The sequence below is a fragment of the Rissa tridactyla genome, chromosome 2 (genome assembly GCF_028500815.1).
Source record: "Rissa tridactyla isolate bRisTri1 chromosome 2, bRisTri1.patW.cur.20221130, whole genome shotgun sequence".
Taxonomy (NCBI): Eukaryota; Metazoa; Chordata; class Aves; order Charadriiformes; family Laridae; genus Rissa; species Rissa tridactyla.
In genome coordinates, this window is record NC_071467.1 from 125,001,305 (window position 1) to 125,073,393 (window position 72,089).

The following is a 72,089-nucleotide window of genomic DNA, read 5'->3' on the forward strand; positions in this document are numbered from 1 at the left end:
AGTTTGCTCCTGCCTTCTTAGTGTCCCCCCCAGTGCTGGGGACACTTGCATGAAGGTCATGGGAGGCAGTAAGTGGGTGTAAGATGAAAAGCCGCCGCATTTCCCCGCTTACCTCTCTTTGACGTCCTGTAATGGAGCTCCTTCATGTTGGTTCCTCCCCAGCACTGCCGAAATGCCCTCTTGTGTCTTACCCAGCATCAATCCCTCACACCCAGGGTCAGGACACTCTGGCTCCTCACACTGTGCCCCTCTCCCATCATGGCGAGCAGCCCCCAAAATGGGCTACCACACACCAGCTCTTCACCTTGCACCCCAGGGAGAGAAGTGCCCTTCAGGGACTCCCTGCTCCCGGACCTCTCACAGCCCTCTGTCATCGCGCCTCTCTTCTACCTCACGAGTGCTGATCAAACCAAGTGTGCTCTGGCACTGGACAGGTTTCTGATCAATAAATTACTCTGGTTTACATGGTTCAAATTTAAGCTTTTATTTGGTTTTTAAATTAAAAAAATAAATTTCGTTATTAAATAGTGGAATGAGTCTAAACTAATGTTTACATATTAATTCACTTGCTTTAGGATACCACCAGAGAAATAATTAAAGTATACCACCCGGACAAAACTTTCTGTTAGAAAGCTCAACAGTGGCGTAATTCAGTTAACAGAAAAAAAAACCCCAAAAGTCTTAATGTTTACAATGAACGTTAGAAGTAAACCTCTGGTTTTAGTGTGATCCGAACCTAGTTTCCATCACAAAGGCAGTCATTGTATTCAGAATACTATACCACAGTGCTAATGTCATCGGCTTCATCTGGTTTCTTTTGCCTGCTTGGCAGGGATTTCAAGTACTCAAGGTGCCTCCTTGCATCCTCCTGGTTTTGCCGGACGTAATAAACCACGTACGAGATCACCATGGTGAACCAGCCAAACATGGTGACCAGCATGGCGTAATCGGTAGTCTTTTTAGGAAGGTTGCAGAGGTCAGCATCATTGGCAGCGTTGAGGAACGGTCTCCCCGCATGTTCATCCAGCACAGAAGTCTTGCAGATGACGTTGTTGGCTGTCTCGTGGTTGGAGGCCATGCTCCTCAACACCTGCTGCAGCGTGCAGTCACAGTGCCAGGGATTGTTTGCAATTCTGGCTCTGGCCTTTAAGTTGTTGAAAGCGTTTTTGTGCACACTTTGAATCCGGTTGTCGGACAAATCCAGAGTCTGCAAGGTTTCTGCCACCCCTTTGAAGGCATGTTCATCTATAAACTCAATCCCGTTTTTTGATAAATTGAGGACTCTCAGTTGGTGCAAGTCCTTAAAAATTTCATTGGGGATTGATGTTATCTGATTGGAGTCCAAATAAAGTAAGACTGTTTCTGGAGGAAGATCTCTGGGTATTTCCTTGAGGTTCGCATTGCTACAGCTGACGTTCAGACCTCCGGAGTGAGAACAGAGGCAGCCTTTCGGGCACATACTGGCAGAATGAAAGCACAGTATCATGAGGACAAAACTTTGTAAGAGCAGACACATGGAGAGGGAACGAGTTAACCACAGGTCTACCAAATGCATGCTGGGGTGTCAGCATAATCACACGCCCATTTCTTCTTCAGCCAACAGTGGTGGGAAAAGGATCCGCAAAGCTGAAACGTGGCTTCATTTTCTTCGGTGGGATTAGTTAAAAACTGACTAACATGTGGGCTTCCTCATGGTCAATACTCTTCTTAAAAGCGCACCTACAGAGAGGAAGGAAGACAAGTTGCTTATACCATAATTCCAATCCAAATTTTGTTTTCTTTAAAAAAAAAAAAAAAGGAAGAAATAAAATGAAGTCAACGTGATGTACAACACTAAATAAATGATGCATTATCCTATCAGCACACCAAAGAATTTATTCAGGTAACTTCTGTTAGCATTCATCTGAGTTTAGTATATAAATCCCCAGGATGTTTTTTAAAGGGAACTTACGACTAATTGCACAGGTTTGGGCTTTAATACTTAGTAGAGGAGGCACTGGTTTGTTTTTATCAGACTTTTCTAAAACAGCTATAAAACTAAATTAAATTTTCCCTTGCTAAAGTAGAAAATGCATTATTAGGACCTAAGAGCTGGATCTCCAGCAACAGTGACACGTAATTGAGGAATTTGTGGTGGTCAATGTGAACTTATCTCAAAATAATTTATGCTATTTTAAGTCCAAATCGAAGTACTTCGGCAAGGCAATATTTTTACTATATCAAGAAACAATAATGAAGTAAACCAAACGCTGCTACAAGACACCACAGTCTCCTTGTTTGTCTCCCCCTCCTTCTTATCTGCTGTTGACCCCCGGGATTTCCTGTACTTCCCAGCATTTTGTGAGACACTGCTGAGAGACCCACAGAAATAATATCTACTTTCAGTTTTCTTCAAAGTTTTCTTTTCATTTAACATGGAGAAAAAGAAGGAAATATAACAACAGCAAAAACCTCACCCACAAACCAAATAAAACTCACACAAACCTATGTACGAGCCAAACAAACAAACAAAAAGACTTTATTCAGGGCATGTAATTTGCTAAAAGAACACATGAAAAATATTGTTTCTGCTTCTCCCCTCTCAAGTTGGCTTAAAAATGGTAAATATCCAGCAGCTTTTCCATTTTCTCCTTTAATTGGAGCACAAATACAGAAGTCTGAAATGCTGACCTATAAGGTTTCAAAGACAACCTCATTTATTTTTCCCCCTATTGTGGCAAACTATGAATTTTCTAACCACAACAGGTCAATTTTTTGTCATGTATATGCCCTCTGTCTTTGTAGCAGCTTGGATATTTGCAGCCTTCAGGTTGTATTTACATATAAATGAATTTATTTTTTTTCCAAACCCACAGTGTAGTCCCCTGCAGGGAGGGCATGTGTGATTCTACAGGAAAAAGAAGAAATTGCATTGCCATCATTTTTGCCTGCAGAACTCACATACTAACTGCAGTTTCCGGCACATCACAGTAATATGGATCAGATGTGTCACGTAGCATTCAAACCCATAGCTCAAGTTTTATTTAACCCTTTTGCTGAGGCTTGGTACGTCAATAATCCCGCAGAAAAAGACCCAAAGCATCTTAATAACATGTACATTATGTGTGATCACTCCATCGCCATGGCTTGGGAATGGCAAAAGCTCAGCACACTCTCACTGCAACTACTGCGAAGAGTAGTAGCGTATCACAGAATCACAGAATTGCCTAGGTTGGTAGGGACCTTTCAGATCTTCTAGTCCAATCATAAACCTAACTCTGACAAAAACCATCACTAAACCATATCTCTAAGATCTATGTCTACCTGTCTTTTAAATACCTCCAGGGATGGTGACTCAACCGCTTCCCTACTCTTCCACTTATCTATTCATCAAGAGAGAGATGGCCCAGGAACCTAAACAGAAAGTTTACACTTGGAGTCCATTACATGCAAATCTTCTACTCTAAAATTAAAGAGAAAGGAAAATGTTAGCAACGAGAAATTGTGAAGTTAACCCTGGAAATGTGAATCTTTAAGAAGGGAAGTAAGCAGAGCATGGAAAGCTCTCTATGAGGAAATGGAGGTGAGGTAGCACCTCCACAATCAACAGAGTCCTGCAGAACCTCTGTGGAAGAAAGAGGGTTTAATGTGAAAGGAGACAATTACACGGGCTGCATCCTTGCCATCCCTCCCTGTGGTACTTGGTCTTCAGATCAGATAGAAATCTGCTACGGAAGGAGACAAGTTACAGAAGTTGTTTTTTCCCAGCCTGCCCAAAAGTGCTAAATACTTGCTAAAATGTGCAGCCCATTCGGAGGCCAAGCTTGAGCTGTCAGCTGCTCCCCCTGGCAGCTCCAAGCTGGCAATCTGCTCCTGGGTGCTGCTGTAAGAACACCCATTCCCTGGAAAAACAGCCACCCATTTTCTATTCCCTTCATGTTTACATGACTTACTACTGTGCTGCACCAAAAGAGTAGACGAGCGGTCCAGCTCATCAGCACAGAATAAGGATTTCATCACTGACTACTTGCATGTAGGGGCTTTCCACCAACAACACTGGAGCCCTACCGCAGGAACGGACTGGGGTGAATGCCTGAAGTAGGTCCTTAATTTTGTAGAAGCATAAAAATCACACTGTTCTCACCAGAGTGTGATGATTAAATATCATATTCATTTCATTACAGGCTAAAAAAAAAACAACCCTGCCAACCTGAAATTACACCATGGATCCTGCTGAGTTCTCCATAGCACATCTATGCCACTAGAGATCATGTGTCCAAGATGCCCCACGCACCAAAACCAATGTGGAATGTCTTCATCCCACTGAAGACAAACAAAGCTCTTTTTCTTTAATGTATTAATGCGTTTAGAGTGGAAGAAGTAGGATCATTACAGACTAAGCAGGAAAGTGTTTAATGAAGCAATGCCTCTTCAAAAGAGATAACTAAGTAAATAGATAAAGAGGGAGAAAAACTCCCCATGTTTTAAGTTGTTACAAAAAGCAAATACAAGTTTAAACCCATCATTAACAACCCAGCCAACAAAACTTAGCTGAGCAAGAATAAAGCTCATCAAATTCTCAGTAAATTAACTGGAAGCAACCCAATGGAACTAAGCATCAGTCACGGGAAGCAGAGCTTTGTTTACTTCCATAATCAGAATATCTTATCCAGGGGATATCTGAGGTTTGGGTTTAACCAACAAACTTACAGCAAGGACTTTCTTGAGTCACAGCATCTTAGCGACTGCCACAAGAGAAAAGAGAACTAGGATCTGCACATTTGTAATGCCAAAAGGAAGATTTTAGGCTTCTTGAGCATCTACCTAATTTTCTCTGCTTTGAACACAATAAACAAAAAAGAAAGTAACAAAGTTGGAATAAAGGCAAGAGATATATACCAGACAGAAACACTAAAGACTACAGAGAAAGGGATGGAAGACACAGAATTAAAATAAATATATGAATTAATTAGAAATTTGCAAATAAAGAAAAAAAAAGAAAAAGAAATTTAAAAGTAAATGAAGGCACAGGGAAATGACAGCAATACTACAAGCACAGGTAACAGCATGGTATAAAAATGCTTTTTGTGTACATTTCTAAAATACAAGTACAAACACAGAAAACAAATATTGCAGGGCAATAAAACTACAGAGGGAAGATCGCACCGAAGAATTCTTTACAGTCTTGCAATTTAAACTGGTTTTCAAGCTTTCCACTTCTCATGCTCCCCCAAGACCATTCACTCAGTACAAACATCTAACACCGTAGGAAAATGTACAAATCCTGAAATCCTCAAGGAAAGCACATTTGCTTTTAATAGACAGTGAGATTTCTGCAGAGCTTCAGATGTCAGCTACTTGCAGATATCTGCCTTTCCAGCAAGCAAGGTGCAGAGACTGTATCTTAGCACCTGAATGCTATACTACCAAATTAGGAATTTGATTAATAACTCCTCCCCACAAGAAATGAGTGATGTAAAGAAGCATTAGTGCCTCCAACTGCCCACCTGGTAAACGGGGCCTGCAGACTTAGCCAAGTCACAAAGAATGTCCATGACAAGAATACTTGTGATATTAATTTATGCTGCTGTGTCTTCAGAGCAAGACATAAGAGGACAGGAAGTCCTATAACCATCCCACAGAAGAGCATAATAATGACACAGACTGAGACTTCTTGTTGTTTAGGACAATGCTAAGACAACAAAAGATGCAGGAAAAAAGAATCAATCATATATATGTAGTTAAATGTGTCTGACTTAACAAAAGAGAAGGGGAAAGGTAAGGGGAGGTAAAAGTGGTTTCTACTATGGTGTACAGACTTTCAGAGTCCCCATGGCAGCTCTTCAGCCATTACCCAAGTGCTCACACATGTGTGAGCAGCTCCTCACTGGCCTTTTCTGTTGAGGAGAGATTAAGAATGTCACCCTTTTCCTGATGGTTATTCATCAGGCAAGATCTCACATGATAAAGACAAAATCGTAACCCAATGTATTTAATACAAATGTCTTTATGGGATGATTCCTGGCCTAAATCATAGAAATGGGGGCCACAAATAAAGTCTGTAGAATAGGATCACGCAGGTCCACGCCAACGTAAGACCCCCAGACTCGCATACAGCAACACAACTTGTCTTGCTGGTGGTCAAAAACTGATGGGAAGAATCAGCAGCGGCTCTCTGAAGTCAGTGCCACACTGGCCTTCACTGGATCACAGACTGCAAGGACTCTTCAGCAACAAGAGACAGGGGAGGATTTTTAAAATTTTTTTTGCTGTTGTTATCATTCACAAACAAGCAGAAATGGAAAATGGAGAAAGATATGATCCTAAAATACATTCTTGTTGCCTACGCCAACCAGCACAGGCACCGTGCAGAATGCACGTTTCTAGCAATAACAACTGGATAAACATTGCAGATATTTTGGAAGATGCTCTTTCTTTGGGATGAGATGTCATGGCATGCTGAGAAAAAAAGACTGAGGGTGCTATAGCATTAAGCTGCAGCTGAAGCAAGGTCTCCCTTTGAGCACAGGGTCCATCAGTAGGCATGCTTCTTCCCATCATGTTCCTGTCCCCTACCCGCTATGCAGCATTCCCTCGATTTTCCCTCTTCCCACTCCAGGGGCTGATCACAGATATCTGACAGACAACTGATCAGGTCAGTCAGCTGCATCTGCCCCCTCGGAGCCCAACCCCAAGAACTGGAGGGTGCAGCACTGTCAAGGGTCAGAGTATCAGTCCCAGCCATGCAAGATGATTTTATCCCCCTGGTTAGGTTCAGAGATTGCATGGGACTACACAGTCATGGAACAGAATGACTTACAAAAAAACCAAAAAGTAGATGAAGATGCCATGATTAGAGAGGAATTCCTTGTTACTACTGTAGCTTATGTGCTGAAACGAGCAAGCGAGAACAGGAAGAGGCAAAAGGAAGCCAACAGATCAGCCACAGGGGGTGGCCTGTTGGCTGTGTCCGATTGCACTCAATCTGTCTGGTCTGTCACTTTCGACTTCCAGAAAAAAAAAGGGAAAAAATTGTGCACAACCCAACTTCCCAAGAATGTGGATCATAGGGCCTTGGCACACAATTCACCTGACCAGACGTACCACGCTTCTGATGATGTACAGCTGAAAAACTTAAATGACCTTGCTACTAACTTTAGGCACAGTACCTGGAGAGGCCCTCATTTGTAAACAGATCCCAAATAGCACCGCAGCGCTCCACACTCCTTGGGATCAGAGAGTCCCCACAAACGTCACTGGTTTTTCAGTTAATACCAAAGGCGTCCCTGTGAGCAACCGCAGGCCTTCCCCGTCAGAGACGGACTGCACACGTCGAGGCGTCTCCTGTCCTCCCCACGTACAAACCATACGAATCTGTAACCTGCTTGCGTTCGTGTGTGCAGCTCTGCTGGCTTCAAATGAAACGCCCAGCTTCAGCTGTGCATGCAATAAGCCTTCAAGAGATCCCTAAAAAAAAATCAGCTCAACTTTTCAAGCCCAGTTTAAGTAAAGTCCTAACCTTCAGAGTAACAACCTTCTTGCATGCAAACAGCAGAAGTTTGCTACAGAATTAGAAAAGCCCAGGAAATAAAGACTCCTACAGGGCTCTTTTTTTAGACATCCTTTAGAGCAAACTTGCACTTTGAATAAATATTAAAATTTTATAACTAAGAACCCATTAAAAAGGAACACTGTAAAAAGATCATTGCTTTATTTGACTTCCAGACAATTACTGAGATGTTCTATAGTTTTGAAACTGACATTATTATTACTTTTTTTTTTTCTCTTTAAGACATTGACTATGTTGGTATATAGAAAAGATGGTCATTGATAAATCTAGCCTCCTATTCTCTATTAAAATAGGCCTTAGCTTTGCCATATTGAATACTTTTGTTTTAAATCAGGTTTATCAAATTACCCAACATTTCTTCTTGTAAGGCCAGTCTGTTACCGCACACACAGAGACCTGCCTTGCTCTACACATCCATAAAGAGCTATATTTTATGTCTTTGTACTCCTTTTTTAATTTTTTTTTGCCATTGTTACAAAATGTCATATACTAGTTTATCTCTAAAATTATTACCTTGTAATTAATATTGACAAGATAGCCATAAGCTGGAGACTAAAGGCTAAAATTCACAGGTGGTTAGCCCACTGGAAAAGTCCAGTTGGCTAAAGGACTGAGGATGGGACAATTTCACCTGAAACAAAGAAAGAGATTTGCCACCACTACTCCAAAACAACTGCAGCCGGCATTATTTACGAAGAGTCAGAACAGGGAAGATATCCCTGGGAAAACTATTTCCACACATCCTATCCTTAATCAGTCTTATACCACCGGTTAGTACAGACCTTCTAGTAAGCTACATGTTGGGTTGTCCTGCAAATCTGCATGCCATGTTTGAGAGCAGCTGAGCCTCTGGAGGCCAACAGTCTGTGCACACTGGAGGACATACCTCCATGAAATCCTGCCCTGCTCCTCTAACACCTGCAGGCTGAATCTGACCACAATTATCTAGGACAAGATGAAACAGCCTCAAGTTGCGCCAGGGGAGTTTTAGACTGGATATTAGGAAAAATTTTTACACTGAAAGGGTTATTAAGCATTGGAACAGGCTGCCCAGGGAAGTGGTTGAGGCATCATCCCGGGAGGTATTTAAAAGGCGGGTAGGCACACTGCTTAGAGCTATGGTTTAGTCATGGTTTTTGTCAGTGTTAGGCTGATGGTTGGACTAGATGATCTGAAAGGTCCTTTCCAACCTAGGCGATTCTATGATTCTATTTAAGAACACAAGACGACTGATGTAAAAATGCTGAGTCTCCTTCTTCTACATCTTGCTCTAAATCTGTTCCAGGATTTAGACAATGGCTCAAAAGTGACAGTGTCAAAATAACAATAACAAAAAATAATTTAAACAAATATTTTAAGAAGGTACTTCTGTTCACTTCCCTATGGACATATCATAAAACTAGACTGCAGCTACGTGACTGACTGAGTGGGCACTGAGCTGGAAAGTGAGGATACCTGCGAGCTGGAGCTGAGCAGGAACAGCAGGACCCAAAGGAGAACACAGCAGCCACGTCTGATCTCTGTGCTGTCTGCACACTACAGAACAACAAATTTCATGGGTACCAAGTGAATTCCTCCAGACAAACACAATCATTTAAAACAACAATGTGTACTGTCAGTGGGGAAGGCACTGCAGCTAAGGACAATCTCACCAGCTGCACAGACAGATTCCGAGTTGGGTAACTCAGCCCTCTCTGTGGCTCTGGGACACCATCAAGAAATTCAGTTTAGCAGATGAGCCAAGAATCTCCTCAAATGTGGAGTGGCTGCCTGGCTGCTTCACATCACAGCTACCTTGAAGGAAAGCAGTGAAAATGCTACGAAGCACCAAACCAGAGAGATGCCAAGAGCTGCTTTGCAAGGAGCCAGGTGACTTAAATTCCCACATGAAAGTCTCCAGCAGTGGAAGATTTTCAGGATTTCAGAACACAGCAAGATGAAATCCTAAAGCAGTAAGAAGAGAAATTAATAGAAGCCAACAGCAAATGAGGTGGGAAAAAAGGGGTGCAAAAGATCACTGATTCAATGAATAATTGAAATGTCATGATTAATCAGTGTGAGCCTGAACTCCAATTACATAATGGATTCATTATCTAATGAAACACCAAATGTACTCAAACTATAATATTCTCGCCTAAGACAGGACTCAGAATGCCAGTCGACATTTTGTTCCCAAAAACCTTCCAGTATAGACATCCTTCTAACAACTGATCACGGCAAACCACTTCCAGTTGCAGAAGCAAACTGTGTAGGTAAACATTTACAGATCTTAAGCTACGAATACTCTCTCTTAACAGTAACGGAGGAATACAATGGTTGAGGAGAACCAAATGAACATTTTAAGCTATAATTACTTTCTGATTGTGAGATCACTGAATGTATCACTCCTTATTACAGATTAACAGCTTGCTTAATTATACTGTGTGGGCAAATGAATCAGCACTTTAAGACTGATGGGTTGGGTTCATGTTAAGAAACATATTTGACTTTTCTCCCTTTTCATCTCAAGCCAGGAACTATTTTATAACTCTCAGCTGATAAATAATTGTGTGAAGCTTAGCAGATATAATAACATAGCAATGATAGAAAAATATTACCAATTATCTTCTATGTTTCCTATGATGCTTTGCTCTTGGAAGTCTTCTGTGGCAACACACTTCTTGGCATGAAATTTTATATGCTTGACGGAAATTTAAAGAAACAGCTGTCAGGGAAGACAGCTTAGACCTCTTTCTTTCAAGCCCTAACAAAAACTGAATCACTTGTTTTTCAGATGATGTTCAGTGCTGCCTGCTTTCCCCAGTTCTCTCCTGCATCCCCTTCATATGACTTAAGACTACAAAAGGCTCACATCTCTTCCTTGAGCAATATACCCTGCTGGGACATATAAACAACGTTTTGTATGTGTATCTATGCCATTTGAAAAAGGAACCAAAACATTACATACAGTTACAGTGCATATGTAGTGGCAACATGAGGTAAATTAAAAATAAAAGACATAACCTATAAGATAAATACCATAATCTCTTGAACATCATTTATCACTATATTTGAAAGAAATTGGCTTGACAATCTATAGAAGAATGAACAAAGGCCGAAGATATGGCAATTACTTCTCAGCAAACATATCTGCAAAATGGATTTTTTACCACTATATAAGAGCATAAAGAACCACATTACAGATGCTAAAGGGAAATGTTCCAACACAGACAAATGACTGTCTGTAAAGAATTCTCCAAGGCCATATCATTTGTTTCTAGATTAATTATTAGCGTGCATGAGAGTCAAAAAAGATTTTTAGAGTTTGGGATTATATTCTACAAAGTCTCAGTCACATTTTCTCAGACATCATCAACAACCATTCTGTTTGGCAAGAAAACCCTTTCCAGCAGCAGCTGAGTCAATTCTCCATATGATCTATACTAGAAAAAAAACATACTCTGAAAGCTTAAAATAACCTGAAGGGGAAATACTTTGTCTTCCTTGGGTAAAGACACCCAGACTATAGTCTGTTCTAAAGTCTACTTACGAACTGAATGCCTAGGAGCCCTTCACGATTAGGCAATGCAGTAGGTTTTCAATAAATCTGATAGAATCCAATGGAAAATGTTTTCAATATGAAAGGTCAACTGCACAATATTTGCTGACGTATATTTCTCCCGTATTATAAAATAACATGATCAAAGCAAAAAAGGCAAGTGCTTGGTTGGAGCCATACCCTGACTCTATCCAGTAGCTAATGATGGATGCTCCTTCAACTTAATTCTGCAGTACCATATCAGAGAAAATGTCTTCTTGATCTCAAGATAATTACACTGATCACCTCAATGATTACCAGCATAATCAGTGACAAGTCTTGCAATTTAATCTTGATAATTGCATCTGGTGACTGCAGATAGCGTCCTTGTCCAACTGAAAATCTCATTCTTATTTTGCAGAGTTACTAAGCCAAGTAACAAAACCTGCGCTAACAGAAACTAATAGGCCTTTAAGGCACCACCTTGCAAGCATAAGCAAGATTCAGACCGTCTAGAGACCTTTCTTCCACTTTTAAGGGTGCTTATTTGGTTCTACATACTGCTATCTTCAGGCTCATTTAAAGTTCATCCAAATGTTCCTGCAACTTAGTAGGCAGTGGAAAGACAGAAGTTGTAATTAGGCTGGGGAAGCTGTGCTGATAATAAAGTCAGCAGGGCAGAAATAAGCATGCAAACCTGAAGGGACCATTCAGCAAGGAACATGCTAGCGGCTTTGTAAAGTTGACAACAGTTGCACGAAGCAGCCAGCAAGACAGCTGCTGGCAGCAGATACCCGGGCACTAGGGAGTCCTAGAAGAAATAAGATGTGTTACAGACTCCAAAGTAAGACAGGGAAGGGAGGAGGAGAACGAAGCAGTGCATGACTGAAAGTTGCTTCTTCCAGCTGGCCGTCTGACACAGAGCAGGTTCCCGGGACCACGGCAGGTCACCACAGATGAGACCACCTCTTGGGTTAGACGCCTCAAAAGGAAATACAGATGTGAGCAGAGGCAGTGCTATAGTGGCAGTTTACCATCCACTTTCACATATTCCTGCTAATTGGGATCTAGATTACCCTGTTGTGTTACACCACAGGACACCAAGGCTGTGTCTCTCCATGTACAACTGCCCAGGGACAAAAACACAGAGCAATAATTTATGGCACAAGGAATTTGCAAGGAAAGAAGCCAGGGCAGTAGAAGCTGCTATTAAAATTAAACAATCTGATTAATATCCACAAGATGAGACCACAAACAAAAAGAACATACTTCCAGGGCAATTACTCTATATGAAAAAATCCGAAAGGGGGGGGGAGGGAAACCACAAACTGAATTAGCAATAGGGGACAGCACTTTAGCATAGAGTACCTCAGCCATTACTAATTCAGCTCCTTCTGCTTTCAAATACGCTAGTTGTGTAATAACAGGACCTTTAAAAGGCATGCAGAAGTAGAGTATCTGATTTAGAAAAACGAAAAAAAAGAAAAGTGTAACTTTTGTATATAAAGGAAACCAATAAAGTTTGAAATTCCCAATTAAAAGCTCTAAACTTAAAAGTGAATACTCAACACCACAAAACCACAATGTTCTATTAAAGAAATTAAAATTGTGACCTATCAATGCATTTCGGAAAATAACGAAAGAGACAGCAAGTATGGAATAATTATGAAATCAATAAGCAATTAAGCAACTTTAAGAAGACATTCAATTGACCTTCTGGAATCAAGTGGCACACTGAGTTAACTACACACCATTTGGGCTTGCCGAAGAAACTGGTTGATCAGTGACGCTGGTTTTGCTGGGTCGATGGTTATTAAACCTGAATGCTGACACTTGTGTAGCTGAGAGAGCAAAGAGCACATCTACAACAACACACCCATCTATGCTTCCCATTTCTGCACCAAAGGTGTCAAGCAAAAGTATCATACACCTCTACGGTACCAAACTACCCACCACTAAAACCACATCCCACTTTTAATATTTTAATCCATGAGCAGCTTCAAATGACTGTAATTTCTTTTTCATCAGCTTGCCAGAGAAACTTATCTTTTTTCTTTCAATGAATGCCATAGTACTGAGCTAATAGTAGATTTTATTTCTATATTTAGATATCATTATAGCTCTAAAAGCTGAATGTGTGACAGTCTGGAAGAGTAAGACACAGGGCTTTTGTACTTCCATGAAAGCAAGACTAGAACTTTCCCATCAGGACTCACTTTCAGCTCTGCTGGCTGCTACCGGGGCATTAGAGGCTGAAGAAAACACCGGCCCAAATACAACCTCCGCAGCTCCGCTTCAGCTGAGGATCTCCCAAGCAAGCGAAATCTAGCAGTGAAAAGCTTCAGTGCCATCTTGTGCTGGCAGCATTTCCCTAATTAAGAGTTTAAGGCCAGATGGAGCCATTAGATCATCTAATCTGACCCCCTGCCTATCACATGACGTGTCAGTTTTACCAGTAAACCTCATATTGAGCCCAATAATTTAGGTCAGACTGAAGCATGTGAGAACTGAGGAGACTGCTGCGTGCCCACGGCAGTACCTTTTGTACCCGCCGTTCTTGTACCACCCCGTACCAGGAAGTAAGAGTATGCCTTCAGTGGAGTCTGAATGTGCCCAGAAAACTCAATTCCGTCAACGTCCACCATAATAGTTACCCTATTCTAGCAGAGATACCTGCTCCACCAGCATCTAGATACCAAGCAAGAGTGTCTGTTTTCAAAAGAAAAGTTATATTCAGAGATAACGTTAGACTGCTCATCATAACCTGCTGCATGTTACCACTTGTCTCCAAACGAGAGCTAGAAAAACTGGCTGTTTTTGTAATGTGCTGGTGAGTTACATGAGGCCCTCAGCTGCCCTTAAAGGACTTTGCAAATTACATGTGTTCCACCTAAGGAACAATCAGCATGGTTTCATTTTGAAATGACTGCCCTGGAGCATCCCCAAGGCCTCCCAGGAAGTCAGGTAAAATCCTTTTTTTTTTTTTTTTTTAAATGGTGCAGTATTTTTCCAAAGTCATAAAAAGCTCGCAGTATAAGTTTCTCATCTGAGGACATATGATCATAGCAAGTTGTTATTACAACTTGTTGTAGGAGGCTGAAATCCTTTAAGGGTTATTTAGCCTAGTTGCAACTCCACACCTTGTTGAGAGGCGAGCCTTCAATGTTCAGGGGCCTGAAATAAAAGTTTTTTATCAACCATTGCTAAATAATAACAGCTCTAAAGAAAAAAAAATGGATCGGCATTTCTCAGTGGAAATAAACACCAGTCTTTATCAGACATGAAATCTAGCTGTGCTAAAAAACAAAAACAAGGCACAGCTGCTCAATACTGAGTGAGCAGAGATTTTCCAGTCAGTCAGTCAGTCATTCTTCCCAAGGAGAAAAGAAAAGAGTGAGCCAAAATAAAGTGTTGCAATGGCTGCCTCCAAGATGAGAATAAACTGTTGAGGTCACATTTATTCTAAGGGAAAAGAGGTCTTTATTAGCAGCACTAGAGCACGACAGGAAGAGACCGAAACGCAGTTCAATAAAACCCTTATTTTAAAGACAAGAATACATCAGCTCTTTGTGGGTCTCCACGGAGGTTATACAGCCAAGTTGACTTTGGCAGAGCTAGCTGATACAAAAAGCAGGAGTTGTGAAGAAAAAAAAATTTTCTTGATTAGCTGGGCAATGATCCAATGAGCAAGACACTGGAGGCTGCAAGTTCACAGCCGAAGAAGCTCAGGTAGAAATAATTTATAGCAAATTAAGTTAGGTCATGATAATGAAATTTAAAGACAAGTGGGACATGATTTATTTTACAAAGGCTTGTTGAAAAGTGAAAACCAAGCAGACCTAACAGGAGGGCTAATTTAACTCTGGTTACAGTTGGTACTGGCAGGGAGATAAACTTACCTTGACGTATTTAGAATGGGAAAGAGAATATAAGAATAGGATTTTGAAAAAAAGGAAATAATTGTATGCCATTTTTTCAAATTGCAGAGGGGAGCAGGGCAAATTCGGTTCTGCAAATCCCTACTACTTGTTTCCCCATTTTAAAGCATTCTGGGGCACACAGCCCTCAGTGGCAAACGCTGTGGAAATACATGATCGCAAGCACTGGGAAGGGATGGATATCAACACCCGCGCAGCAAAGCCCCCACCATCAAGGAGCAGGAGGGAGGATGGAAAACCCTAACAGGAGAAGATCTTGGAAAAGGTGCAGCCCCCTCGCAGGTGACTGGAAAGCGGCAGCCACGGCAGGAAGGATGCTTTGATCATTGCGGGCTTTGCGAGTTACCTCAACAGGTTATCCGGCGGCAGCCTGGGCTTTGGCTTCATTTGGCAACAGATGCGGTGCCATTATGTCCTCAAGTGTCCCTCCTGCCACCCACCTGCCTCTCCCTCCTCACGCTGTGAAAAATGGCAGGCGAGGGGAAAAAAGAGAGCACGGCTTTGTAATGGATGAATGCAGCAGTTTGCAGGAAGAGGGGAGAGAGAGAGAGTAATGAAAAAGCGTTAATATTAAAGTAATAAAGCTTGTGGCCATTTTTCAGTCTGAAATGCACAACACCATAAAACAATGCTTAAAGGCACTTGCTTCTGTTCCAAACCACCTGCACGCTAAGGCACCCTGCTATTAGCACAGAAGTTGTTTACTACCAGTCTCGTTTCAGTCTGATTCCAGGAGGGCCATAAAGCTGAATTTTCTCACTCAGTACAAGAGCCCATGTGGCCTCAGGTTTTCTTTGGAATGCCAAGCCCTGCCGTGTCACCCGCGATCCCTGCCCGGTCACTAACCCACTCATTTCTAACAAGATGTATAAAAGTCATGTCGGAGCAAAGGGAATCTGTCCCCGGTGCATGGCACATGTACGTACTCCTTCTCCTCCAGTTCCTGAAAGAGCAGCTGCTCTCGGTGAGGTGTGCTGCACGTAGCTACGACCGTGGCTTTGCCAGCCAGCATGTGTCACTTGTGTCCACACACTGCCCCAAAACGGTCTGGGTGGTAGTATGCAAAACAAGACTACTATTTCCTTTCCTGAAACAATTCCTTCCAAAACAAGAAATGGAGAAGTGATGAAATACAATGTCAGGGAAAATAAAAAAAGGGAATTATTTTGAAATTAAGACTTATTTTTACCTGTTGGCGTTTTTTTTTTTCCCCCCTTGCTTGACCCCCTTTCCCCCCAGCAAATAAAAGCATATGAATTCAAAGCCAGTCACCTGCGCTTTTTTTCTCTGTTGGAAACAAACATTAGCATTTAGGGTCTCTTTATAGAGATGGCCCAGCTACAAAGAAAGCCTTTGTCTCACTGGCAGGACTACTAATTCAAGGACAAAAAGACAGAGGGTAGAAGAGTGGCGATACCTACAGGAACATCCAAGGCTGTCAGAAGAGCCTGTGGAACTGCAGGAAGAGGAAAGAAGAACGAGAACCAGAAACTGCTGTCACGCCTGTGCTCTCACCGCAAAGGGAGGAAGCCAGACGCGGGAGTTTCACATGAGAGACCCCACTGGCTCACGAGCCGACGGGTGAACCCCTTACAACCTGGAGCCCAGTGAAATTGCCAAGCATTAGCAAGTTCTGTGAATCGTACCATCCTTCTGGGAGCTACATAACAGACCATGAATTGGCCCACTACCAGCAGCATCAGCTTCCTATTGACTAATATAGTAGAAAGAGATGCACTGATACAGTAAATGACCCATACAGTGATATACTTTTACCCTGTATCTACTGCACTTTTTCACTAAGAGCAAGAGAGAAATCAAAAACATCGTGCTAATTTCCCCCTCCTCTCCCTCTTTTTGAGAATCAATTAATTTCAAAGGCACCTTTATTTCTTTTATGTATTCAAATCCCACAAGTCAACAGTCCAGGACACCCAAAGAAGTCCAAAAGGGCTATACAGCACCATTATCAAGTCCCGATCTATATACTATGAAGAATGGCAAAACAAATAGTAAAGCAAACCACATCACTTGAGAGCAGCACTGTCAAATGTCTTTTCCTTCACGCTCCCCGTCAGAGGAAACGTTACACTGCTCATTCGCCTTCCCTTAGTTGCCATAGATGCAGAGCCACAGTGCTGCAGCAACGCTAGTCCCATCTCCGTAAGCTGGTTCACATCCGAACACCTCCTGCGCTCCTGACTCCTTCCCTTCTTGCTTTCAGTCAGCCAAAGGCACCCTCCAGTTCCACCCTGCCCGCTCTTACTGGATACTGGACAGTGAACAGACGAGCTCATGCACAATAAAATGCACTGAACTGTCACAGCACAGTAGTGCCATACACACTTTCAGTGCCACTCATGTTCTGGTCCAGGGAGAGTTTTTCTGCATCCCAAAAGGATGCTTCCCGAAAACGTCAGATTTTCCATCTCCAGCTGCAAAGAGGAGCCCATCCTTGCAAATCTGCATTTCAAACCTTGCAGCCTTTGCCAGCCTGAGGAACAGCCCAGTAGTAAACCTCAGTCAACACACTGCTGTCAACTGATTTTCCAGCTGATCCATGATAGATGAGCTGAATTTGGAAGCAGCCAGTGTTCACATGCAATAGCCACACGGTTCTGCACCACCAGGGCTCTCACGGTGCTCTGTGCTCAAAAGCGTCTCCACAGAGCACAGAGACACTTATAAAGATACACTTATAGCTGTGGCATCGACAGTCCCCCCCATACTGTCACCATTGTGGACACATGCCCTCGTCAACAGGGCTGCTGCAGACCTCAGCCTCCTGCCTGCGCTGAGCGTGAAGGGATAAATCGAGGTGGTCTCCTGAGTTTCACAGCCACTGCTGAGGATGCAGAGAGCATGTGCTAGTGACCACAGCACAACTACACTATGGCAAGCCAGGAGACTGCATGCTGGCAATGGCAAGTGCCTGGTTACTCAGGGCACAAGTCTCAACAAGTCCTAAAAAGCTATTACGGTCACTTCACCTGCTTCCTTTTCACTGGGATATAGAATTCCTCCTTTCTCTTTCCACCAAAAAAAACCCCTGCCATCTTGCAAAAAAAAAAAAACCAAACAAACATTCTAAAATTCTTTGAAGTTGCAACACTGAAATGTACTTTGGCAGATCAAAACACCTCTGCAAACAGGGAGAAGCAGGAAACTGTGGAGGTGTCTCCTAACTCCATTTGCAATATTAACCCACTGGACCATCATTTCATATTACGAAGTTCCTTTTAAAATTGCATGAACAATTTTGTTAGGAATGAGCGATTAGTCCTCTATCAGTGATTTTAACAGCTGCCTAAATGTGGCAATCATTATTTTTAACAAAGAAGATAGTAGCCTTCTCTTAGAATCAATGCTAAGTAAGAAGAGAGAAAAATAGCCTATTAATAACATGCTAATAATTATTTTATTTAAAGTTATTAAAATATTCCTCAGGCAAAATTCCACATTCTACCTTTACTCATTAAAATGTAGCTGGTCTTGCACTCAGGAACTTGCTAACAATCTGAAGCAGAAACTCAGACAGTTGGAGTGAGATTATACGATGTGTTTGTAAAATGAGACACCTAATATGGACTACGTTATGAATGGTCTACCATGAACAAGACACACACATCGCAACCCTGTCTTAACAAAATCTGTTAACAACAGAAGACACACTGAGGAAAAATAAATGACCTTTTTTTTTTTGTGTAACAGTGCCAGCAGAAAGCAGCCCAAAAAATGGCACAGCTACTCTTGGGAATAATTACTGCAGCATCCACAGACTCCCAGTAGTTTTGAGGCAGTGTCACGGTTCCCACTGTGCTTGCAGTGCAGAGTGAGGAGTGACCCTGGCAGACCTTCACGAGATGGTAGGCCGAGTCCTCACTGCTGTAAAACCCCCTGAGAGCTGCTGGCTGTTTAAGAAACCCTAAGAAGCTGAAGGGCTTTTTTAAAGTCATTATTAACTTAAAGCTAATGGAGCTGTGCTGGAAGAATAGATGAACTGCCAAAGGCAGGTGGCTCCTCAGCTCTGACTCCACTCAGTGCGGATGTCCAATTCCTCTTTGGAGGACAGGGCTGACTAACCCATGCTCCCCACTGGCGGCAAGTGCTCAGCAGGAAAGGGCTGATCCCTGCTTTGCACCCGCATAAGCGGTGGGACTCTCACTTAGGCTGGAAGCTGGAAGCTAGGCTGCTAGGCTGGAGTCTCAAAAGAAGCTGGGAGCCAGAAGCCTGCCTCTTGCCCATGGCCCCACCTGTACCCTGCAAGGCAGTGGCTCCCGGCATCCTGGTCCTGTTGAACTCAGGAGCTGTCAGGTTCCTGCTGAGCTGGAAACAGCATCTTCACTCCTTTTCTTCTCTCCTTTTCCCCATTTGACGACTGCACAGAAAAGCTTGTAGACTGGGGCTGCTACAGCCATGCAAGCTCAAAAGAACCTTGCTCAGGCACAGACGACAGCTCTCGATGGCAACGTGAACGTGACTGCAGACTAATCCACCTTGTTGTTCTGACACATTAAAACCATCTCTGAAATTCCTGCGCTGCCTGTAGTGACTCCTGTTACACACCTCTGCGCAGCCAGCACTCAGACAGGCCAACACAGGGGAGACGCACAGAGGAAAACACTCGCATTTTTGGTAGATTCGCACTCCTTTACGAACTAGAATTTTTCAGCGTAACCATGGAAAGACATTAACAGTTTAGCTTTAAATACAGGCCTATTGACAAACTTTAGCTCTATTTAACACACACATTCTGCAAAGAACTGGTTTGCATTTAAAGCACATTAAGTGTATCTCTGATAGTTAGAGACAGACTACTACCAGAAAAATGGTGGTCAATTTAAAAGCTATTTTTTCCTTGAATATTCTGTTCTCAGAAATCCCAGGCTCCTGCAAGCAGTAAGAAAGTCTGGTGCAATGAATACTAACCCTCAGCAGAGGAGGATCAAGTTAAGAAACATTTAAACAAACTGGACATACACAAGCCTGTGTGTCCCGACGGGATGCATCCACACATGCTGAGGGAGCTGGCTGATGTTAACGGGAGCCCACTCTCAACTCTTTTTGAAAGGTCATGGGGATCAGAGCAGGTTTTGAGGACTGCAAGAAAGCAAAAGCCCTATTTTCAAGAAGCAGAATTCAGTAAACTACAGGCAGGTCAGTTTGACCTCCAACCCTGGGAAGGTTATGAGCAAGTAAATCTGGGAACAATTTCCTTAATATATGGAGTGAAAGAAGGGGATTGGGAGTCGTCAGCCTGGATTTATGAAGGCAGAAATCACATCTGACCAACCTGATAGCTTTCTGCAATGAGACGTCTGGCTCATCTCACTGAGATGAGAAAGTGTATGTTATTTACCTTGACTTCAGCAAAGCTTTTGATGCTGTCTCCCATAACACCCTCATTGACAGACTGATGAAGTACAGACTAAGTAAGTGAACAGCGAGGCTCATACCTGATCAGGGGAATAATGAAGACAGAACCAGACTCTTCTCAGTGGCGCCTAGAAAAAGGATAAGAACTGGTTACCCAGAGGTTGTGGCATCTCCATGCTTGAAGATACTCAAAAGCCTGTTGGACAAGGGCCTGAGCAACCCGCTCCTGAGCAGGGGGGCTGGACTAAGCGATCTCCAGAGGTGCCTACCAGCCTTCACCATTCTGTGATTACTTCCAAGGTTAAGCAAAACATCTGCAAGAACTGCAATTCAAGAAGAACTACTTGAAAGCAGTGTAAATTAAGACAGAGATAATGCTAGGCCTTGCAGCACAACATTTAAGTCCTACTGAAGCACGTTTTTATTTCCTGTTTATGTCACACATCATTGTGCAATCTGTGTTGTCTGTAAAGAAGGGATGCATTTCATGGGGTGCTTCACTTGCAACAGGGAGTTATAAACACAGATCCCAAACTCAGAATTCAGTTGCAGATGTTTTCTATCACTTAGACAGGGTTTATGAAATATCTTACCACTGAGCACAGTTTCCACTATGACTGGGGTGGGTAAACAAGTCCAATTACAGATGTTCTATTTTTAAAATATTAACTGTAAGGCACATAGTGTAAAACATTAATTAAAATTGCGCCGGTTTCCACAACAACAGTGCTTCCTGAGAAATGGCTGTATTAACAAACAAACATTGAAGATACACAATTATCGTATTGCTCTCTAACATTATTCTCTAAATCAAAATAGTGCTCTTCTTTTTTAACTCATACCAACATCTAAAAGCAAAGGACCAAAACTGCAAATATTTATTAATTGATGTCACTGAACTGCAGTCAACAAATTGAATTACTGAATTGACAGCATGACAATATCTCCAATAAATATGCGTAAACTTATTTGGAAACTCTTGAAAGGAGAAGATTTTTAAATGACAGCAAGTCACACACAGCCAAACTTCTGGTAAATAAATTCCTAAGCTCCTAATGAACCCATTAAGTGATTAACTGATTTCAATGCATCAAACATTAACTTGGGTGCCTACTTTCACACAAACTGTTTTAAGAACTCTGCCCTTAAAAAAAAAAAAAAAAAAAGGGGAAAAAAAGGCGCTTAAGCCTGTTTTAAATGCTTTTGGGCACCAAAATGATACTCAAGCTGGCCAGAAAACAAGGGCAAATTTTCATTCTGTTTTCTGCACCCAAACTACAGAACAAAATCTCATAAATTGTAGCTAGAAGGCTTAAAAACAAAACAAAACACCTGAACTTTGTCCCTATTTAAGTTATCTTGCAAACTGTTCTAAAGAAGTCAGTCAAATGGATTGTAAAGGATATACGTTTTTCCATCCTTCATTTACAATCCAGTCTCAGAAAATCTGAGGCAAATTCACATCCCTCTACAGGGATATGCGCCAAAGGAAAAGAACTCTGCAGGAACAAGCCACCAAGGTTTTCCCTGAAGCCTCCTGTTGGGTTTTGTAGCCTTGAAAGTAAAAAAGGCTTTTATCCTGCTGGATAAAAGCTTGTCAAACCGAGAGCCCCTGTCTCTGCCCAGTATCTTGTGACCGCTTTCACTCAGAGATTCTCTATGGCTTTCTCTTGCTACCTTCCAGCAGAGCCAGAACTGTTTTCACCTCCTGGTTATCAGTCAACCTTTCTATCAGGCTATTTGCTTAATCTAGCAATCCCAGAGGCTCCCAGGAGACAGGACTCTGAAGGAAAGTTGAAGCACTCCCAGTCGTTGGGGAAGCAAGGCATACCACCTCTGCTCCACGCTTTCACAGGACCAGATAATCTGCAGGTGAGAAGGGGAGCGCTACTGCTGACCTGCCTTTTTCCAAAGTCACAGAAGGATTCGACCACGGAGATAACTTCTGCATGTAAGCAAAGGAGCTACATCATGGGATCATGTAGTTCATGCCTTGAAAAAAAGCACCATCTCAATTTTCCAGTTCACAGTAACAAAAATATCTTTACATTTCAAGGACTGATAGCACTGATAGCAGACAAATTCCTTTTAAATGCCCTGAACATTTTGGTTTTACATTTCAATTTATTTTCTATTTCTGTTCTATGCTGAAGAGAAGTTTCCTTAGGCACCAAGCCTAAAAAAGGCAGCCCACCACATACTTGCCCACAGTCATTACCTCTGAGTGCTGGCAACCAGTGCTTACTCACTGCTGCTTACGGCTTTTCTCATGGTGGGAAAGGGCTGACTGCAAGGAAGCAATTAATTTTTTTTCTTTCTTTTTTTTATTTATTTATTTTCAGTTCTTTCTGTTTCTGGGTTACACTGTTTTAAAAGTTGTTGTTTGCATATTTCTCCCTCGGGTTTCACAACTTCGTCTTAATACATCTTTCACTCTTCTCCATAAAAACGTCCATTCTTTTCTGGTTAGCCTTATTAATTTGACCAATTGGATTAAACCCACTTAAAAAGCTACTTCCTAGATGAGCTTTCTGTGTCTCTACATATTAAACTATTTCTGCTTATTTCACTTGTAATATCTTAATTTCATTTAATTTGATCCATGAAAAAAAATGGTATACACAAAAATTAATGCAGAAAAAAACCCCAGAGGAAATAGTATTAGAAAGCTGCAATAAGAGCAGGAATATACGTACATATGTTAAGGAAAAAAATACAATTAAAGTATCTACGTAATGGAGTCAATAATGAGTTACTCTGATCTTTTAATTTAATCTCATCTGAAACCATTTTTTCAAGGAGAATTCTTTAATTCATAGGTCCATGCATAAAAAATTCAAATGTCCAGATAGCTCATAAAAATACTACTCAATTTGGTGTATTCATGCATGACTACATAAAATAAGCAAGATTCAACACTATGGTAAAGAGAAGAAATGAAGTGTAGAAATATTTTCCCTTACAACACCAAATGGAAGTCACACTCATTTAAGTAAATATTTTCCTATATTGAGAGAAGCTAAATCCATGTTTTTTTCAAAGCTTTGCTTTAGTTGTCGCTTATAAGATACTGTGCTTTTTTTGGTCTGCTTCATACAAAATGACACAAGAAGTTTGTGTTCGGGTAACACTATTGATGAAATGCTCTTTGCTTTTTACAAGTTGTTTGTAACAAACACTTTAGCTCTCCCGAAAAGGTGAAGAGAACAATCAGCCAACGTCTTTGTGCACGTCCCGTGAGGATGCTCATCCTCCATACAAACAAATTTCACTAACCTGAGTCAGCAAGCTGTAATGGTGTGTGGTAAAACTATGATACGCACCAGAAGCTTACAGACTTGTTAATCAGCAGCAAGATACAACAGAGTACGCCCTCTGAAAACTACCCAAATGGCCCCAACAGCATTTGGATAGCTTCCCTCTTTGAATGGGCACTTGATGCTTCACATTCAATCCGTGCGCACCATTTTCCGTTTCTGGGCTACACGGTTTTAAAAGTTTCTTTCTCCCTAAATTCTACCCAAATTCTAAACATTTTTCTTACATTTACTTCTTCTGAGATTCAGTAGTGACAGTTTCTTCCTTACACTCCTACATATATTTTGCACAAGCTGTTAAACAGAGTTGGTCCACGCTCCTCTTTCACATCAGTCACCGTTGGCCAGAAATTTTTCCACAGAATCTCGTATACAAGAATCCAACTGACTTCACAGTTGCAAAAGCTCAACAGCAGCCAGACTATTAAACAAAGTAGAGAAGGGAAGTGTTTATAGCTGATACTCCGACTTGCAGTGGGATAGAAGGCTGGTTTTCCTGTGCTTTAAAGGAACCTAATAAACTGACCTTAGAGAAACCCCAGTTCTGACCCTCACCACCCAGCTTCTAATTTGTGCTACAACTGCTTGGCAGCCAGGCTGAAGAAAGGTTTTGTGGACTATTGTCATGCTGACCCTTGAAATGACCACAAGACGCATTTACTAGGTGAAGACAGGTCCCAGATGGCTAGCAGGGAAGGGGTATGGACACAGCACTTGGAAGACAGATTGAGCATGCCCAAGGTAAACTCTTTATGCTGCCTTCAACTACCGTAAGGGCATCACTTATAAGCAGGTAACAGTAGAAACATTGCCTGGTACCACTTGGCAGTATGGTATCACTTGGTAATGGTATCACTTACCATCCAAAGCCAGTACATAAAAACTTGAAAAATGAACAAGTTAGAATTACCTAGAGAAATTAAACCGTGTGGTCTTCACAGACCTAGCAAAGCAGAAAGATTAATATCAGCAAATCCTGCCCCCCACCCCAAAGCCGATACAAAAAGGCAAAATTATACCCTGGTAATTCTTTCAGTTGCACTCCACCAAGATGTCTATTAGTAGTGAACAGGAAAAACCAGTTTTAAGGTGACAATCTAAATTCAATGTCCTGTTTTTTAAACAATTAAATAAAAATACCAGAAGAGATACCAGAAGAAAACAAGGGCCATTGGAAAACTGACAAGATTCCAGGAGATGAAATAATTCAAGTCTGAATGTCCTTCCTTCACCATGTGTTAGGACCACATGGCACGAGGAGAAAATTAACATGTGCTGTATCTGAAACCCGTGTCAAAGAACAGAAGAACTAATCTGTTATGCAAGTGCGTATGTTCAAATCCGGAGGCACAATACCCCTTCCTGCAGAGCTTTCTGCTGAGTACAGGATCCATGGGGAAAATGGTTTAATCCCCAGCAACGACACAGTGCGAAGAGCCTATATGGGACATACTTAATGCTGTCCTCCACGCTGAGGGTGCAATTCCAGGAATAAAGAGTTAGTCACCACGTCTCCCTCCACCACCCATCTTTTCATCTTCTGCATATCCTGCTCTCCAGAGACAGGCATTCACACCTACGGGATGCTGCTAAGTCATGTGGGGACATGGCATGAAGGAAGCTGCTCTTCTACAAAAAACTCCTGCAAATACAGTGGACATCCCACTAGGATTTCTTTCTTTACACGGATTTCTATAGGATGTGAGATGGATGTCGCTGGTGGCTTTGCTACAACCTGTACCTGAATGGCAGCACCACTCTGCTTCAGCACACTCTGACTTCTCTCATGCGTGCTAGAAAGGGGCAGAGAGCTTCTTTTTACATCCTTTGCATATACTGTGAGGCCCAAGAGAGGCATAATAAAACAGATAAATGATTTTTAAAGAAATTGGTTTAGTTACAGCAACCCTTTCTTTCCTTTTTTTTTTTTTTTGTAAAATAGTTTTGTGGAATTGCAATTCACCCTGAATGCTGTAAACATTTCTTGTTAGCTCGCTCCCAAAGCTCATCTAAGAATTGGATAAGATCACGTGCAGCCATCCGATGAAGCAAAGGAATGAGTCATTGGTCTGCAAGCTGAACAACAGACAAAATCATAGATTCAGAACCAGGTAAGCACAGTAATGAATGAAACACCAGTTTCTAAATAACACCTCTGGAGACAACAGTCTAGGACGGCAACTCATAAACATACCTACCTAGCCTAGCGTGAAAAAGCACATCGGGAATCCCATGGGCCACTTCAGAGAAAAACTCCATGGAATTCAAGGTGGGGGAAATCCCCCTGAAAAATGTCTGAAACAGCTGAAGGAATTCAATTACCTCTCTAACTAACTTGATCAAGCCTTGTGTCCTATGTTCTTACAGGTTGGTATAATATTATGGGTTAGGAAAATGTCATTTTTTAATAAACTAAGAACTTTTAATTAATTTACAGTGAACTCTATTAGTCTTACTCCTACGGAGATCGGTACAATTTCCCTCATCACAGAAGGAAAAAAAAGGACAATAGTGCAAATGCTTTCTCATTTTGAATTCAACCGGTTTCTTCTTTGACTAAACAAAGCTAGCAGGGTCTCATAAAATGAGAGCACTTCCCACCAACCAAACTGACAAAAAAGGCTCAAATTCTGTTTGCAGTTTTCCTGGTCTAAATGCAAATAATCTAGGTAATAAATTCAGATTTCTACCAAAGCAACTGAAAGCAAAACACGTCCCCAGAGATCTACAGCCTGGTTTACTGATGATAAGCTGAGATAGCACAGCCCCAGCTGCTCAATATTACACAAAGAAAGAGGTGGGCAGGTTCAGAGAAAGCTGCACATATTGGTTTCACTCCTATTCACAATTTACCCCTACTATTTCACTCACCCACTCTCTCTCCACCAAAGCATGAAATGGCAGTTGCTTAGATTTAAGCTGCTCAATATTCAGCTGCTGCCATCACAAATTACTAAATAAATTAACAAAATGCCACCATTCCACATAATAACTCCCAAACATCATGCTAGTCCAACGCATATTCAGATGTTTTGCTCGCCTCCCGGGCTCTTCTGCCCTGCCACCACCTAACCAGACGCAGCACCGAGTTGCCATCCCAGCTCCTACTCCTTCCCTGCCCCGGGGCAGCACACCCTTCCCTGAGGACCAGTGAGGCAGCACACTCTTCACTGAGGACGGCTGTGGGTGCAGTACACATCAGGGGTACTTTTCCCCCCAAAACCTTCACCTGCACCTAGACGTCTCTGAGAATTGCATCCCATCCATTACTCCTTTGGTTACTGCATGCTACAGAGATGGCAGTAACCACTCTCCTGTGAACCCTACACACAGCCACGCAAAAAAGACACGGACCTGTTGGAACAGGTCCAGCGCAGGGCCACGAAGATGATCAAAGGGCTGGAGCACCTCTCCTGTGAGGACAGGCTGAGAGAGTTGGGGTTGTTCAGCCTGGAGAAGAGAAGACTCCAGGGAGACCTTATAGCAGCCTTCCAGTACCTGAAGAGGGCCTACAGGGGAGATGGGGAGGGACTCTTTATCAGGGAGTGTAATGACGGGACACAGGGTAACAGCTTCAAACTGAAAGAGGGTAGATTTAGATCGGATATCAGGAAGGAATTCTTTACTGTAAGGGTGGTGAGGCACTGAAACAGGTTGCCCAGGGAAGCTGTGGATGCCCCATCCCTGGAGGTGTTCAAGGCCAGGCTGGATGAGGCTTTGAGCAGCCTGGTCTAGTGGGAGGTGTCCCTGCCCATGGCAGGGCGGTTGGAACTAGATGATCTTTAAGGTCTCTTCAAACTCAGACCATTCTGTGATTCTGTGTGACCTAGCTTAGCCCTAAGTGAAGGATGGGAACAGAATGAGAAGAAGGAGAACCTGGGAATAGGGCCTCCAGCTCAGCTCTTCAGGAACCTTTCCCAACCAGCGACTCTGCTGGCTCAGGTACAAGATTCACAGGTTTAATTTTGGTGGCTCTCTTCCTACTAACGCTTTATTTTAGGCCAGACGTGCTGCAACATACTGTGCACTGGCTGTGCCAGCCTGGGCAGGGTGGATATGCTCAAAGTGTGCAGCTGAGAAAGGTGAGGACCTCATCAAGAAAAATAACACTGAAGATATATTAAGAGGAAAAGCACCCAAAATGGGGCAGTACAGGACAATCTGCCATTTAGGGACACAAAAGGGGAATAATACTAAATTTTTGTATTGATACCACCAAACCTATGCTTCAGCAGCTTAAGAGAAGCTAATTTTGAAGGCTATAAAGACTCCTTCCCTTCTTCTCTAATCTGGACCTGCTTCTTCACTTACTGTTTTTTTTAAGGTAGCTCAGCTTCCATGTCTGTTTCATGGCTTCTAACTAACTCATTTCTCATTTTAAGTATTTACAGCTTGGGAGCAGAAAAAGCAAAGGGAGAGGTGATGAGCAGAAAGAACAAAAACTGGCCGTGCAGCATGCCCACACCAGGAGCTGGACCACCTCTCACCTGCGGGTAGGATGGAAAAGAAGCTAGGGGATGTCTCCTTCCTGTTCATGACAACACGAGGGGCTGTGAAAGATTGCTTTCCTGCCAGATTGGGGCTGTATCACACCTACCACGCGGTGACCCAGAGCACCCCTGCCACACACACAATTAAATTCTGTCAAGCCACTGCTGACCACCCCTAGTGCACAGCACATGGCACGCTTTAATTTAGCATTAGCAAAATACCAATAGGCCCTGGAGAGACTTGGATTTAATTCTACTCCAAAAATATGTTCACTACACTAGAAGCAAAGCAGCAACAGTGAGTAATAATTACTAATTGTCAGCTCTTTGAACATTTTCATACCTATACCAAATGTCTTGGAAAGGAACAGCTCCTCTTCCCCACCAGGAATGCCAGAAACAGTATTTTTCTGAAAAGGAAGACCATTTCAGACTGCAGATGATAACTCTACATTTCTTTTCCAAACTACTCAAATTCTGGAAGCAGAAGAAAAAACAAAAAAACCCCCAACATTCAGTATGTAAAACTGCGGCTCAAATATTTTCAGCAGCCCAGCAAAATCCTCTTGCGCGCATTCTTATGAGTAAAAAAGCAGATCTGCTGTGAGGCACAGCATGTACCTCGTGGCAACAGTGTAGATGTATGTTTCTGCTCTCTGGGAAGTCACTGCTACGTAAAAGGATACAACTGGCTTTACAGGTCAAGGTAAAATCTATTGCCCTGAAACAGACTGAAAAGGAAAAACAGCTCTAGCAACCTCAACACAGAGAGCTATCAGAAGAGGTTCAGAGGTAGGATATACCACCACTGATTTATACAGTTTAAATAGCACAGTCAATGCCCTTCTCCTCCATTTGACAACTTCTCTTTTTGCTTTACGTTTTCCTTGCTTTTCAGTCCTTTGGAAACCTCACTCAGGGGGGAGAAGATGTCACATTTCCTCTGGAATGAAATGGGCATGACACATCGTATAATTCCAAAAATACATAATGCATTAATTTGACACGCTCCTGTCATCAAGAGCTTGATTTCTAACATCTTCTTTTCCAGATACAATTAAAAAATTTCTCTGCCTCAGCCGTCTAATTTGTATCACTTAAGAGGGAGAATTTCTTCCCACTCACGCTAAGGTCCTTCACATGGGAGATTCCGAAACCTCTGGGAGAAGGTCTGCTTGAGTCTCTTCTTGAATGTACTACATTCTCATCCCAGCAAGTGACTATTACTGAACTGCTTATCTCACTTTGTATTTTAATTCCTAAATTTTCTTGACTGATTGCCCCCCTCTTTTTCTGAGCATTAGTTTTCCCCCTACCCTTGTGCTCCTGTTACTCTTTCCTCTCACCTTGGCTTTGCTCTCTGGACATGTGTGTTCCTCTTCTTTACCACCAGACTACCATGCATGCTGCAAGTTATCAAAAATACTGCAAAGAACTACAGCACTATTCTGTGCAATACTCTGCAACTGTAGGAGTGCTGTCTGGCAACTGTTCAGGTAGATCCCAGAAACTTAAATGGGGCATTTTCTGTAAAATAGGTGTATATCTGCTATATAAACTTTATGCCCTCCTACCTTCTCTAAAATTAGAGCTGCTTCTCTTCTGAAGTAAAGGCAGGGACAGAGAGAGATAGGATATGTGAATATACTGAAATGCTTTATAATGTCTTCTGGTGGACAGTTAACTGTAGACTGCACGTCAGAGAAGTGTAAGAGATCCACCTGCTCACAGGTTTGTGACCTTTCTGGTGAATTTTAGGAGTTATACACCATCTCAGGTAAGTTGCCACTTTATCTTCACAACAGACCTCATCTGGTTGAATATCACATGTACCTTGCAGAAAGCAGAAGAATTATTAGCAGAGAGACCCTTTTTTTCTGCTTCCCGTAACACTGAGCTACCCCTGCAATGACCTAAGATGAGGAGACAGATGACTACGAGGGGACGGAGATACAGCAGTGTCAATGCCACCACAGGTGGTATTGTCACAATCTGACCCAGCATCTCTATCTTGCCTTTATCTCCCTCGTCATACATCTTTTTTCTCACCCTGCATCCATCAATTACATGTATACACAAATCAAATGACCTGGTGCAAAGTTTTTTCACAGAATGTCCAGAAGTCATATTCCCTGGTTTCACGGTTTGATGGTGCATAGAATTATGGGAGTGGGCCCCTAAAAAAAAACAGAAACCCAACCTACAGTGAAGACTGATGTTGCTGACATCAATCTTGCCTCTCTAAATCAGCCCTAAATTAAAATATCAAAAGGGAAGGATGCTTCACAGAGATATAAATACTGGTAATTATTGTTCATAGCCTTCAATACACAGCCATTTGCACTTGTGAAAGACAATTACAAAACATTATTCTGGCACTGTGCATCACCAAATCAAAACAGTGCGTGTAATGTACCAGCATGCTCCCTTTGCACTGCTCTCTGTCACTCTGCAGAGATGTTTGGGAAAACCACAAAACAATATTCATGATTTTAAAGATTTCCTTTCCGTGTCCTCTCCCGCTGTTTTTTTTTTTCAATCCCCGCACGGTCTCATCATCGAAAATCAGAGCACCATTCACTGCCATGAAGATGTATATCCTGGACATAAAGGAAAACCAAAGTTCTCCGTTTTGGACCAGATCCCTTCGATGGGAACACTGCCCGAGTGAAAGCAGCCTGGCTGAGCCGTATAAGAAGCTAGGAGGCAGGCGACAGTATAGCAATCCTACGATTTCTGGATGCAAGTTCAGGAAAGAGAAAGGAAAGGCAGGTGCCGGTGGCTGCTGAGGACACCTAAGGAGTGGCTCCATGGCACTGCACACACGAGCTAAGCCTGATCTTATTTTTCCTTCTCACGCGCCTGGCCAAGCAGCCCAGCTGAATGCACATGTGCACAGAGACTTGACTCTTTATACTATATACATTGGCCAATTGCACCAAAAATACCCCCCAATTCTGCCCAGTACCGAACAAATGAATGGAGCTGAAGGGCCACTGCCAGGTTGGAGAAAATGGCTCTGATTACAGTGAGCAGCTCGAAAAGAAAGAGGGGAGGAAAGGCTGGAAGACGTGCATTCATAGGGTCAAGAAGACGCTTAGTCATGTCTTTGTCAGTAACTACTGTTTTTCTGCTAAATTTGCATAATCCCTTGCACAACGAGGTATGTTTGACACATGATTTTTCAAAAAATATTTCTTAAAAAAAGAAAGAAAAACCTTCTTGCAGATTAAATTAGTAAAGCTATGAAGGCTAAAAAACTTCAGAGTACAGATTTTACCCCGGCCTACTTCATTCCACACCTCGTGTGCAAATTTATGACAAGAAAATGTTACTTAATTAAATATATTATGCTTTGATTTTTTTTCGTTAACTTATTTAATTAAAACCTTCTCAATTTATGTAATTTATTATGGCATGACCATTGTTAATGAAGCTCACAACCGCACAAAAGGTACTGTTAGATAAATTCATGCAAAGGAGATGAAGCAGAGCAGAATGAGGGATTATGTTCTCAGACTTATGAGGCAAAGAATCCTGAAATAAATGCAAGCTGTGAGTATTTGGAGCAGAGGGTATATTCATTGTAATTATTTCAGACTGCATGCCAATTGCAAAAGATTAACATAAATAGGAGTCATTATTGCAGATGTTTCTATTCTTGCTAGGAAACCCCTTGAATATAGGAAACAGAATAAAAAATGTGAAGTTGCTATACTACCACATTGTAACTTTTGTTCTATTCTTTTTTTCTGTTCTGGACATACCAGAAGACACAGAAATAAAACTGTTCCTCTTCAAGCCTTGAAGGAAAAACACCACTCCTCTCCGGTAACACAACACAACACCTAGATGTAACCTCACTGCTCAGCATTGAGCATTTTGGCACATTCCCTCCTGCCTTCCAGAAATGCCCTTAGACAGCACGGCACTATGTTACCCTCCAGAGCTGACATGGCCTGCGGCTACAACCATAGTCAGTACAATAAAATTCATAGTAATTAACAGCTTTTAACATCCTTCCTTCTCCATTCACAACAGCAAATTGGACATATACATAATTCACATGTAATTTCGGTATTTCTGCCTCCCCTTCTACATTAAGCAACGGCAAAAATCCGTGTAAAACAGTCCATTCAGTCTTCTTTCTGCGAAGCAGGTATAAATGTCTAATGACAGTACCGGAGGTACGTATAATACATCTCACTCTATCTTCTGCTTCACCTTCTCACTTCCCATAATTTGCTTTCTTGTCCCAGTAGCATCACAACACAAAGAAACTGAGAAGAAAACCATATGGCTCAGGGCAGAGCTCTTTGACTGCAACTTCGATCTGCTCAGGTCTATCTTTGCAAAACTTTTTTTAAAGAAGAATTATATAGCTATTCAAGCTTTCCAGTTATTTGTGGACCAGCCGTATGAAGTACCCTCCACACTCACGGAGGCCGGCATGAGTCAAAGATGCCAGCTGCTCAAATGGGCATGGCTACAATGGTCAGTACAATACCCATCTATAGGTTGCATAGTATTTCCTATGGTTCTGCATTGAACATGAAAGAAAAAGGTCATACGGGCCTTTCCATACAGCAATATATATCTCCACATACGCTATGTTTCGCAGTCACAAATGGCACGGCCATCAGCTGCACCACCACTGGCCAGACCCCAAAGCTTCGCCCCACTGCCTGGAGACTGACGGCATGCAGACACCTTCCCTTTATGTTCCTCAGCCCTGTGCTTGCTCCGTACTGGATGGTGCCAGGAATGTGTGAGACCTAAATCCGATTTTCTTGGCCCAGGGAGGACTCTGCTGCCTGGGACCTGCTGTGCCGCAGGGCAGGTGTCCAGCAAGATGGACCTGGGACTCTGGGCACCCCCGCTGCCCACCCCTGCTGGGAGATGGCCCTGGGCCCTTCCCAAAAGAGATCGGGCCATGGAGGAGGATGGTCACACTGTGACCAGTGGTTTGAATGCTGAGAGAAACCAGAAGCCCACAGAGAACATCGATCTCGCAGCACAGACATTGCTACCACGCCTGGCTAAGGCAGTTTGAATAGCAAACTCCACTGACAGCACGGCACATCTCATACTCCAGATCTGTCCCTCTACTTCAATGTTATGAAACAGGATCATCGACTGCAGTTCAGGTACAGCTTTAAAATAAAACGTACTAGCGCAAAAACAATAGCCCTGTCTAACATTTACAGAGCGACTTCCAGTGAAGCGGCTCTCGCGGGATTTCTTAAGTCGTTCCAAGCCAATTGTGTAATGCCACAGGTTTTCAGAAGTGCAGCTAAGGGCAGAGTTTGGGTCTCCGTATATATGATTTCTTCTACTCGCTGCCAGCTGCAAGGGGTCAAACGCTGACAGCGTACAGAAGCAGTTCAACGTAACAGCATCGCAGAGGAAGGAGAGCCTGGTCCCCAGCAGAGGGAATTCACCGCAAGCACAACGCAACTGCTGGGGTTTGAAAAAGAGGGAACAAGCAAAAAAAAAAAAAAATGAGATAGAACTGCAGTTTTCCCCAACACAGAACAGTAGGATGCAGCAGAAATTTTACCATACTTGCAGGGGGAGCAGGCGATTTATGGGCACAATTATAAATTCTGCAAGTCCTTTTCAAAGGACTGTCCTTGAACGACTGAAGCAAGATCCCAATCTCCTCGAACTAACTACATAACAGGGCTCAGCAGGAATGAAATGCATTGTATGACTGTCATTTCTATCATTTTGAGCAGAATCTTGTTTTAGTACCCTGTCAGATGACAAGGGCAGATACGAATTCAATAGATAATACTGAGGGCCCAGAAATAGTTATTTCAAGTACTTTTATATTGCAAGTGAGGAACAATACCTCATTTCCCATTTGGACATATGCTGTGTTCAAATCAGAATGAATAACATCCATTCTTAAGGTGTTTTCATTATGATTTTGCATAAGTCTATCACCAACTGAGACAGCATGCACATTATGGACGTAAATCTACAATGGCTTACAGCCACCTTAATCAAAGCAACTTCAGCGAGCTCAGATTTATGCAGGTTTACCTCAAGTCTTTAAATGTGAGTGATTCTCAAGCTAAAAAAAACCCACCAAAACCCACAATACTGATGTTTCCGAAACAAATAGCAACCTAAGCACGAATGGGAATACGTCTGTACAACCCCGGTCTCAGATCTGAACCTACGCATATTCCCGTGGCTCCTTCTCCTTGGAAGAATCCACCTCCATCCCCAGCAGACCCATCCGTCAGCTCTGGCAGGGGTATGGGAGGGCCAGCTCCAGGCACCTGCACTGAAAGTCTTTTGCTGCCCTGCTCCATGTAATCCTTACCCACATGAGGTGTTAAGTTGGTGCATGGCAAGAGTTCTCCCTAGCTAAAACCTCTAAAGAAGGGGAAAACATAACTTTCAAAAAGCAGCAGCAATGACAATGGAAGAGACACAGCAAGATAAAAAGAAAACAGTAAAAAGTTTAGGGACTGTAAACATTCTCATTAGTAACCAAATATTTGCAAAGAAAATTGCCACACTGCTATGCTATAACAAAACATTTCTCCACTCTTGATTGGGAAAGGCAGAGGTGCTGCACTTGTTTAAGCCTTTTGAAGACTTTTCTAATCTATCACTTGAGAACACCTTACCTCCTTATTCAGAATGACCAATTTCCCTTGAAGAAGGAAAGACCTATCCACCTCCCATTTCAGACCTCCTAAGCTGACTCACATCTTCCAAAACTCTTTTTCTTTGTTGTGCTAACATCTCTAATGGACTTTGTTCTTTAAACATCACTTTGGTTCAGCGAAAAATTAAAACAAGGTCTTAAAAGTCCTGGGGAAGGAAGAAAAATAAAAAGGAAATGGCTGGCAATTTAGAGATTTTAACCCCACACTGCAAAATGCCACATGGAACTCCCCCGTCGCTGAGAACACTGAAATCTCACCTACCCACCTTCCCCTAAACCATGCCGCCCACTAAGGGCAAAGAATTGAGCACTTTTTCTCAGTAAGGTTTTGGAGAAGACCTCCTGAAGTCCTGAATCACAACCTTGAAGGTCTTATGCAAACCATGGCAATTAAAAACATCCTCGACTTACACTGATGATGTTCACGTTAAAAACTCGAATGGTGGTATTTCAGAGCGCAGTAAGCATAACTAGGTTTGGCAGCAGCAGGTACTGAAATGCTGTCATCATTCTTCTTACACTCTGGACCAGCCACCCATTTTGTAAAGAAACTCCTCTTTTGTAGAACGGACTTTTAAGACGACGACTTCTGAGGGAAGCCCATTACGGCTGATAGCTGTGAGCTCTTCATGCAGATGCCTAGAGACAGAGCTGCTGCCTTAAGATGCTTCTCTGGATGGATTAGGAGCTCCATCACCCACCGTTTGTACCAGTGTCCATGTCTCAGCCCTGATAAATTCCCATGTCCTCTGCACACTCAAAACGCCTGGTTTCTCTGGGCCAGGGAAAATGTCTCCATCAGGGCTGGCAAGAAAGTAACCGTAGGCTTAGCAGAGAGATGCTTTAGCGTTAGCTGGATGTTTTATCTTTTACCTCCCACCAGAGGTACAAATCTTACAGGAAACATTTCAGCATGTCCTGACCTTTCTGCCCTTCATCTCTTCAGATGAGTCTTCTTAGACAGGTATTTTATCTGGTACATCCCTGCCAGCTCTTTATAGACAGCACTTCCCTCTCATGCCGCCCCCAAGCCCAAACTGAGGAACACCGACCCCGTCACATCCGATGAAGTAGCACTGACAGAGGCTGGCGTTTTTGTTTGGTTTGTTTGGGATTTTGGTGGTAGTGGTGGGGTTTTTTTCTGGATGGGCAAGGAAATGAAGTTCCCCCTTCAAATGAACCCAGGGTCAAATCCCTAATGAAAAATCCAAGGCCTTCACCAGCAAGGGGAACTACAACACAGCGTAAGGATGCAAGGTGAACTTTACAATGTCCCACCGAGTCCCTGAAGAAAAGAGGTGTTCCCCAAAGCTGACATGGTCATAGGTGCACCCTGTCCTTGCGGCAATAAGGCTTACAGGGAGCCTGCAAATACCATCTCCCTTCTACAACACCGACATCGAGACACCAGCACTGCCGCTGCTGTAGGGCAGCAGGGCACCTGACTTTCAGCCCCGTGTTTTCTTTGCTTGTTATCACCGTCGTTGAATAGCAATATTCTCCTTATCGCATCTGAGGAATACAGTGTTCCTCTCTAATCTGAAAAAGTATGGGCAGGTTTCAAAAAGTTTACACAGATGGGCACTTTTTTCCCCCATTCTGGCATGAAAATGCTGAAAAGATAATATAATTACGCTGGTTTTATACTGAATTTGTTTTGGAAGTGATGACACAGAGCACTTGCCTTTAATTTCCTTATTCCAGGTCCATTCTTTATTTAGCAAGAACTATAAAAATTCTTTTGAAGAAGTAATATATTCAAGACAAATAAAATTCAAGTGCAAAATATTTTGAGAGGCAGCTTAGGTACAATTGTTAAGTTGTCAAATAAAATCATCTAGTCCAAGTTATACTGGAGAATGGACAAAGTTAATATCTCAGACCGAAAGGGAGCTGTTTCCAGGAGCAACCCTTCTCCCCAGGATGCAGCTAGGTAACTCCAAGAAGAGCTGGGTGAGAACAGTGATCCTGAGCACAGCATCAATGTCAGCAAGAAGTCCACCACTCACCAATCTCCATTTTTCACTACCACGAATTTGCACCTCTAGGGTCAGCCTACCTCTACTCAAATCTACTGACCGCAACATTAAATTCAACAGTCTTTTTAACCCCTTGCCTTAAATATTTTTAGAAGGTAATAATATTCTTTAAAAAAAAATAAATTGAGGAAACTATGGATGCACAGGAAATGGAGAAGACTACTTGGAGGAGCCGAGTGGATGGAAGAAGACACGTGGTCACAGAATCAGCCCCTCGCTCCCCACTGCTCCGCATTAACGAAGCACTACTCTGCGAGCCTGAGAGTCTTTCAGTCTCCCTTTGCAGAAGCCCAAGTGATTACTCTGGATTCAAAGCTGCACTCCACAGCTTCTAGAACCAATTTAAAACTAGCGGGTTTAGCCCACAGGATTAAAATTGCTTCATAAAAACAACAGCCAAGACACAGTAACTCCAGTCAACAAGACTCCTTTTGGGGAGCCCACAGAAAGCCAGAGCTTAGCTGCTCTGCAACTCCACAGCAAGAGGAAAATGAAGGACCTCCGCAACCTGCAGCGTCCTCATTCACCTCATGTTTTTCCAATGATTTCCCAGCTAACTCGAACATCCATAAACTTTTTAAAGCAATTTACTTATCATCAAAGCATTGCTTTCCAAGTCATGCGTGCCACAGTAAAAAAAATACTAAGATGACAGTGCATGGAGCTGACACTGCATGGAGAGAGTTTCTCTCAGGGAAGGCTAGGCTCTTCTTTGGAGAAGGGACAGAGTCCATAAAAGTACATTTGTGGTATGGTCATACAGTCACACACGAATTGGAATGGTATTTTTATACAAATTAATCCTGAAATTAATGCGAAACATATTTTATCGGATCTGATCTGCAGTCTGATTTCATATCAAGAAATATCCCCAGCATAACAGCTTTTTGTATGTTAAAAATAAATACACATTTGCGAGCTGAAATCAGTGGCAAAGGTGTAATAGCAAATATCCCTGTGGCGAGCTTGCAAGACAGAGCCATTCTCCGACAACAAAGCCTGAATGCGAGAGGGTACATCAATTATTGCTGCACAAACCAGATCAAAAGAACAGCACACAGCTGATGCGTTCATAGTTGTTCATGCAGCATGACAATGAGAAGGGCTGAGATGATATTAGACAATACAACAGCACGCATTCAATTTTTAACAGATTCATGCAAATATCTCTTCCCCCCGCCCCCCGCTCACAACCAAGGGAAGCTGCAATGCTACTGACACTGCACAGTTGACTGTTGTTGTTCAATGTGTTAAAAAAAATCTGGTATAATTAAGGAACTGCTTGGCCTCTGTCCATTTTGTTCCACACTGCTGCCTCACACTTGTTTAAAGAACTGAGAAAATTTGTTGAAAATGTGGCAGATAGTGGGAAAAAAACACGTTAAGCTTGACTGGTTCAAATTGGGCAGCATTTGTACAGATGGAGCACCTGCCGTGACTGGCAAGAAGAACAGTCATGTCGCTTTGCAAGAAAAGTTCTTGGATCGAAAGTTATTGAAATACCATTTGTATCCATCAGGAATTTTTTCTGAGCCAAAGATTTAGGTTTCTTACATGTCTAAATCCTGTCATCTCCTACTCTAGCAAAATAAGTATTTATGCATGAGAGCTGCCAATAAGCATACCATGTAATTGATGAAAACGATGAGCAGAATACATACACAATGTCTTCTGTCAAAGGGCAAAAACCGTGAAAGATTCTGGAAACAGAGAACGACCAATACATTTTCTTAACAGAAATCATTAACTCTTCAATGACAACAGTCATTGCTTTCTTAAAACCAAGAATGGGATCAGAAATCTGGTCTGCAGGGACACGACATCTCAGCTTTGCAGGCTCAATACGTACTTAAAGGGAAAGAATTGCCCATTTACCGCATGCTGTCATCCCTGTGCTGCTTTTAAGTCAAAGCTGAAAAGCTCTTATTCTACTTGAATTGGTGTGCTTCAGTGACGCACAGTGTGTGAGAAGTGACAACTGAAGCTCTGAGAAATACTGTGATCTGATGTTTTGGAAGTTGTTTCACTCTAAATTTGAAAATCCTAGAAAACAACAATTTCCCATTCATATCCCGTTTTATAACGTGATGGGGACCATTTCTTGGAAACAGTTTGGAATCTCTCAGCTTTAAAAAGGAGGAGATATCCTTGCAGCAGCAGAGTGAAGATTGATACTCTTACCTACAGAGCAGGACCAGGCACACCCAGAGACCAGCAAAACTCAAACATGAGTCCTTAAAAGCAGTTCTCCTCTGATACATGCCTTCCCTTTCAGTGCTTGCGCAGATTGGGACCAACACTATGGATGAACAGCAATACTCTATTATAAAATTTGTTAAAAATAGACTGTTCAAAAGTCACCAATTCTCATCTCAATGACTCAAGTGTCAACAAAGCTGAAAACAAGGGCAAAAAGGACGTTTAGAAACACTGTCTGACTATTTGAAGGTTGCAGTGCCAATTGTACTCTGTTAACTTCATTTCAGGAGAAAAGAACTAAGGGTCATTCTCTCTTTTGACACTAATAACAATAAATTATGTTTAATAATACACAGGAATCAAGATAAATTTTAAAGACCGTTTCCAGCAAATCTAGGAAAAAAAACCCAAACCCAAACAACACACACACACACACACACACACACTTGCTATAAAGACTGGCCCCTGGATTTACTGATTCCTAGTCTTGTGAACAGCCTCCTGCCTTTGAGTATCTTCTCTCTTCTGAAACCCCTAGATTTGCACATGTTGATTAAAGATTTTTGTTCTTGGCAAATACCATTTTTGCCTAGATGGAGGAAAGTATAACAGAACATCACCATTTCAAAATAAAACTTCAGACTAAAAAAAGCATTACAGCATCTGTGTTTAGAAATATATGAAAAGGTTTTTTGGTGTGTTTTGGGTTTTTTTGAAGTTAAGAGTGTATTGAAAACAATACACAAGTACTGCTACACGAAGAATTAAAAAATAAAAATAATTTAAATGGAGGTCTAAATAGATTGCACCAATTTTCATTTCCCAACACAAAATAAAAATACATAAACCAGTCAAAAATTAAAACACCGGTAGCTTAGACTTATTTTGGTTTTAATATTCATAAGCTGAAGTTTCATCGGCAAGATATATAATCGCCGTTGCTTGCTTAACCATATATGACCTAGCAAGCAACTTCATATAAAATTTTTGTTGTAGTTTCTCTTCTAAGAGGAAGAAGTACTTGCCTCTGCTCTTAAAGGAGGAGGAGTACCTGCATGAACTGAACACTGTACACCCAGGGCTTTTGTTTCTTTTTAATTATAATGCTTTTACAATAGCAAACAGCATAGATTCATTTGAATGTCCAAAGGCTTCACCCCTTTGCTGCAAATTATTCACACGCACATAAAAATATGTACTTTGTAAGTACTACAAAAGTACTTTGCATGAAGCAAATTCTGCCAAAGACATACACGTTTGTAATCTAGCTGAGGGAAACAACCCTCACATGCTCTTCACGTGTCCCACTAACTCCCAGTACAAGCACATTAAATAGTCAGTCATTCACGCACTCTAATGAAGTGATGAATACTCATGATCTTTACATACCAAATATTTTTAGTTAGTACAGTAGCAAAAGTATGTGACCCAGTTTTGGTAAACTGCAAAAAAACATTCCCTCTAAAATCAATGCTATTATTTGTTGGAAGGAGAGGTAACTTTCACTGCGCCTTTGACAGAAAAGAAAATGACAACGCCATTAAAACTAACAGCATCCACAATGCATACCTCCTAAGACAGCCTGTCACGAAGGCATGCCACCTTTAAAAACACACACCCTCTTAACTGAGGTTGTGCATCCAAAGGACGAAGCAGGAACATGAAGGGACCCAACCCCCCCAGACCACCCACCCTGCGTCCGACTTCCACAGTTTCAGTAAAATACAGGTTGTTATGTAAGCACTGTGATATACAGATTTATACAGATAATATTTTCCAATTGAAAACTCCACGGAAATTTTAAATCCATCCCCTGCCCCATTGGATCCCTCCCTGTCCACCTTCTACTTTCTTCATGCATTGCTTCCCTTTCCCAACTTTCTTTTTATTCTGTTTGTCTCTCCTTTTACTGTCACTTTGTAAGCCGACTTTTCATTTATTGTTCCTTGAATAATTAAATAGTCTCCATTTGCTTTCCTGCTTCCAAGCCAGAGTAGCATCCCATTTACGTGCTATCACTCACTTCTATCACCTTTCACTTTCTCTTGTTATCAGATCTTTATAGTATTATTTGCCAGGCAGAGATCAACTTTTTTCTTCTTCTCAAAGGGTAAATTAGCACCTTTATGAAACAGATATTAATTTAGGACAAAATTCATTTAAAACACTAGCTAGTGGAACTGACCCTGAAACGTGGAGGTAAACCTTAATCAAGCATATCAAGATCTGTAGCGCTAATTTTCAGCTCTGCTTAAGTAAAAATTCCAATTATCCAGTTCAATGTATCTCTGAAAAGGCCTTTTACCAGACCCGTTTACTCGATTTTTATCTCCTTTCTATCTGTGGAGTTGAGACACAAAAAGCCAAGTTCAATCCCTCAGCAAGGCTTCTAGTCCCACTGAAATCAACCAAAACATCTCTTCTGAAGTCCCCCGGCAAGCCCATGGCACAGCAGGGAGCCGAGCCAGAGGGCTACGGTGCAACCTCACTGACCCCTCCATCAATCCCTCCGACCTTTGGGAGGTCAAACCGCCCAGTTCAGCCGCTACCTTTCTCCTTGCTGTCTCTTACTTTTCCCCTGTTTCGAGGGCATCTGGCCGCCTTCATCCGTTTCCACTTCTCTCTCTTTTTTCATCCCTGTACAGGTTCACACTTGTATGGGGAAAGAGAAAACCCATTCCAGTTCAGCTACCACTGCCTTTTCCTTGCTGATGGAAAGCAGGACTCGGGAGCTGCGCCGACCTTTACAGTAAAAGGCTTTTCCCATATCCAGTATTGAAGTCAGTGCAGAAAGAAGCTATTTTTTTTTTCAAAAATGTGTTTGGTGAAGGTGCTCAATAGAGCATTTGAATATCCGTGGGGGAGAGGAATAAAAATTACTTTCTTGTTCAGTAGCAGTAAGCTTTGTGTTTTTTCTTCAAAGTTCAAACTAAGTCTCCCTGTGAAACGAGGCAGCGCCAGCTACAAATGCTGGTTAGTCTACAGGGGTAAGCAATGCAAGTGGGTTTGGCACTTGCTCATCTAAACCATGAGCTCTGATGAAGCGGCGAGTAGAACTGGCACCACATCATGCTGCTGCTTCTCTGGGATGCACCCGGGTGTCCGCTGTACACCCAGACCAGCAAACTGCACCAGAACAAGGGAAGCACAGAAACTACAGTATGAAAAGTGCTAGATTAAAACTAGAAGCAGAGATTTAAATTCACCAGAAGACAACAACTCTAAATTTGATGCTACTTCACTCATAGCACGTTGGATTTAAGAGCAGAAGGCACACCCTGCTCATGCATGTATTTACAGACTGTAATCCATTTCAAAATACTTATTGAATGTGCTTAGAAATTCTTATATCCTTATTGCTTGTAGTGTCTGTAGACATATTGACATTTGATTCATGCCAGCACGGAGGTCTTCTACCACATCTGCACTTTCTGGAGGTTACTTTTAGAAAATAAAATAATATTTAAAAAGGCTTGGCCAAACAAGCCAAGGTAAATGCTACACGTTCCATGAACTCAAATAATTTACTCTTGGCTCAAAATACCATCATTTTAAAATAAGGTTCTATTTAGCATTATTATAAGTTCTTGAATTTCATAGCTGCATAAGAGTTCTCTCACTATTTACTAGCACATTTTACTGGATGAAGCAAAACAATAAGATTATTTTGCTAGCCACAGAACATTAATTTAATCTGCATTCTCAAGTGAGGACTGATCCAAAGACCACGCATGCAGATGACAAGGACAATAGTTACATATAAATCCTAGAAGTGACTGCAGATGTAATATTCTACGCTGAGAAAAGGTACCTACCTTACTCCATCTTCTAATGAATGAAATTGGAAAAACAAATATTTCTACGTGTTTTCCTGCTTGCTTATTCATTTCATTAAAAAGTTTAAAATCTTCCTGCCAATGAGCCACATATCTCGTGTGTTACTCTCATAAATATTCCTAGTGAAGCGACAGGAAATATCCTTAAAAGCAAAATTCAGAAGTGCCTTATTATTAAACTGAAGATCTAAATGTGGTTTTGTAATAAAGCAATACATTTCCTCTGGGTTTAGACACCCAGGTCTGCACTTATGGGTAAGGCTGAATTTTATAAATTTCAGTTCTACTGCTTGGAGGTTATTTCTTGAGTTGAGGGATTATGTGTTTGCTCTGAAGTTACTCTAACACGGCTTCAGTGTGAGCAGAAAAAGATTCCTGCCTCCCAAAAGATTTGAAATACGGACCCCGTAAAGCGCACAGCAGAGACAAATAACAAATGTATCCTTAAAAGTCTTGCTATTATGTTTTTCTGTGGCAAAGCTGTCATGGACTTTACTAGCACAGTGCTGGATCCAGAGCACGAATGTATATCCCTATTAAACGACACTCCTTTTTCGATTAATCTCTCATTTGTGGCAAAACACGTCAATTCTTGACAGTTGCAGATACAGTCCTCTTTCTCATTCACTCAGACCCCGATCTCCAAGACACTGAACAGCTTCAACTCACCCTAAAGCAATGGGAAACTACAATCACCCAGAGGAGCTCATCTTAGTTGGACTCAAGTTGGCGCGAATTTTACAGCGGACCTTGGGAAAAGCAAGATCAGGGCTCAGGGACCCAACCAGCAATAGCTGAACAAATGTAGGAGATCTGGACTTAACCCTAATTTCTTCTCCCCTCAAAGTCAAAGACTTTGTGCCAACAGCAGCATCCCCACATAGTGCCATATGCTGGAACTCTCTGAAAATGGGCCCAATCCTGCTATCTTGAGTCATCAGAATACTACCTGTAGGAGTAATCCCATAGAAACCCATGGTAACTTGTGCAAGTAAAGGCTGCACAATCTGCTAAGCAATCGCACTGTTATAATTAATTCCAAGCAATTTTAATATTTAAACTAGAAAATTAAGACTCTGAACCTAGCAAAGGTTTGCAAATTAGTTCACTCTACAGCTTAAATACTTTCTTTCCCTCTAAATCAAACTAGAAGCCTATGGTGTGCCTGTCCTTTTTAATTAGATTATTAAGAATAATATAATTGGGTAAGCCATATGAACACTGTGGTGCTCTACATCAAAGCCTTCAAGGTACTGCTTTCAGTGGGGCGTGACACACACCTTGCAATTTAAATGGACAAATTATTAGACAGATTACCACAAGAAGAAATTGTTGCCAGTTATTTTTCAGCACTCAGAAAAGGCTACCCTAGTCAGAGCTTTCGGCTCTAAAAGTACTCATTTTCCTTTCCTTGCCAAATCTGTAACATTTTCTCATGGTTATTATTTTTTTTTTTTTTAATTTACAACCATCTCAAAAGCATTAGCTTATTTTGTCATTTTCATATATAGGTAAATACCTCTGTGCTCACTTCTGTGAAAGGAGCAGTAAATGCTGTTTGCCCGCTTTTCATTCTGACTCCCTAAGTAGTTAATTTATTCACGCTTTCCAAGTTATTTGTCTGTTTTATTCTGTAACCACACCATTTCTGCTGTCTAGGGACACTCGGAAAGACCGGCTGATAAGCTGCAGCCTGAATCACTTTGCGATTTTCTAACAGATACTCCCAAAACCTTCTTAATTTCTGAAGGCAGAAGCCAAGAAGGAAAGAAAAATTCCCGCTGGCGCATCCGAGACATTTTCCAAATTTTTGGGAGAGGGGAATTCTGAACGTGTCAATTGCCAGAAAGGCGAGAGAAGAGCCCGCCGCTTCCACACACACACGCACACCCCTCCCCCGAGTATCTGGTACCCGCTTACTGCGAGCCATCACATTTCCCCGCGGGCTCGAAGGCGGCGGCCGTGCCCTGCTCGGGTCGCCGGGCCACCGCCGGGCCCCCCGCCGCCGCGGGATCCCCCCGCCTAGGCAGCGCTCGCCCAGCTCGCACCGGGGGGCTGCACCTGCCGCTCGGGGAGCCCGGGCAGCCCCCGCTTACGGTCCCGGTCGGTGCCCCGGCGGGCAGCGGGGGCGGCCCGGGGCGGTGCGGCTCACCTGGGCGCCGCAGGCACCGCCGCTGCCCCCGCAGGCACCGCCGCTGCCCCCGCAGCCCGCCCGCTGCCATTTGTTGCTGGCTTTCAGCGGGAGCTGCCCTCTCCCTCCCCATCGCAGCCGCCGCCGCCTGCTCCGTAGCAACTGGTCCTGGTCGGTCTCAAAAGGGGAAAAACCCCACGGCGACACATACGGCGTCTCCTTCCCCCCGCTCCCCGCCGCCTACCCCCGTCCCCCGCCAGCCCCGCGCCCCGCTCCGCGCCCCGGCCGCCGCCTGCATGCTGATCAGCGCGACCTCCGGCAGCCCGCCCCGCACACGGCCGGGGAGAGCCGCGACCAGCCGCCTCGGAAACCCAGACATATGGGGGTGCTCATTTCTTTTCCCTCCCTCTTTTTTGATGCTGGTCCGGTACGGGATGGGGCGGCGGGGGGAGGCGCGGGGCTCAAATCCCTCGCTGGCTCCCAAGCCTGGGGGTGGCAGCCCCCTCCCAGCAGCCTCCGCCCCTCCATGCCCTCCCCACCACCCCCCGCTGCCTCGGCGGAGCCCCGACCCCGTCGCCTCCCCTCCCAGCACTCACGGGTCGCCGAGGGCTCGCCAACACGGGCCGGGGGAGGGAGTATCCCCCGATCAGTGCTGGGCAAGGTGGCAGGGCACGGCGGTAGCCCTTCGCAGCGCTGCTCGCCTCCCTCCCTCCCCGTCGAGTTTCCCCCCGGCGATACCGCCCCCTCCCCACCCAAGCGCGGCCGCCGGGCCCCGCAACTCACACGGCGGAGCGGCGCCCTCCCGCAAAAACTTCGCGGCGTCTCGGTTCGGCGGGGCTCGGCTCGGCTCGGCTCGGGCCCCCCCCCCCCTACCCCGCGCCCCAGCGGCGCAACAGGCAGCGCAGCCTCACCTGGCGCCGGGCCGCCGCGCCATGGGAGCGACGGGCGGAGCCTGCCGGCGGCGCGGCCGGGGCCGGGGCCGGGGCGGCGGGGGCCCGGGCGCAGCCACACCGCCCGCTCGCCCGCCAGCCCTGCTGCCTCCGCCGAGCGGCTCTGCCTGCCGCGCCGCCGCTCCCTTCCTGCCCCTGCGCTGCGGCTGCAGGCAGGGAGGCAGGCAGCGAGGGAGGGAGGGAGGGAGGAGAGAGCGGGGCGGGGAGGGGAGGGAAGGAGGAGACTCCCCTCTCGCTCCCACAGTACCGCGGGGAGCTGCTCCCCCCACCCACCCCGGAGGGGTGATGCTGCCCGTCCCTCCCCGGGACTGGTTTTGGGTCTCCCCCCCTGGCCCTAGGGGCAGAGGGAGAGCCCTGCCACCCCCCCACCCCCACCCCTGGGAGGGGTGATGGTGCCTGTCCCTCCCCGGGACTGGTTTTGGGTCTCCCCCCCACCCCCGCCCCGGCTGTAGGGTCGCCTGCCGGCAGCACCGCCGGACCACGGAGCGCGGGCTGAGGGTGCCGTTCGTCTCTCTCCCCAGTGCCTTCCAGGTTCCCCAGCAAAACATAAGTAAGGTTAATTGTTTTGCCAGTCTGAATGACAAGCTGTTATTGCCAGCGGATAGTACTTGATTTGGCAAACTTGCTGCTGCACAGTTTCTGCTACAATAGGTGAACTTGCTCTGCAGCCAATCTAACCAACCCTTTGAACTGGTCTTGCGTGGAACCCTGCTTGGGGTTTACCGTGGTTCTTGCCAGGGCAACTTTCTTCTTTGAGAGATGCTTCTGTGAAATGCACTATGTTGCGGCAGTTGCATGGACTGTCAAAATACAGGCATGAAGGAATATCACCGGCTGGTTGCCTGTCTCACTCAAACATGCATTCTCTCCTGTGCCCTTTTCTGCTCTGGCTCTGCAAAGTAAACTTTCTGTTTGCCTTGTGCAGCAAAGGATTCTGTTGCCTGTCTCCAGTTGAGAGCACCCGGGTAGAAGGCGTTTAGAAAGATTCATCGTTGCTTGGTAGCTGGTTTGCTTTAAGGTGAAAGCTGCCTAAGATGCTACATGGAACAGAAAATGAATTGGTTTGGGCTTTGGCCTCAGGGCTTTTTTTTGCCTCTAACTATACAAAACTGTGTTCTCCGTATAGGCCATTGTTAAAAAGAAACTGCTGGGTCAGAAGGACCACTGCTATGGCCACAGATAGGTGGTCTTTGGGGGGGAGGGGGGAAAGAAGGAAAAACATGCAATTAATACACTGCTAAATGCCATTTGCCATCATTAAACCTCAGTCCTGGAAGTCTTTACCCAAGTAAATACTTACCTCCCTGAGTAATCTGTCTGGATCAACTAGCAAGATATGATATATATATATACCAGGCCTTTGAATTATATCAAAACTTGCTTTTTTGCTCCTGAGAATATTTGCAAATTAGCTCATGAACACATTTATGTATGCCTGTCATTTTACGTTCTTATTAGTATAAGAGGAAATAGCAAATATGAAGAAACTTGATAAAAATCACTTTCATCAGTTCCTTACACATCCTCACAGTGCCTGACTCAACCCAGGTTTGAAGACTGAATCAGTTAAAAAATAAAAACCTTAGTACATGAGCATGCATTCCTGTTTACAATGTGTTGGATCGTGTCACACAGTCAGTGACCAGAAGAAGCCATGGCTGGACTGCCAGCCCTGCATTATTTGCAATGGGAAATGATTTTTAGACTTTGTGACTTTTATTCCTTTAACTGAAACTGACTCAGATTCGGTTTAAGGCAGTAGAAAAATAGTCATCATTGCTGAGAACCCAAAATCTAATTTGCAGGAGCCATTTCTTCAAATTCAGCTTGTGTTTATATTTTCACTGTTCAGTATACAGGCATCTGACAACGGGGTACAGCACCCAGGATGGATGCACTTGGTTGCTCATACTCACAACACTAATATTCCTATGACAAGCATTGCAAACCTCCTTGGAGTGACTTGCTGCTGTTAAATATTTTTTTAATGAGAAAGAAGATTAGCAGATCTGCTTTTCATTTGGCTCAACAGTAAAAATAATAATAATTTTTAAAAAATTTATTTGATTAGGTAAAAATGGATGTCTCCCATGCAGTAATTTCCCTGTAAAATTGAACCTGTAGTTGTACTTTGTGGAATGACCCATTTGCATAGTTAAATATCAAATATAAGGGAAGACTGATCTTAGCTTGCATAACATAACTCTCCGCATTTCCGTGATCTTATTCATCCTATTGATTTAAGTGTGATTGTGTTAAGGAAAAAAGGAGCTCACAAAAGATAGAAATACTTATTTATGTTTCTGAAATTGCAGCTTATAAAAAGTTTTTTGACCAGCTGCACATGAGTAGCTGGTTTACAGGTTTGTATTCAAAGACTCACTCCTGAGAACAGCTAAGCATTTATAACTTCAGTTGAAATTAATGGGTGTTTAGTATATCTTTGAAAAAGAGAAGAAAGTAATTTTTCTGGGGAAAATTACTGTGAAGGGATGCACAGCTACTTGCTGTTAAAAATGTCACAGATTCTTAAGAACTGAAATACAGCTGATGTCATGCCCTCCCTCAGCTGGCTGTGCGTGCAGTAGAAAGAATATGTTATTATTCTAGGTGGAAGAAACTTCTTAGCTCCATGAACAAACCCACTAGCAGATTTGCTTATTAGCTTGTTGGCATCACATGTCCATTTTCCATGATAAGTAGAAGTGAAAGGATTAGTCCTGTGTTAGGAAGGAGGGTAAGTTTAAAGGATAAGGAGGAGGTCATTTGGCTGCTCTCAGATAAGAAAGGAACTGCTAATACTTACTGACTTCTACACATAGTTATGAAAATTAGGGAGCATAAAATAATAGGTGATACCATATGGTTCTTAGGTTTACCTCATAAAATAATTTCGATAAGTGTTTATAAATATTTAAGGAAACAGTACCACCAGCCATTACACAAATTATTTTTTCTAGTGCAAAAAGAACACTACATAATTCAGCAAGACTGTTTTTGAGTAGGAGTTATTCATACAAGTAAGACTTTACAGGATTGGATCCTTAAAAATTTATAAAACACTAACAAAATATTTCAATGGCTAAATTGAAGAATCATCCAGTGCCATCTATTCCTTTAAGCTTCCCAGATATTCATAACTTTGTACAAAAAACAGCAAAGAATACCGCTTCTTCCAGTGCCAAGATAAATTGAGTGACCTTCTCCTTATCCATTAACTAATATTCCTTTTACTAGAGGATTAATTCTTTTCATAGCCAACAATGGTGTGAAATCCATATTCTAGATGTAAATACGTTAAAGAACTAAATCTCACAACGGTCTTACCTTCAGCGGCACGTGCTTAGGAGTTTAGAGGGAATATTTCTCCTGTTCATGGGACAGAGTGATTTTTTTGGTAGAGAACAGTGCAGCACATGTGTCGGCAGCACATTCTGCTTGGGATTACTCAAAGGGAGGACACACGCAGGGCCCAGAGTATTAGTCTGCAGCAAAAAGCACAAAATATTGCATCCTGGGAATACTAAATGCAACACAAACTATAGTGTTCCCACTGTAGCTGTATTCCTAAACAGGATACCTGCTCCTGCTGTCTCTCTGGGCTGATGATGCCAAGAGCCTTCATGCTCTTCTCAGCCCATGGGCACTGCCACTGCATTTCTAGGTGCCGAGGGTTTGCCCCATGAAGATTAATAATGGAGAAAAGCCATCTTTGCAGAGGGCTGGCACAAATCTTTAGTGTCCCTTAATCTAACTTAAGCCCTGTGCTGGCAATGGGCATAGTTCTGGAAACCATCTTGATTTCTAAGCACTGCTACTCTCACAAGAATTTGAGGACTGGCCCTTAAACCATCTCTTCAAGAAGTACCAGTAGCTTCTGTTTTCTTGTATTTGGCAGGTTCTGTCATTTTGAAAGACCTCGCTAGTTTTACACGTACTCCCTTTTCTACATAGTGAGGAGCTGCACTGTATTATAGAAGAGAGTTTCTGTTTTAAATAACAGAAAATCCTTAGACTGTCAATAATTCATTAGCTCTGGAAGAGAAACAGCAGTTGTAAATAAGCTCAACTAGTTCAGCTCATACTCCACGTAGCTCTGATTTAGAGAAAAATATAAGTAGGGAAGTATATTTTTCTGCTACGTGCCATCCATTACTTGAAATTGGTGGTTTGGGCTGCTCACAAAATAGCACGCATTTCTGGGATATATAAATATTAGGAAAAGAACTGGAGAATAAATGTATTTAATGCTAGTCAAAACAGGTTAGTGGAAGTTAGGTCTTGTCAGACACAATTGTTGTGGAATTTTTGGTTATTTAGAAGTTTTCTAGAAAAGATTACAGGTCTGCATGAGAAAAGCAGCTGTATTGATAGGATGTACTTGGATTTCTGCAAGGCAGTTGACTTAATACTACATGACATTTTGATTTCAAGTCTTCCATTACATGGCATTAACAGGTCACCCATTACAAGGATTAAGAAGTGTCTCTGACAAATTTCAAAATGTGGTCTTTTAATGGGGAGGTTTTGTTCAATGTGGGAGCTTTTTCAGCAGAATCAGAAACAGTCTTCACCTAATACTATTTTATATTGTTTTCAGCAGTCCAGGCCATGAGATAAAATCTTCGTTTTAAAGGCTTGTATATGACACAATGTATTTTAGCACAGTAAATAAAGAAGATATATTACTTCTGCAGTGATTTGATTTGGCTAAATGATCACTGTGCAACAAGCAGCACACTAAATTCATTTTACTACAGTCAAATGCAAATTAATACCTCTGGGAACCAAAAGCTTGTAGGAATGGACACTGTCTCCGAGCAAAGAGACACAAGGAATGATAAAAAGCGATTACCCTAGATAATCACCCCTAACATGAGATCTCAGTGCAATGCTGTGAAAAGGACTCAGCACAGTCCTTGCGCGTTTCCAAAATATCAAGCACCGTTCTGGTGCCTGTGCTTTAAATAAGATGAGAAAATATTGGAGAAAATCCAAATATTTTGCGAGTCAAGTACAAGTCTTGAGATGGGAGGCTTAAGGAGCTGGACATATTCCACTTAAGAAAAGGTTGAGAGGATACAGGGAAAAGATAACAGATAGCAGTGAGCTTTTTCACTGTTGCTGACAAAAGCGCAACTAAATCCAGTGACTGGAAGTTTAAGGTTAGATGTAATCAACCTTGAAATCAGATGCAATTTCCTAGCAGTAAAGGTAATTAAACTCTGTAAGAGCTTACAAAGTGAGGTGGTGCACTCACCGTTGCTTGAACTTGTCCTAAAAACTGTCTGTCTTTCTTAAATATGGGCTTTATTTCGGCTTCTGGGAGAACTTCTAATGGACAGAGCAGCCTCAGACAGGGAGGGAAGGAGGGTCATGTCAGTCTAGATCCCCTGGTGATCCCTCTAGCCCTACATCCATTAGCATGACGCATCCGTGCGACTTCTTCCATTATGGCTGAAACAAGATGTCTTGAATTACACCCTGCCCACTCAGACGTTTGCAGGTTGGCATTAAGGTAATGAGTATAATCAAATCCCATACTTGAGAGCTCCAGTTGGCTGCCTACAGCAGAGAGGAAGAATCCCTTCTCCACTCCTCCCAGAGGATATTTGGCCTCATATATTCTGCAGTAGAAGTTTTTGCCTTCCCTTGAAGCATGTATTATTTATTTAGCCAGGAAGAGAGTAAACCAATGCAGAAAATTATTTTAGACATCTGATGCTTGGGTCTGAATTAAGCCAACTCCAGGAGCAGTAGAGATTTTTCTAGCTCAGTTTGGCAAGGATGGTGGATTTTTTTGCATGGATTGTTTCTGTGATTGTCTGGGCATGTCATGGCTAATCAGTTCTCAAGTATTGCAGGGATCTCAGGTACTGCTTTAGACACATAACAGTTTGGTTTCTCAAGGGCTAAAATACTATGAGCTAATGAAAGTAGTTGTCTCAAGCTTGAGGTACACGTACAACATTTAATAGCCACCAATATGCAGGACGTCAGACTAGACAATCTGATGATCTCTCTTGGCCTTAAATTGTGAGGAAATGGAAAGCTTGAACATAATATAACAATAGCCTCTACTTTTCCAGGGCTTACAGGAACGCAGGTTATACCATGAGTCACACGCACCAAACAGTCTCCAGTACCACTGGTCAGGGAGTGACAAACTTATGGAGAATTCAAATGCAAAGCAACTCCCACCAAAAAGGCACCAACGCTAAATATTGCCATTTGCTTGCAGGTCTTTGCCCTGCAGACGTGGGAAGGTGGTACCTGCCTTTAGTAGGAGACCTGGCCTCGCAGCTTCCGCCATCCGTAGTCCCTCCCTGCCTACACTGATAGGACAGGAGTCCCGGACAGCCAGACATAGTCATGGAGAAGCCCTGTTCAGAGCAGGTGTCTGAAGACTTCCAGCCCTTAGCTAAGAGATGTTTCATCTTTGTGACAGGTGAGGGTGCTCAGCATCCCTGCGTGAGAACGCGGATATTTAACACCCTTTCTGGCAAAAAGTTCACAAAGGCGCCATGATGTTTTACCGTGGTTGCCAGGCACAAGTGGCTCCATGTGGAAAACCATTACTGATTAAACATAGATTAGCTGTTCCTCTATGTAGACTAACATAACTAGTAATAACTTGTTTTTAACCTTTTACCCAGAGTCACGGAAAGGAATGAAAGAAAACCAACTCAGACTGGTGAAACAAGACAGAAAACAAATGTACCTGTATTGTGCCAATACAGATGTACGTCTCTGTGACTTGTTGTCTCTGAGTAATAGACTTATATAATGCGAGTGTTGTACTAATCACTAATAAGTGTAATGAATAGTGTGACAGTGCAAATTATCCATAAACAAAATGAATAAACCATGGTATTATAGATCCCCAAAATGTTTGCACCTGGCAGCCTAGAAGAGCACAGTAGGTATAGCTTCACATAATGCTTATCGTTGCAAAACTGTGGATACTTTTTGTTGCTGGATGGTGGGAGGAAAGGACACATTATAGCTTCAGCTCATCAAGATACTCTTCTCGATTTAGATTTATCACAGGTTTCTCTTAAACCACAGCTTTATTTAAGAAATGGGCTCATCTCATTGGCTGTATGTACAGACTGCAAATGAGGTTTTCCAAACAAATCCTCTATTGCATAATTCTTTCTGTCATTTTTAATAGCTAGATGGAAAAAAAAGTTAGCATGAAGAATCATTGTTTATGATGGGACATATAAGAAGCAACCAGTGCTGTCCCAGAAGCAGTTTGCGGGGTGTCTGGGCAGAAAATGAGAAATTTTGGTGGATTTATTATGTTCCTGAAACAGAATAAAAAGAGATTTTAAAAAAAGTAATCCAGCAACAACTAACAGTAACATAAAAGACATTAATTCCAGACATCTGAGACACTGTTAAGAGGGTATTGAAGTTATTTCTTACTTTGTGCAAAATATTGTGAGGACTTAGAAAAACCTGATTGTTCTGGAAGAGTTCACGTTGTACCCAGGATCTGTTATCTTGAGTCTTTCAAAATAATCAATGTATTGATTAGACTGGAGGTTGAATTGTTTTAATCATGTCTATTTTTGTTATGTAGAAAAGCATTAACCAAATTCATTGCGATATCGTGCATATCTACTGAACACGTATATTTTGCCACAAATTTACATGGTATGTTACATTAAGAAAAAAAAAGAGAACTATGATGTGCCCCAGAGAGGGTGTTAACATAAGATTCTGATCCAGCAGGATCTTATGCAGGAGGAGATTATACATCTACTCAATATTATACACCAAGTCTTTTAAAGGATTTAAAGGTAACTATGTGCTTAAGTCTTTCACTGACTGACACATTTAACAATACTTTGGACACACCAGGAGAACAAAATATATGGGTTAAATGATCCCTCAATGCTTAGACACTTAGTTTCCACCCAAATAAAATGGCAGGGTATACGCAATTTACTTCCAAAGTAAATCTTACTCACAAGATGAAAAGTGCTATATAAAAGCTGTTATGTCTATAAAATGCTGTTGTTTTTTTTTCCTGCAGCCAGTTTGTTAAAAAAGTGTACTTTCATCTTCCATGAAGTGGCCTTGCCAGACAATTATGTTATGGTGTAATAACAGGTATGTTATGTTATGGACAAATATATTATGGTGCCTTAACAGGTATTACAGATGAGATTACATGATCTGTAGTACTCTCTCTCTATATATATATATATTTCCTGTGTGTGAAGATTTCCTTCTCTTCACATACATCAGATACCCGTTGTTATTACTGTTCATGTCCAGGGAGGACCAAGATTGAAACACTAAGAAGGTGTGCATTTTCTCCCCTCATATATTAAGCTCTGAAAAGAAGCTGACATAACATAGTCTGGGATTCTCATAATGGTTCTTCAGCATGCTCCTTTTCAGGAAAATTCCACCGAAGACAGTCCAATGTGAACCCCCTGTTGAATTAAGCTTTGCCAGTGCACCCTGGGTGGACAAGCACCATGAAGGAAGCAGAGGTCCTGGGAAAATGAGAAGCGTGAGCACTGATGTGGTTTTTACGAAGCGGGACAAGAATGACCTTCCACAAAGAAGCCCACTAAGGGATTTTTTGTTACAAGGCACTGATCTTAGGCAAATTGCCAAAACTGAAGTTAGAGACTCTCGATAGATACAGGGTGATCCACAAGAACAACTGTAAAGCAAAAGAAATGAAAAGGATCAAGGAAGCAGAAACATCTGAAGCATAATTGCCTCCTTTCTTCTGGCTGTCAATAAAATCAGACTTTTTTTGCTCTTGTTTAACTAGTCGAGTGCACAAATTCTGACTAGAGTTCTTGTTAACTGTTGTGCTCAAAGGCACTAATGGCTGTCATTCGGACAGTGTTTAACCTGAATAAACATTAAACTCCACTTAAAATCAGTGGTTTGCCAAGAACTCTTTCAGGCTCAGTAGAGTATCTGAAAATGTTAATCAAAACTGATCACTAATTGCAGGGGAGTAATAGCCCAACAGACCGGAGCAAATTCATCGTGGGTGCAGGATTTTTCTGGTTGCAGAGAATAAGCCTGGTTGCAGGGTTTGTTGCTGGAAGGACCAGATGATCCAAGTTGTTTCCCTCTCTGAAAAACAGCTGGAGCTTAGACCCTCTTTATTTTGCTATTATGTTTTAAGGGAGCCAATTATCCTGTGGCATATTCATTTAAATTAATTTAAATTGTAAATAAGTAAACAGGATTAGACCAATGATTTGGCCTGACTCTTGTCAGCTTGGAGGAAACAATGAGACGAAGTCCCCAAATAATACTGCTGCCAGCTAACGACTTGGTTCACTAAGAGAACAATCTTGTGATGATAATCATACCAAAAGTGCCTAAAATCATTAGAATTAATTTTAAAATGGTCTCTGGGAAGCAGCTGGGCAGGGAGTTAGAGGACAAGAATGAGAGAGAGAGAAAAGTGAGGACATTAAAATGGACGGATTAATAAAATATGAATGCAGAGAAAGGTGTGCACCTGGGGTTTTACACTAGCATTTAAAAATAGCCATACATATTGTTCTGCCTCTGTACCAATATCACTTTAAATCTTTTAGAAACATATTAAAATTACTCAAAGAGGGATCATTTTGAAAAGCTCTCTAGAGTTACGCATGATAATTAAAAAGAGGTTCATTGTAAATCCTTCTGTCTAGTTCAACAGTATTATCTCCTTAAAGGCAACCCACAGAGGGCAAAGTCGCAGCCTTGATCTGGCAAAATTATTGTCCAGTGCTGATGCATTGTTTGTGCTTACAGAAATGCAGCGTGAGAACAGTAACAACAGATCTTATATGTGGATGCTACAGTGTCATGAGAAAAACAGCAACTACATCATTATTTATACCAATAACACATTTATGAAATAGCACTATTTGTCTAAAACTGAGGACAGATCAGTTTCAAAAGTCAAGGAGAACAGGTAAGGGAAGAGTCACCTGTACTTCAATTTTCCATTTTAGGACAAATATTCTCTAGATCATAGAGAAGCATTATGAAAATAAGTGTAAAAATGAATTTGAGGGAGATGAGGGGCTGGAAAACATTTGATTGATAAGATCTCTGTATACATATGAGCTCAGAATATCATGATCTTAGAAATAAAATAGTTCAAGAAAAGAACAGGGTGGAAAGAAATCCTTTAATTCATCTGGGACTCTATACTGGGGGAAAAAAAAAAAAAGAGCTGAATTTGAAGTTCTTGTTAGTCATCACTGAGGCAAGACATGAATCTGTATCTGACCTACAAAGAAGCAGATTTTTTAAGCAGCATACCACTGTTCCCTGTTGGGCATGCAAAACTGCACTGAATTTTGGAATAGCATCTGCCCTGATGCAGAGGGCTGGCACAGGCCTGTGAGATTTTCTTCCATTTAAGCCTTCAAGACAGAACCGAAGTGAGATCTTGCATCACTTTAAAGCCAAGGAGTTTTTTTTCACCTTATTCCTTTTTTCCTTGTTCCTTATGTTCACGTGCAAGAAGGGGTTGGGCAGCACTTCCAAATGTGCTGAGGAGTCTCTTCGTGGAGAGGCTGTGTACACAAATACTGCGCGTGCTTTCGAGGGTGAGTACAAATGTGGCCTCTGTTACGACAGAACAGCAGTGAAACAACAGATTCATTTTTATGAGAGATGCATAGGCGCTTCCACGCTTCTTACAGTTTAGTTTGAATTGTTGCTTTCATTATGAACCTATTAGTTCAGGGTTTTAACAGAGCCAAACAGCTCTGCTTCAGGCTACTATTTGGCACACAACACCAGCAGTACAAGAATAATGGTTTATTCGGACAGTTTAATAAAATTCAGTATCTCAGCTGTTGCCAGGCTCAAAGACAAGCAAAAATGCATGTGGAGGTTTTCAGATTTTACAAACCATATTCAGATCGTACGAGGCGTCTTAGCCTTTAAAAACTAACTCCACAAAAAGATGAGAGTTCCTAATTTGAGGTAATTGCCTTGCCAAATTAGGCGAAAAACATATTACGATATTGGCTGACATACTAATGGGTAAAAAGAATGTTCAGAGATAGCACAGTAAACAATTGAAATTCCCTGGAATTTTGTTTTAAATATCCGTTGATGATTGAATTACAACAATGTGAGTCATCTGACATGGTGGGGTATAATGATGATTTGTGCGCTGTGCTCCTTTGTGAGGTGTTCTGAGGTGTGACAAAGAGCGCGTGCCTCACACCTAAGTACATGTAATTGTTATTGATTAAGAAAGATGTAATTCAGTAACAAACTAAACATTTTTTGGTCATTACAGATCTTCAAAGAACAAACCTTGTAAAGTACTAATTAAGCCTAAAATTACTTCAAGAAAGAGGAGTTTGAAAACTGTTGCGATACATATATAAGAAACATCATATACTGCATACACTTGACTGGAAATGCATTTTCCCTCCTTTTTTTTTTTCTGTGCCACTTATTCCCTACGTTTTCAGAACTGAGAATGAAGTATATTGGGAGTTGTAATGCTAGAAGCCTTGCAACTGAAAATTTTAATTTAGAGGCTTTGAATCAAACGAATGGTTGACTTGGGAAACTGGTAATAGGCTATATAGCCCTTCACCACAAGACTGCTTGTTCAGAGTCGGTCTGGGTCCCAGGTGACCAAACAGGACTTGCTGGGGAATCACCGGTCTGGGCTCTAAGTGGCCACTTCTCCACACTGCAAATGAGCAGTCATAGCTCGGGGCTGTTGCATGATTTGTTTTCACAGCCTCAACAAAAGCAGAGTAGCGAAGGACACTGAATAACCCACTCATAAGCCATGCTTACTCACTGCTCATTTATGCAACCCTTCAAACTACATCATTTGTGGCTACTACAAAATATGCGTGTGCTACCTACCTAAGTATTCCTGGGTAGACGTTCCACTACAGCTGTCCTGGCTCCCATGCTGTCAGCAGCGCCCAAGCTAGCTATTTTAAAGCTAAAGTGGCTGTGTCTACATGACCTACAGCCACCGTGAACAACCCCATGCTCTCACTACTGCCCAGGGTCTAGTGTGTCTAGTGTTTGCTGCCCCTAAGTCATCAGGAGCTGCCTGTCCACAGGGACAGCAGGCACAGAGAGATGCAGGAAGCATTTTGGTTGTCTTTCTGGAACCTCATGGTGACTTGTCAAGATCAGGATCATGTTGGAGCAAAAGAAGGTGGCAGGGCTTTGCACATTTTCTTTGTCTTCTTTGGAACGAATAGAGAAATACCGTTCTAAGATAGTGATAGGAACTATCTTAGTTCCACTGACGTCAGGAAAGCTATGAGAGTCTATACTAGTATCTGCAACTGGTAGCTTTCGCAAGCATTGGAACACATGCACAAAAATACTACATTTGCATTTCAGAGGAAAATTCTGTATTGAAAAAGGCGGCATATATTTTATGAAACAGCACCATTTCTGCAGGCTATGTACCTTGCAGTCCCTTTTGCTGCAGGTTGCTGGCTGGGCTGTACTGCACCACGCGCGGACACACGCTCTGCTCTCGCATCCCCCCAGCAGCACGTGGGATGGACGAAAAGGAACTATTCCAGCTCAACTTTTTCAAAATGTATCTACCTTCAAATCTCTTTGGCATTCACAAACAGGCTCTTTTACAAATGCCTGGCAATTACACTCATACCTATTTTTAGAGTTGTCTAACACACTTCAAAAAGCAGCAAGGAATGCAAAAAAACCCCAGGACTACCATGTGTCACTTTCTTTAAAAAACAATGTTTTAGTTGCCATGTCTTACTACTTTACTGCTTGTAAGATGGGTGGTGTCATCCTTGAGAATTTTCCAGGCACTGATTTTAGTGATATTTAGTCACTGCAACTATATTTATTTCAGTTTCTTGGGAATGGGAAACCAGGAAATGGTGCGATAGGAAAAAACACGTGGTTGGACAGAAGGTGGAATATTTGAGAAACGTTAGCTCTGTGATACACTTGCCTGGGGCAAGTGTATGGCCTGGGACGCAATACTTTGTGATGTAATGTCTTATACAACATGAAGCCCAAAAAGGCTGCTGAAAGAGTGTGACACTGCACCACAGTTTAACATGGTTTATTGCATTTTGATTATTTCTCCTATAGGGACGGAGGTCCCCATATTTAACACACAACATGTTGCGCTCTCTGTGGACTTCTTGATAATTATAAGCATGGTTTCATAGATAGCCCCAAAAGTGCTTGTAGGCTGACCATTAATATTGTTTTACCATTGTATATACCATATTTTCAAAATCTATGTTTCAGTATAAGCAGCAAAAATGAAAGAACTCTTGGAATTACCTGTGGCAACCTCAGTCTTCTTTGGCCCTGTTGAAATGCACATTGGGATAGTCCAGACAGTCTTCTCCTCTAAGTGAGAGCAGGGTGAGGAATAGCTGTTCTGCATCTGTGGAAATTCATGGGATTTTGATCATATGAGAGAAAAGGACTAAGTAGGAAATGAAAATGGGTCTCTAATGCAGAGGAGGTACTTGGAAGAAATCCTTAATTTTCATGCTATCCAGGATGATAACAGAGCTTGGCCATCATTTGCAGCTGTTCTGGGATACATCACAATGAACAGAGATTAGCTGTTATTGTTCAGCGTCTGCTTCGGTGTCCTCAATATCCTATAAAATTCTGAGCTTTACCTAATTGGGCTAGAAGGAGAAACAAACCAATAAATCTATTTTTATTATGATTATGTTATGCCAGTCTGGGAGTAAATTAATGTTAAATATAATGCCTGGGAATACTAGCTAATCATCTTCCAATCATAGGAGTAGGTAATAAGAAGCAGACTGGAATATAGAATTGTTCAAAAAGAGCCTTTTTCTTAATCTTATAGCAATTAGAGTAGCCATTTATTATTAGTCGTTAGTGCCACCCATCACCACCAGGACCAGAGGTTGCCAGTGTAGTTGGAGCAATGCTTAGCCCCTTTCTTACATAGAGCAGCGATTGAAAATGCATTATACCAATGCTCTGAAACCAGTGTTGGTTTCTGAAAAGCTTCCTGATGGGACTAAAGGGGTCAGCTTTAACCCAGTACGCCCTAGACAGTTTGAGATTGAGAAATGCCCTTCATTTCCACATCCAGTGCCCCTGGGGAGATGGGCAGAGATTTGGTGTACCCTCTTCGTAAAGGGAAGCGCTGGCTGAAATCCTCTGTAGTAGGTTTATATCTTGCTCTCAGCCACGAGCTTTGTTAACGTTTGAGGCTTTCTGCTCTACCCTTACTCTCCCCCTCATCGTTAAGGCAGAGTGGGCTGCAGGATGTGCATTCATGGACAGCTTTCTTCTACACTTACCCTGTGAATTTTTTTACTAATGTTGGGATAGGTGCTTTGACCTATTTTTGGCACTGGACATGTAGAGATGCGTTTTAAAACTGTGAATCTAAATAATAACCATGCATGATTAGGAGAAAGAATGAGGACTGCAGAAGAAAAAAACCGAAACAGCTACTGTTTAGTAAATGCCTTGTCTGTATCCTCACTGGTCCAAACTGAATCACCTGGAATGAGCCCTAGGCTCTGTAGAGCTGCACTGGCACATAGGCAGCTGTACAGCAAGGTGCTTGGTGTCCAGGCAATTGGTCTGTCCTTGCTACCAACTGCATCCACAAACCAGCCTCGGCCCAGGGGTGGAAGAAACAGGCTCACTCCCAAAATCCGAACCAACTGTGGTAGACTGTGGTCTGGCAACAACCAACCTTAGTCAACATTATACTACATACTCGTGACAGAGGCACAGCTCTCCGTTTTTGGCCGGGTCACTGTCATATTTGATATGTCTCTTCACAGGCAAAAGCATGTCCTGGCTGAATTAGGCAGCTGCAGGAGGCCTGGGATCATCTTTGCACCTTCCCTCACTCTTTCTCCACAATAACTTTTTGTGGGTAGGGTTCTGTAAGACACTATTACTACTTATAAGGAGCACCGTTAAGTAGTACAGATACTGGGATACCAGCTACATAAGGAGCAAGCCTGAACAACCATTTTAGGTTTATAACAGAGAAGGAAGAAGGTTTTAACTTTTTTTTTTTGTCACAGAATATTGGGATCTCTCTTTTCCAAAGACTAATCGTGGCATACTATAGCACAAGCCTTCCTTGGAAATGCTGCTTAGAAAACAGCTGAGGATGGATGCCTTTGTGTGCATACCGTTATAATAGCTGCATACAAAACCGTAAACGCATTACAACATTTAAATTCACTGACCTTGCATTTTCAGGAAAAAAAAAAAGGAGGGTGAGGGAAGAAATTGTGGGACTTCCAATATGGAGCTTTCAAGAGCGCTGTTTTCCAATGGTGACATTATTGTCAACTTTTTAACACTGATATAAGGTGAGTTGCCTGGTAGCATTCTAGGCTAAGCTGTATGTAAGAGAAGTATATTCATCCCTCCTAACGTTGGAGGCAGGTTGAGCAAAATTAATCATTTGAACAATACATTTTATAATATATACACAAATATAGAATATATTTTATTATATTGAAATAAGAATTTAGGCTATTAATACATAATTAAGTAGACATCCTGGTAAAGCTAACAATAACAAAAGCGGATGATAAGGAGACAAGTTTTGAGACAACAGGAACAAGCAGCCTTGAATTGTACTCATCATCTGGTTAGAACCAGTTCTGTGGTTTGAAAGCCAGCCAAGCCCAACAGGACCAGCCAGTTTCATAAGAAAGTCAAAAGAGATCGACGCAGAAGACTACGAGCCTTCTTCCAAGAGACCCCAAAAGACAACCACCAGACGGCAGAGTGCATGCACCAGGAAGGCAGACCCTATGATAATGAGTTACTGGAACTAATTATAATAACCCCATCTATTTACTAGAATTGTAATAACCACACCTGTGGCGATGAGTAAGCATGTTTTATACTATAAATATAGTCTGTAACCAAAATCGGTGTGCAAGTTAGGAGGAGTTATCCCCCTTGCACCCGGCGCCACAATAAAGAATACCTGCTTAATAGTCACTTAGGCTATTGAGTCTTGATTTCACGGCATCAATATATGCTCAAAGCTCAGAATTAAAATTCAATGTTCTATCTTAACTGTACATGACTGTGAGAGTTTGGGGATTTTTTTCAGGGCTGCTTTAATTGTCACATGTTTTTTTCTTCTTCCATACAGCTATTACAATAACTTGAGGGGAAAAGCCCTTAATACTCATCCTCTCAGGATTGTCAGAGTTTACGGGCTGATGCTAAGCCTGTACTAGTTTTATAAAACACTGGGCATATTTTTAGATGCAGTAAGAGATGAAGTAATATATGTTAATAACCTGAAAAAGTAAGCATATCAAATGGGTTTTTTCTTGCTTGATATATGCAAGATGTAACAATTCAGTAGCAGTTTAGGCATTAAACTTTACTTTTTGCAAGCTGTAAGAATAAAGAGATATATTTCATTTTGAACCCCCTAAAAACCTCTGGTTCATAATATAAACAGGTTCTCCGAGTGAGAATCTTTGCAGAGTGACTGTTAGAAATGATCTATCATCAAAATGAGGTCATGAAACACAAACCTTCAGAGAAGGCATCAGTATGCTTCACTCTTGCAACAGCCTCCCAGGAAACCACGCTGCTCAGAGTATTTATGTCTGAAATGATATCTGTTTGCAGGCTTCAGATCAGTGAGGAGGAACTATAGTGCCTTCTCTTTTTTTCCAGCCCTATCTGGCTGCCACCACGCCTGAGCTGTCAAGGAGCAAATGCTCTGACTTCATCTCGTGTGCTCATTCCTCTGGATTCTGACAATGTCTCTCAGGTTCGTAGACGTGTCAGCCCCATTGTAATGACTGATGCTAAAATGGATGCACTGAGGAATTAAAGGTGGAGATATATGTTAAAATTGCCTTTCTTATTCATCAGAGGTGTCAAGCCCCTGAAAGAAATTTCAGAGGAATAAGTGCATCTGTAATGGTTGGTGTTGTTTTTTACTTGCTTCTACAGATAATATTTTATATAAAGCAAATCCTCTTCACTCTGGGTTTCTTATCTGAGAGAGAGAGCAGGTGCAAAAAAACTGAACTTGAAAACTGACAGAAAAACAGTTGCAATCAGAAATCTAATTGCCTTGCAGAGGAGCAGTGGGATTGCATAAAACAGCATCACTCCATTTCTAGTTCATCATCCTATCCAAACATCTTCAACATTTCTGTATTATTTTCTAGGTATTTGCACTACCTACGTTAATAAAGATGATTATGTCACAGTCAGCAAGCAAAAACCAATGTCTTCAGAGGAACAGTTTATTATGAATTGAAAATGCTTAATACATATACATATAGATCCATCCCAGGGGTCCAACACCTTTCCTCAGGAAGAGCTTGTAATCGGTTTCATTCAGAAAAGCCTTTGGGATCTTTATTAAATTAGTTTTAGTGGGTAGGCTCTGTCAATCCAACAGTTTCCCTAAAGTAAAGTTTTTAACCCCTCTGTTGCTCTCAAAGGTATTTAGTTATTTAGGAGAAAGGAAAAGAAAAAAAAAAAGAAAGAAAAGAGAGAGAGAAAGAACAGGGATAACTCCTTAAACTCATGCCATTTAAATAAATGTCAACTCCAGCTGACTTGACCTACACTGCAGGGATGACTCTTTTCAGAAGGCCACTTTGCAAATTTCAGAACCTAATTTCATGAGCTCATGTTTGAAAAGATTTCCATAAAATTTTCTGTGCTATCCTTCCCCATCCACAGTTCATCTGTAGTCATATCCTTCCTTAGCTGCTCCTGACTGAAACTCCATTTGATTTCATGCCTGTCCAGCAATGTAAATAAACGCTACTATGAAAGGGCATGGCATGGGGCTCGGTCTAAGCTCTTGCTGAGTTACTGCTTTTGGAAGACAATTTATCTGAGATGTGTTTTAAGCTCATGACTTTGTCTTTCCAACTACTACAACTTTAGTAGTAGTCTGCCATGGACTCTAGGCAGGGATTTGGGCAAGCCTGGCTCTGGTCCAGAGGAGTCTGTGTCTGAGCTGAAAACTTCCCTTATGCAGCATCCACAGCCTAAACTCCCTCTGACATACCTCAGCCCAAACTCCAGCGCTCTTTGAAGAGCTTATACGTGCCTTGCTGCCTGGCCAGCATGGCCCAAGCTGGCAAGAGCACTTTTTAGCCCAGTCTACTAGGAAATATCCTGAGTGAAGCAGAGCATGGCCGCTTAAGCCAAGGCTGGGCTACAAACAGCAGCAAGGAAAGAAGGCGCAGGGGTAACAGGCCTCGGTGGGATTATGCCTGCTCTCAAATCCTGGCCTCTGTGAGAACTACATAGCTATTCTTGTTGGAACCAGAGTTTTTTCTTAACATAGAAAAAGGACAAGAAGCAGTTGGTACTGTGTTTGTTACCCAGAGACAACATTGCAGTGGGGACTCTAAGCCTTTGTCCACTGCCAAGCTAGAAGTCCTTCACCAGATAGTTACTGATATAACACCGATCTCTCTCTGTTGTACCCAGACACAGCAGACAACTTCAGACGAATTAATGTTTCAAAATAGATGCAGTACTTTACCTCCTTGCATTTAGCCCATCCAGCTGAAGTCAGTGGAAGCTGAATTAGCTCACGCACTTTCAAATGACTCATCACCCATGCATTTGCTCCATGAAGTGCATCTCCTACTGCTCTATTCCACGGAGGCACAGTGCAATGAGGGCAGTACTCAGAAAAGAAAGCAGGTGTCCAAACTTCCCATAGCCTTTTCTCACTATCAAATATGTCTGGGCTAGGATCTTGCCCAGGCAAGTTACCGCAGTGTCTCTGATTGCAGCTGATCTATGTTGAGTTACCCGAGACTGAGATATATGGAACTTCAGGATAAATGATCAATACATGTAATTTTTAATTGAAATGTTAATATAATCTCCTATGCAGCAGACAACATTTCAATCAGATTTTCTTCAAATTTGCTGTTGCTGGAAAGATATACACACAACCCCCCCCCACAAATAAGATCTTGAATCTTAACTCAGATGGGAAAATTCACAGGCCGTTCTCTTTAATTAATTTAAACATCACTGATTTAAATCTCTAAGCTCTCTTGAGTAATTCCGGTAACAGCACTTAAAAATAATGCTCCTGTGAAAAGCTCAGCTAATTCAGAAAGTGATCAGAATTAATGTCACTCATTTCACAAAGAAGAAAGAAGATTGCCTCTGTTGTGGCACATGCAGAAGTTCTAGTCTATTAGCAAACAAGATCAAAAATGAGATCATTAATGCTCGCCAAAACAAACAAGATTTTTATATTTACATATTGAATAGTAGGTCTTATGAAAGCCTGAAGGGCAAAAGAAAAAACAAAGCAAAAAAGATGTTACCCACAATGGGAGAGAAAACTATCCTTCATGATACTAGTAGACAACTAGTTAAGTAACAACCACTTTCATACTTTTATCATTGCTATAGATACTTCTCTAGTTTTGGTTATATTGATGTCACAATGGCCAAAATTCTCTTCCCATCATGACAAGTAGCTGCTGGTCAACTTGCATTTTTATTTTATTCCTCAAATTTCTCACAGATCAGCTTCCAGGCTGCCCTGATTTTATCCTACACACTGTAAATACCTCTGGCTTTGGTCCAGTAAATAGAACAGTTTTTCATTTACCTGCTGAATTTTTGATTTCCTATCAAATGCCCCTACAGAAGTATAGTTTCTGCAAGAGCAATGCCATGCAAAGAGGAGCTAAAGCATTAGAAATTTTTCCTGTGGTGACTGATGAGATACTGAAAGCACATCTTTCAACAGAAGTCCGTACACTTTTGCCTTGACATGAGTTCACGTTCAGTGCAACTGAGTTGGTGATGTTTGGATTCTCCTATCAAGGGTCTGTTGTTCTTCCTAGAGTGTAATTTGATTTCATTGGTGCATTGGGGAGAGCCATTCATGCAAGGAGCCAGCCTGCAGGCATGTATGATTAGATGGTCTTGGCTGACTCTCAATGGTATTTGTGAGATAAAATATATAGATTTACATCTGTAAGAAGGGTGGGTCTGCAAGTGGACTCAATAAATGCAACCAGCTAATTACATGACATTTCAGTTGCACACACTAACAACACTAAGAATGCTATCAAAATATTCCTTAGCTAGATTCATAGCAAAAAGTTAAATCCATTGTTTCACAAGTTAGTTTGCTATGAAACAAGAAGGTATATAAAAATAACTCATGCAGTATTGTAACTACCTGTTGCCCACTATGACTGTGCAAACTCAATCAAGCACAGTTAGGGTCCTGCCTTCTTGGATGATGCTCATTTTTGTACCTGGTCTTTTGGGAGTTGGTAAAATGGGGTCATTAATCAGATTTACTTAAAGGTTATCACCACCATAAACATGATTAGACCTGTTCATTTATTCTCTCTTTCTGCTTATGGGCTCCTGGTATTTATTAGCATCCTTGAAAGAGCCTGGACTACACAGTGGAGTAAGTTTTACAGACAGGAAGAAAGTATGTGGGGTTTTGAAGGGAAGAGCAAGATGGCTAATTTTAGATAACTTGATCATTAAACATGCAAACAGGCTACCTGTCTGTCACTTCTTCCATAACTTGCAAATCAGTAGAAAATTCTGACTTTTAGTTGTTTCTGTAGATATCAGCAAGAGGTCACAAAGGCATGTGTATGCACATCTGTGTGCACATGTGGCACTTTCTTTTTTTAATCTATGTTGAAATCTATGTAGCGTTGAAAATAAAGCATTTGGAAAGACAAGGAAGTATGGAGTTGTTATTGTCTTAACATACTGGAGTATTCCTTTCACTTTCTTTTCTGATATCAACTAGAAAAGTAGATGCTATGGGGGAAGCAAGATAAACAGGAAGAACTCTGATCTTTTTCCTCATTTGGACAACTGAGATCACATTTCTACTAGTTTGCATTTGAGAAGTGTTGGTTGTCAAGCGCTTCTTAGAGCAAAGAAAGAAACCTAAAAGGTGAATATCTTTCCAAAGCACTTTCTTGCAAATTGGATGGCAGTACAAGATTTCTACATTAAACTTAGCCTCAAGTATCAGAAAGAAAATTTAATATAAAATGATATCTCTTTTAAATATGTTTATATTTAGATCTTGCCAGGAACTTCAGTCCAATTAAAGAAATTCTGACACTAGATTCTCAGTTGATTTAGACTGATGTTGATCTATTGCCCTTTATTTAAAGGAAAACCAACTGAGGTGCTGGAAAGATGAATAATATATTCTTGCCTTGTTGTATTAGAGTATATGGGACTATAAAGTATATGGGACAGATAAAGTTTAGATATTAATATTTGTAAGGATTTTGTAGAACCTAGCCTTTCCTGGTTTGCACCTGATTAATTTGAAGGCTGTATTCTGAAATGCTTTCTTAGGCAAAACTCTCCTTAACATTTTCACTAAGTTCTGAGATAGTATTTAAGGGTTTGAATTCAGATTTGCAAAGGCATTTAGATACTGAAAGATGCAGATAGGCATCAAATAGGATTTGCAAGAAAGCCTACACAGGATATGGGGCTAATTCTCTTTGAGACGTAATGGGTATCAGACATCAAGCAGACCTGGTGTTTTAGAAATCCCATTGGGCACTTCTGTGCAATGTTAGGTGCCAAATGGTCTTCAGAGTTTTTACTGTTGGCCTTTCATCTGGAATTACTTTAAAATCTGTCTCCTGGATAAAGAGAGAAGAAAGAGCAAGTTGTAATCTTGTATTAACAGATAAAAGAAATGAACGTTTAGAATAAAAAAAAAAATGAGATGCGCCAACCTGTAAATATTTGCTATGTAAGTTCTGGATGTTCATATTTTAAACTACTATCTAAGCGTATCCCATGAGTTAGGAGGCCAGGAGAGTGTAATATATAACTAACAAAGAACAGAGTACTTACCTTTACAAGATTGTTTATAAGAACACATCTGATTTGTCTTGGCATTTGAAATATATTTATAGCACATGAGCTCCTTTTTCATTGCAAGCTGAGTACGACTATGTGAACTATTACATTTTTCTCCTGCTGATATCCAGAGAAATGAAATTGCTGCCTTGAGCCATGTTTTGTACTACTAACCACTGTCACTTGAACAAAGCAAAGCTTTAAAACTTACACTGCAAGATTTCTCTAGAAGCTACAATATTCCCCCTCCAAGCCTCTGAGTCAGCTGCTGATGGGAACAGACTTTTTTCAGATTGCCCCACGAGGTATTTACCTTTCAAGTCAATCACTGCTGAGTTCACTGTGTGGATCTTACCTGAGTACTAATCAGTATTTACAAGACACGCTAGTGTGCCTAAAATGTTAGTGTGCCATGACCATGCATGTGAAACAGCCCTAAGCGTAAAGACCTGACAGATGAATCTTACTGTCTCCCTGTGCAATGAGATAAACAAATCTTTGCCTTTCAGGTTTTTTAATCAAACAAATAAAACCAAGAGAGACTTCTTTTGTTCTGTAATTGTATGTGTGTCAGTGCCGTGCCTTTGCCAGTTCATTTGTTGTGATTTATATTTTCAGAAAGCGTATGGTTGTGCTGCATGAGAAACGTCTCTGTTGAATTGAATTCTCTGACTGCAGTAACTCTAGATGAGCTCATTGTCTTAATCTGATGATGAGTTCTTGTTTTTGTGAAACCACTATGTACAGTGGCTGCATTACTTAGAGTAATTAATTTTGGTCTCATCCTGCAAATCCTTCACTGCGTGGGAATTGCCAGAAAAGATTTTTTCTTGCATATAACAAACCAAAATAATACACTACAGGCAAGTTTCTATTTAAAGATCATGCCATAGGTCAAACGCTGCTTTAGTTGTATAAGTTCAGATAAAGCATCAAGAAGTTGAAAAGGAACAGGGAGATTTTCTAAAACTTCAGCAAGACTCTTGTAAGCACTGGCATTAATACACCAAAATATAACTGAATATCCAAGGTGGTTGGAAGGCCACTGTTATCTGCAGGTCTCTCTGGTGAAGGTGAAAGAAGTACATCCATGGAGGACGTGAGAAAAGCAGAGAACAAGGATTAAAGGACCAGAGATGGCCTGAGTTGCTTTGGCTGGGAATCTAGCAAAGCTGGCCTCTGGGAAAGTATACTGTAACTGCAGTGTTAATACTAAATGCCAGCAGCGAATGGCCAGCAGACAGTACTTCTGTAGCAGACCAGGGAAAAAAACCTAAACTCATGTGTGGCCAGATCATAACCACAAACGTGACAGCAGCACTGTGCCTTTTGTACTAGGGCACTTGTCACCACCTGACATCAGAAGCCTTCTCCAAAATAACTAAACTGGGATTAAGGCCTTCAGGATTAGGTCAATTGTAGGCAATGTGTTAGAAGCAAAATATATCCCAAGAAAAGCGCATGTTATACATTAATTTTCCTTATGGACTTCAAGAAGCAAGAGATGCAAAAGAGCCAACAGACCATAGGATCATAGAATGTTTTTTGTTGGAAGGGACCTTAAAGATCACCTAGTTCCAACCCCTCTGCCATGGGCAGGGACAGCTCCCACTAGACCAGGCTGCTCAAAGCCCCATCCAGCCTGGCCTTGAACACTTCCAGGGATGGGGCATCCACAGCTTCCCTGGGCAGCCTGTTCCAGTGCCTCACCACCCTCACGGGAAAGAATTTCTTTCTCAGATCTGGTCTAAATCTACCCTCTTTGAGTTTAAAATTGTTTTCCATCATCCTATCACTGCACTCCCTGATAAAAAGTCCCTCCCCATCTCTCCTATAGGCCCCCTTCAGCTACTGGAAGGCCGCTATAAGGTCTCCCCAGAGTCTTCTCTTCTCCAGGCTGAACAACCCCAACTCTCTCAGCCTGTCCTCACAGGAGAGGTGCTCCAGCCCTCTGATCATCTTTGTGGCCCTCCTCTGGACTCGCTCCAACAGGTCCAGGTCCTTCTTATGTTGGGGCCCCAGAGATGGACACAGTACTCCAGGTGGGGTCTCACGAGAGCTGAGTAGTGGGGCAGAATCACCTCCCTTGGCCTGCTGGCCACACTTCTTTTGATGCAGCCCAGATCAGACAGTCTGCTTCCTTCTGATGACAGGGACTGCTCTTTACCCGTCCTTCCCAGTATTTGGTACTGGATTGTCAGCCTTATTTTAAGCACATCAAGCACTTAGCCTTTCCCCTGCAGGACTCCATTCCTAACCTTCCAGCCCTTTATAAAAGGAAACTTTTTAATATACATGCCGAATTAATGCAGCATACGATTTTGGGAGTGTGCCATTTTGTTTCTCAAATTGGCAAAAATTATTTTTAAATTCAAAATAAAAAAAAAAAAGAATGAAAAACTTTCCAGTTTGAAGGCAAGATTTTACTTAAGGGAAAACTCATTTTGCAGCCCAGTACGACAAAGGTATCTGCTGCCTTCCTCAGGTACTGAGTTGGAATTGGAAGTACTTCCTTCCCACACTTTTGAATTTTCAAAGGTGATAGTAGCAAAGTGACCCAGTTTATACATTTAGCTGTAGCATCCTCATTTTGCTTAAAGTAAAGAAATTCTGACTTTGGCAGCAGGAGGTTGGAGGCACAGCCCATTCTGTTAGGTAACCTCTGTCAGGAGATTTTTGGCTTAGCCGATGAGATCTTACGTTCATCTTAATGGCCTTCCTCAGGCTGGCTGTGTGGGTGGTGGGTCAGGGTTTCCAAAATGGGAGGAAGAGGAAATGGGGCACAAGGGGAGCCCCTGAGAGAAGACTGGGAGGCCACTGTCCAGACGTGATGAACGGGAGGAAGAAGCAGCCTGTTTATAACCCTTGTCATGGAGGAGAGCAGCTGATCCTGACACAGCAGGGAAGAGCAGGGGATACCTGAAGGCCTGGCATCAGGAGGATGTGCTATTGCAGCAAGTGCTGAAAATGGGTACAGAGAAGCACAACACATCAGGTTTGGGGGTGGCAAGGCAGTCTCCTGTCGCTGCAGGGGGAACAAGGTCCTCTCAGATCTGCTTTACTTGAAATGTTTGCTTGTTTCCCAGCAGTTCACTTCTGGTTTCGTGCAGTTCACCCTGCACAATCTGCACAGTCACTGATGGTCACACTAGCCAGGGAACCACGTGCTGTGTACAGAAGCTCTCTCAGCGCACGCACGCAGCAGTGCAAGCCAGGCAGTCTTGCCATTTTCCATACAGCTACTGTTACAGGCTCCCAAAACACGTGAGTTATTTACTCGGTATTGGCTGCCCAGTCCCAGGCATGGTGCTTTCCAAATAATGTGAAGACACAAATCTCTCCCTACAGAACACAATCCAAAATAGGAAAGATCTTGTTGAAACAGTGGTAAGGGACACCAGATACAAGCAAAGGGCTCAAGGCAATTAGCGGTGATCACCCTCTTAAAATACTTTTGCTACTGTTGTCATGACACAGCAACTTTCCATTCCCCCATTGCCTTCATATCACATCACTATTCAGTTCAGCTATTCCTCCCTTCCGTCTGCTGGAAATCCCAACTACAGTTTTCCAAACAGCTCAGACAATATTTTTATTTCTCATGCAGCTAAACACAAAATTTCTGCAGTAATAACATGTCTCTTCCAGGAAAGCTCATGCATAATGTCAGCTGGATGAGAACTTCAGAACTCCTGCACAAGGCGGTCATCTTAACTGTTTATGTGGTAATGGACTTTCTAAAGGACAGAAGAGATTTCTTATTTGATTATATCTCTTTCTTATGAATAAGCCTCTGACTAAGAGGAAAGACTGTCCTTTCTACCCATCAGGAGTTACTGCATAGCTGTGGCATGAGCAGGTGCCATCCCACACTGGCCGATGAGTGAACCGTCCGTTCTTGGCTAATGTGTCGGGCAGTGCCCAGCATATTCACAGGGAAAAAAGCTAATGGGTCTGACTGTCTGAAATATGACCATTTTCTCAGCAGTGGCAGAAAAGTGTGCTGCAAAATATCTCAGTAAACAGACTGACCTATTCTCCCGGGCAAGATGCTGAGAAAGTGGGTTAAACACTGTGGCTTGTCAGATGTGTTAACAGATGAGCTGTATTCTCAGTGCTGATCCTAAGAAGAACATGCGGAGCAAATGTCACTTTTACAGCGACT

At 42.2% G+C, this 72,089-nt stretch overlaps 1 protein-coding gene across 8 annotated transcripts; it reads right to left on the reverse strand.

Moving 5' to 3' along the window:
• Positions 1-474: 474 nt before the first annotated feature.
• LRRC3B (leucine rich repeat containing 3B) lies at positions 475-46,072 on the reverse strand. Of its 8 annotated transcripts, none has more exons than XM_054191849.1 (3): positions 45,989-46,060; positions 20,461-20,508; positions 475-1,719 (listed from the first exon to the last, which is right to left on the reverse strand). In XM_054191849.1, exon 3 carries the CDS (start codon positions 1,553-1,555, stop codon positions 776-778), a length of 780 nt encoding a protein of 259 aa, XP_054047824.1. In that variant the 5' UTR covers positions 1,556-1,719; positions 20,461-20,508; positions 45,989-46,060; the 3' UTR covers positions 475-775. The 8 variants fall into 8 exon arrangements, with proteins under 8 accessions (XP_054047824.1, XP_054047823.1, XP_054047826.1 ...); XM_054191848.1 differs by lacking the exon at positions 45,989-46,060 and adding an exon at positions 45,861-45,907; XM_054191851.1 differs by lacking the exon at positions 45,989-46,060 and adding an exon at positions 45,674-45,745.
• Between the last annotated feature and the right edge of the window lie 26,017 nt (positions 46,073-72,089).

What these genes read in the sequence shown, in the direction of transcription:
- LRRC3B (XM_054191853.1), bottom strand. Translation starts at nt 1,555, where the DNA reads ATGCATTTGGTAGACCTGTGGTTAACTCGTTCCCTCTCCATGTGTCTG.